Genomic DNA, 72,089 nt, shown 5'->3' with positions numbered 1-72,089 from the left:
ACTTGAAAATTGCATTGCGCCAATATCTCCATAATTTTGATTTATAGAATTTATTTGCTGTTTTATAGTTTTTAAAGTCTTTTGTTTATTAAATAGTGTGTTAAAACATTTTTAAATAATACGTGGCCAAAGTTGTTAGCTTGCAGCGTTTTTGAAATGCATTGCTGTGGTTCAAATCTATACGCTTGCACATTTAATTTTTTAATCTTTTAAGATTTTTTAAAATACAAGATAAAACTTATTTAAAGTTCAATAGATACTATATGAAGACCTCAGTGGAAAAACCGGCGTTGTCACATTTAAAAAGTATTGAGAAAGTATTTATTGATCATTAATAAAAGTCTTTATTTAAAGCAAATGAAACTAAGCAATTTAAAAAAATTTATATTATAATTATTTTATTTAAAATTTATTCAAAAACAAAACATTTTGTAATTTTTTATACAAAAATTTTTTTCTTCTTTGCTTTAAATAAAGACATTTATTAATGATCAACAAATACTTTCTCAATACTTTTTAAATGTGACAACGATGGTTTTTTCACTGAGGTCTTCATATACATAACATATATATATATATATATATATATATATATATATATATATATATATATATATATATATATATATATATATATATATATATATATATATAGATAATTTTATACTATAACAAACGGGAGAGAATTTTTAAAAAGCCTAAAATTTCTAAAAACATCAAAACAAAAACATCAAAAGTTTTTGCGCATATGTCATGATAGAGATATGTTATTAATGTTCTCAGGTACTTAGTGTAAACTGTACTTTTAATACACATTAAAGAGAAAATTTTCTTTTTTATAGAAAAAAGGATTTTGTGTTTAAACTTTTATTTTCCTTAAAATTAATTAAAGGAGCAAGAATCTTTATAAAGTGTGGATAGTCTGAAACTTAGAATAGAAGTAAAGTATAGAAACAGTTGGTATGAAATAGACTTATCATAATCTGTACTTTATAGGTCATGGTAAGTCCATTATTACACATTTTATAAGTCTATTTCAACATGTTTTTTAAACTTTTTATACTGATTGTAATTAACACATTTCAATCTGGTATTCTAAATATTATTTAGGTGACTAATATAGGAAATGTTGATTAATAACTTAATAGTTGATTATTATTATATAATAGTTAATTAACTTATAACTTAATAGTTAATTGTATTATATTAGTTTTAATAATTTAATAATAAGTTTAATAAGCCACTTTTAGCAAAATAATTTTTTCATTTTTAGCAAAATAATTTTTTCATTTTGTTTGGCGACAGGTTTATTGATAGCATATATATATATATATATATATATATATAAATATATATATATATATATATATATATATATATATATATATATATATATATATATATATATATATATACATATATATATATATATATATGTATATATATATATATGTATATATCTGTGTGTATATACGTATGTGTATATATAAATGTATATAACTTCACAGCTCGTTACCGAAATGACCTTCAACATGCAAATGCTTTTTATGAATTGGCTGCAAAGATTCTTCCAGGAAACGGTAAATAATTTTATTTAACTAGTAAATTAATAATGTAAGTTCTTTTTGAAAAAAAATGTAAAAAGGGGGAAAATAAACCTTCAAATCTTTTGAAAAATCAGGTTCTCCTGAGTTATTGCATTTTGATTCTCATATTGATAATTTCATTTGACTCTTATGGATTATTGTTTTTGATTCTCGTTGGGGGTAGATTTAGCATTTGGCAAGAGTGACACAAGATTTTTTAAAGCACATTTCTCCATCTAGTCATTGGGGCATTAAGTATCTATGTTCCAGAGAATAAGGATGGTAATCTAGGATTATTTTGTAAGATTGTTGTCTTAAAAGAGGTGTCACTTATGGTTTTGAGTTGTTATTTTCAAACCCGTTGGGGTTTACAAAGTATGTTAAGTTAAAATATTAAGTACTTATTTAAGTTTTGCTAGAACAATTTGTCCTTGCTGCTTATAGTTTGTCTAGCATGTTTGTCTAGCATGTTTGTCTAGCATCTTCTAATTTTTTTTGTTTTTGTTTTTGCTGTAACCTGTTTTATTATTTTGTATTTTATGAGCTTTTGATTTCTTTAAGTAATTGATTATTATTGTTAGGTAAAGTGAAATATATTGAACCTTAGGTGGTGTACAAATATTATACAAAAAAAAAAAAAAAAATTTTTTAATAGGTCAGCCGTATAACCAGTTAGCAATTTTGGCCAGTGCAAGAAACAATTCACTTCTTGTGGTTTTTTACTATTTAAAAAGGTTTGTTAGTTTATTTTTTTTTAAATACACAACAACAACAAAAAAACACTGAAGCAAAGTCTTCAATATGATAATTAAATTGAATTAGCCAATGTTTAGCTTTTATAGTTACAGGTATTGAGATACAACTAACAAAGATTAGGTATGACAAATGTAGCACAATGGCTGCTTCATTTTTTCATTCTGACAGTACAGATGAAGCACAATAACTGCTTCATTTTTTTCATTTTGGCAGTACAAATGTAGCACAATGGCTGCTTATTTTTTTTATTATGACAGTACAGACTATTAGACATAATTTAAAAAATTAAAGTTCTTTCTTATCTTTAATTTTTCAGCATTTCAGTTGCAAATCCTTTTCCAGCTGCATCTTCAAATTTATTGAAGACATTAAGTCAAATTTGCAGCAAGCCTAACTATAGGTAAAAAATTCATTTATTTTAACAGTTATTGTGAATTACTGAATTTTTCTCTATATTTTATTATTTATTAATTTTATGATTTTTATTTAAGTATTTTAGGTAAATCAATGGGGTTGACTGTTGGAGAGTTTTCTGATTTATTTCTACAACTTATTGGTTGTATTCATTTGCAACAAGGTTTTTTTTATAATTGTTGCAGAAATATTTTCCTAAATTTTGTAAATCAATAATAATCTTCTTTTTTTTTTCATTTTTATTCTCCTTTAAAACTCATTCTATTCTCTTATCTAATTATTATTATTATTATTATTATTATTATTATTATTATTATTATTATTATTATTATTATTATTATTATTGTTATTATTATTATATTTATTATTATTATTATTATTATTATTATTATTATTATTATTATTATTATTATTATTATTATTATAGTTATTTCTATTGTTGTTGTAAATATTGTTGTTGTAAAATATTTATTGCTACTAATATTATTATTTATTAAAAAATTTATTTTCGACAATACTTATCCTTTTTTGTTTAAAGTTTGTTGACATGTCTAATTTTAGATGCTGGAAAGTTATCAGTCTTAAGAGAGAAAGTTTTGCAAGACTTTAAGGTATTTTGAGTTCATATATTTTCCATGTTTTCATGTATTTTTGCAGTCAAAGTAAAAATAAGTTAATTGATTAAACTTAATAATATTTATCTTTAACTTAAGTTTAATTGTTTGGCTAAATTAATTGATTGTAATGAAAACTCTAACTGAAAACTAAAATATTCTTTGTCTCTAGTAACTTGGGTACTGCAAGCTTCTATCCTTGGTTCTGTTTTGTTTCTTTTTTTTTTATGTTATTCGCTTCCCCAAGGTCGAGAGGGCTACTACAGTTGAGGAGGTTACTTTATAAGAACCCTCTCTCAACTCTTTTATTCTGAAACATCAACCTTAGCAAACAAGGTTTGCTAAGGTTGTTGTTTCAGAATAAAAGAAACAAGTTGAGCGCAGTACTACCAGATACATGGTAGGGATTGCATTCAGAACTTCTTGCTTACTAGCCAGTGCTCTACCACTACACTACTACCGCATTCTTATCTACATTAATGATTTTCCTGACAATCTCTCATCTAAAGTGGCTTTATTTGCTGACAATTTAACTTTATACTCTCGCCTTGACAAAAAGTCCTCTTTTTGATCGCTAAAATCTAGAGATCGCTAGAAAAGATCTCCCTTCTGTAACAGCTTGGGGCTTGCAGTGGCTTGTTAGTTTTAACTCACACATGAATAGCAATTGATAAATAGCAACCCACTAACTGAGTCTTCTACTTGAGATCTTCTTGGATTAACATTCGCTACTTTCCTCTCATAGAAACCATATATAAAATTTATTGCAAAATTAGCATCTGCTAAGGTTGCTTTTCTTTGTTGCACTCTAACCTATTTATTAATAATCTCCATGTTGATACAAAGTGGATATATTTTCATATATCTCCTATTAATAATGTTGTCAAATTTAACTTAAAGACTAATTATTCTTCAGTCATGATTTATAGTGCTGACAACATAGAGAATGTGTTGTCTGAATACATTTTGTATTCGCCACTAGCTCTTGTAAATCATTAATGAAGATTGTAAATAGTGTTGGACCAATCATTAATGAAGGTTGTAAATAGTGTTGGACCAATCACTGTAATCAATCATTGTAAGTAGTGTTGGACCAATCATTAGTAAATCATTTTAAATAGTTCTAAATCTGTGCTGATGTTTAATATAGTTATAATATAAGTTTTTTGGATAATAAATGTGCCATTGCCTTATATTTAATTAATTTTTTTATTTACTTTGCACTGAAATATTTGTTTGCAATACAAGTTGCCAATACATGGCAAGATTTCAAATTGTCCTTTTTTTTCCACTAACTGTTAAGACTGAAAAAAACAGAGCTCATCTTTGCACTTCATGTTTAACTAAAGATCGTAAAATGATGTTTATGTTTTCTTCAGTCTGGTAATCACTTTCATTTTCTCTTGAATATTTATATATTTTTAATATTTACAAAATAAAAAGTTTGTCAAGCATGGAATATTTTTTTGATTTGTCAAAGTTTTTGGCAAATCTAACTTATTGTTATTTTATTTGAGAAATTGAAAATATAAATATAAAAAATGACTACATATAAAAACTTTTATAAGATAGCATATTTAATCAAGTGTTAGTGAGTAGTACAAAATATTACTTTATCAATTTGAAAATTTACTTTATAAAATTTTTGTATAATCAAGTGTATAATGATATTTTTGAATAATCAAGTTTTAAATTAAGTATTTAATGAAATATCAAAAAGTTTTTTGTTGTTCTCCATTATTGTTCGAATAAATTTGCAATACAAGTTGCCCACATGACAAGATTTCATATCGTCTTTTTTTTTCCATTAACTGTTTAGAGTTAGAAAACAGAGCTCTTCCTTGCATTTCAGATTTGATTAGAGATTGCAAAATGATGTATTTTTTTTCTCTAGTCTCATGATCACTTTCACTTTCATTCTCTTTTGATTATTTATATTTACAAAAAGAAGTTTGTCAAACATGGTATATTTTTTTGTCATGTCAAAATGTTTGACAAATCTAGGTTACTGTCAACTTTTTATTTTAAGCACTGAAGTTAAAAATATAAATATAAAAAATGACTATGTATAAAAACTATTGTAAGATATTTAATCAAATGTTAGTATGTAGTAAAAAGTATTACTTTATCAATTGGAAATTTCCTTTATAAAATCTTTGTATAATCAAAATTAAGTATTTAATGAAATATCAAAAGTTTAATGATTAATAAAATATTAAAAAGGTGTTACTTTCCATCATTGTTCCAATAATGTTTGTTTCATTTATAGGATGTAGTTCTAGAAATGTCTGAAGTACAGGTTGTACTTGTTGCTGGTATCTGCATTTTTATTCTTTCAAAAAATAAACTTTACAATGATCGTACCATCGAGAGCATGTCAGATGATGAATCAGACACATGGCATCTTATTCTTTCATTAAGCGTTGGAATTTTGCAAACACTAGTTGTGTTATCTGTTGAAGTGGTTGGTACAAATGATTTATCTTGTGAGAAAATGAAATTTTTACCTGGAGTAAAAGTGTTTTGCGATTGGATAATTTGTAATAATGTGAATTTGTTTGAAGAAAAGCAGCTACGAGATAATCTTGAGTCAGATTTTTTTAATTTTTCTTTGTTTATGTTTATATTACTTCAACTTTTTTTATTACTTCAACTTTTTATTACATCCATTCTTTACTAATAAGTTTGAAAAATCTGATTATTTAATTTGTTGAATTTGTTGAAAACTTAGTCGAAAGCAAGTAAGTTTACAAGACAAAACTGTTTTACTTTTATTAAACAATTTAACTAAGTATTTACAGTTTATTGCACTCTTAAAATAACTGGAAACTAAAAATTTGTTGTAATTCAAGAGTTGGCGCATATAACTTTTTTCAAGATAATCTTGTAAGGATGCTTAACCCCACACCACTATCTTTGTTATTGAATATAATTAAACCTGAATTCTAATAGTTTTTTTAAAAAGTTTAAATAACACAAACTATCATTTTACTGCACATAGTTCTTAAAATGATAACTTAAGTTGACCTAAAGTAAAATTATTTACTTATTGTTTTTTTTTTCGCTTGACACAAATACATCTGAATCTAGGTTGACATTAACATCTGAACCTTGGTTAACATCTGAACCTAGGTTAACATTAACATCTGAACCTAAGTTAATGCATTTGTAATTAGTACATCTGGTGTAACACAATCTATCACATTAAAAAAAAATTATCTGAGGGTTAGGGTCAAGTTATCTTAACTTCAAGACCCTCATGACCTTAAACCTAGCTTTTAATTGAATTGTTTTTATTTTCGAAAGAGTTACTTTAGACATATTTGAAACATGAACAAAAAGAAAAAAATATTTTTATTTTACATTTCTTTAAGGATTGAACTAAAGGATTAAAAAACTACACAAGTCTCTGCATTTGACTTTTACATCTTTTAAATCTTTTTAAATAAAGTTTTCATTTTGATACTATAATTTTTTTATGATTTTAAAATTTATAGTTATTTTTTAACTATAAAATAACTATATTAATTATAATTGATATAATTAGCAATAGTAATATTATTAATTAGTAATTTAACTTTAGTTTCAATAGCTTGGTATTATAATAAGTTAAAAAGGCCTAATAAACTAAGCATGATAATTTGTACTTTTTTAACATTTAATATTTTTAAATACAATATGAATTTAGCCTAACCAATTGTTAAAAGAAAAGAAAAAGAAAAAAAAAAGTTTTATTCCTCTTAAATTTCGATTTGAAATTAAACTTAACTTACTTTGATTGTGTATGTCTCTCTTGTTATCCTTAGTTTCCTGTTGGTTATTGATTAAAAAAGTAAACTTTGTTAATGAAAATTTATCAAATTAAAACCACTTATCATCTATTCTGTTCTTAGTCCTCTGTTTTATTTCTATGATAATAATTTTCCCAACAATCTTATCTCTCTAGTGACAATACTTTTCTTAGGTGACTCTATTTGCTGATGAGACAATTATATATTATGTTATATAATATGTTATCGCTTTTTTTTTATTATTGAACAAGCAATCAATCTTAAATGTGATCTGTTGGACTTGCAGTGGCTGGTGAATTTTAACTTAGACAAAACTAAGTTGTTTTGCATCATTGTTATGGAATCTTTATGCCTTTGTGGATTATTTTTTGCTACTTAAGAAAACTATATAAACAATCCATTGCAGAATCCACTGCTAAAGTCTCTTTATGGTGCTTGACATTTTCTTACTCCTAATTTCATTCTCTACAAATCTCATAACTTTCCTTGTATATAATACTGTTTTCATATTTGGGCTGGAAAAAGAAGACAACAGAAAAATACAAGCAGCTAAAAATACCTATTGACAATTTTGAAAACATAATGTTCTTTCTACTGTCTTGATAAATAAATATATAAAGTCAAAAAAAGTTCAAATAAACAATAGAAAAAACAATATACTAGAGACATAAGAAAAAACAATTGATAAACATAAACTAGAGACAGCAAAAAACAAATAAAAAAGAACAAGTAAAAAACAATATACTAAAAACAGCAAATAGAACAAATAAACAACATAAAAAACAATATAAAGGCAAAAAACAATTAACATAAAAAATAATATGCTAAAAAAAAGAAAATAACAAAAGTAAAAAATAATATAATAAAAATAATAAGCAAAAAGAACAAATCAACTACATAAAAAACAATATACAGGAGACAGCAGTAAGAACAAATAAATAACATAAAAAACAATATACTATAGACAAAAAGAACAAATCAACAACATAAAAATATTAGAGACAGAAGAATATTGTATATTACTATCATTTTCACTTATTTTAACTTAATAAAAAAATATATATTATTAATAATTAGTTTAGTTAATAGCCTTTTTCAAACTTTTTAATCAAAAGTTTAATTCTTTAATCTGTTTTAAGACATACTGAGTTTTGTTTTAACTATTCAATATTTCTCTTGATCTGTCAAATTTTCAAGTTTAGTGAAGACCATCCACATGTTGTTTTTTTTATTCAAAAAATGTTGATTGAACTTAATATGATAAATATTGCATCTATAATACGTACATTACTTTATACAAATCATTCATATAATATCACTGTTACCTTGTACAAACCATTCACATAATACCCTTGTTACCTAACGCAGTTTTACTCATTAAATTTAGTTAATTTAAAAAAAAGTTGTAGTTAATAAAAATAAAAAAACAAAATAATTTATATCTTATTTTAAACTTGTTTAAGGTTTTAATTTTTAGTTTTATAAGTTATTTTATTATTTCTGAGTTAAGTTATTATTACTTTAAATAATTTTATTATGAAGATTATTCCATGGCTTGGCAAGACTTGGTAATCTACTCCAAGAAATGTATCCTGAAAAAGAAAAATCATGTAAGATTTATATATATATATATATATATATATATATATATATATATATATATATATATATATATATATATATATATATATATATATATATATATATATATATATAGAGAGAGAGAGAGAGAGAGAGAGAGAGAGATAAATATATATATAGATATAAATATATATATATATATAGATATATATATATAGATATATATATATATATAGATATATATATATATATATATATATATATATACATACATACATACATACATACATACATACATACATACATACATACATACATACATACATACATACATATTTTTATATACATAATTTTTTTTTTTTTTTTTTGTAGAAATACTTTTTATTAAATATTTAGGTATGCCTTTATTGGAAGATTGGCAAATTTTTGGAATTCTAAGTCTTAGAAAAGTGCACAAGTAAGAAACATTTATGGTTAGCTGATGAAAAGCAAAAATATATTTAATATTTTAATCAATTTTTTTTTTTTTTAATTTATATGCTAGTTTATTTAAAAAGGTTCTATCATAATTTAGGCGTTTTGATTTTAAAGTGCAACTAAATAAAGTGAGTAATGAAGAACAATATTCGATTCGTGCTACCAGAATCATACAATTTTTAGAATGGTTGACACAGCAGCATATTCCTTCTAAGTAATGCTTTATTCATTTTTTAATCTATATGTATGTGTGTGTGTGTGTATATATATATATATATATATATATATATATATATATATATATATATATATATATATATAATGTGTGTATATATACATGTATATGCCTTAATATATATATTATATATATAATGTATGTGTATATACATGTATATGCCTTACCAGGAAGCGCTTGGGGTTGCACGCTTTGCTTGTCCATGCTTAAAGAAATTTTTTTAGAAACACTGACCACGGCAGTTCGCATCACTTAACTTATAAAGTGTTTCAATAATTTGCAGCAAAAAACTTATATACTGAGAAAAAAAAAACAATCCTAATAAAAGGAAACAAAATTGTAACGAAATATCAAATTTTAAACTAGGAAATTTAATAATTAAAACAAGCAAATTTAAAGAAATTTTTGTATTTTTTATTTTTGTACAACTTTTGTATTTTATTTTTTTTAGTGTGGTTGTTGTTTTTAGCTACCAAATTTAATACAAGTTGATGAAAAAAGTTATATTCTCTTTTATAAAAATTTGCTATTTACGCTAGAACTATGAAAAATGGTGTTAATTTTTTTTATTAAGTTTATTCATTTTTATGTCTTTTTGCTTTTAAAAAAGTTTTTGCTATGTTTAACATTTTTTCTCAATACTTATATAATAAGAAAATAAGAAAATAAATTGTTATTTATTTGTATAATATATTATTTGATTAATAAATTTTGTAATGACGGAATAAATTAAATGAAAGAGTAACATGGCTTCTTTTATAAATGTATTTACCGAATTTGATGCATGTCTGAAATTGTTTCTTTTATACTGCCATATTTACAACGTTAATATTATTTTTTTGACAACATTTTTTTTAAATATTCAATTTTTGTTTTTTTTTATATTCATTTTATTTTAGCTTATTTTATTTTCTATTTCATTTAGTCTTCTTTGAGTATTTCTGTTTTATTCTCTCTAATTTCTATTTTGCCTATTTTTTAAATTATTTCTATAATTAATTTCTATTATAATTTCTTAAAATGCTTATTATATAAAAATGTGGTCAAGTTATCTAAAAAAATTACTTTAGGCGTGGATGAACAAGGTTTGTAACTGCACGCGCTTCCCAGGAAGACTTGTAGCTTATATATATGTATACATACATTTATATAAAATGTATGTATATACATATACATACATTTTATATAAATGAAAGTATATATATTTAATAAAAATAAAAAATGAACTCGTTAATAATTTTTCTTTACCTTTATATATTTATTATACATTGTGCATTTCTTTTAATATATTAGTATTGTATTTTATATAAAAATTACTATTCAACTTCTCTAAAATAATATTGTTTAACTCAGGTTCATCTCCAAAGACGAAAATACTGGTGATTTTATCTGTTTAGCACAGGTAAATATTGTTTTGATTCTGTAAAATCCTTGAAAAAAGCATAATAAATATTTTAGTCATTTTGTGTCAAAACATTATGTTTATATACAGGATTCATTTGTGGTCATCATTTGTCCAAAAACTACTTTAAATGAGGGCAGGGGGGGATGATTTAGTGATTTTGGGATGATTTGTTACAAAATAGATGGGTATCCAATTTATTGTGCAACACGTTTTTTTAATTTTTTTTTAGTTTAATATCTAGAAAAATTATTTTCATTAAAATAGTGCCAAACATAAAGTTGATGTATGTATATCCCACTGCAGCTGTTTTAATTTACTTCATTTAATAAATTTAGACCCTGCTGCATGACTATATCAGTCAATTATTTAGTTGTTGCTGCAGTTTGCAGCTAAATTATCGATTAAAAAATAAATAATAATAGTATAATTGTTAAATAAAAACTGATAATAGTATAATTATTATTAAAAAACAATAGTTAATACACATAAAATATATACTTTGAGATAAAACAGTAAGAACATTCTACTGCGATTTGAACCCACATCTCTGCTTTTGCATGTTTAGTGACATTTGCAACACTACAATAACTTATTATTTTATCTTGTTTATATTATTTATTTATAAAAACACTATATATCCATAATAAACTAAAGATATCCTCAATATTTTATAATAAATCAAATGATATCCTCAAAGGTTATTTGTGTCACTGTTTAAACAATTTTATATGGAGTTATTAAAATGTAAAAAATAATATTTAATTATAAAGATTAAAATGCAATTTATTTTAAATGTAATTGATAAGAAGCCAACACTCTCTGATTGCTTGGAGGGGGCATTTGAGCTTGAAAAGGATCTCACTTCTACTACAGCATGGCGCTCACAGTTGGCTGGCGAACTTTAATTCAGATAAAACCCAATTTTTTTCAGCCAATTGTTACTGCAATAATTTAGATCTTCCTATATTTATGAACCGTGATGTTCTCGACGAGTCATCTACCCGTCATCTTCTGGAATTAACTCTTATTTGGAATCTTTCTTGAAAACCATATATCAATTCCATTGCAAAATTAGCATCTACTAAGGTTGCATCTCTTTATCGTGCTTGACACTTTCTTACTCCGGATTCTATTCTCTATCTCTATAAATCTTAAATCCGTCCTTGTATAAAATACTGTTGCCATATCTAGAATGGATCTTCCAATGATGTCCTTTTTTTTTTAGACAAGGTGCAAAAGCGCATTGTAAGCATAGTTGGACCTGCTCTTGCAGCCAACCTCCAACCATTATCACTTCGTCATAATGTTGCTTCTCTTTCTCTTTTTTACAAATACTATAATGGGGACTGCTCTAAAGAGCTAGCGTCTCTTGTGCCATCTACTAAAATTCATTGTCGTGTTACTCATCATTCAATTAAGTCTCATCCTTTTTCTGTGACTATTCCTAAGTCCTCCTAAAACTTTTATTTGTCTAGTTTTTTTCCTCAAACATCAGTTTTTTGGAATTCACTTCCTTCATCTTGCTTTCCTGATACATATAGTTTGCAATCTTTTAAGTGATCTGTCAATTGTTATCTTGCTCAATAAACTTCATCTTTTCTCTTCTAGTAGCTTCCAACACTCATAGTGGTTGCTTGCAGCCTTGTTGGAAGCGAAGATGTTGAAAAAAAATTTATTAAAATGTATCAAGTTGTATTTATACATATATAAATACAACTTGATACATTTTAATAAATTTATATATATATATATATATATATATATATATATATATATATATATATATATATATATATATATATATATATATATATATATATATATATATATATATATATATATTTATAAGAATAATAACAATAAAAAAACTACAATTAAATTTGAAACATAGCTCAGAGTTTCATGCGATTATCAGACATTACAAACAGCCATAGCAACAGAAAAAGTTATATACAAAAATACAATTCAGTGTTAGCTTAGATGACGTTAAATTTGCAGATAACAAGTTTGTTTTTGTGGCGGCATTTTGATACTAGTTTGTTTTGTTTATTCAATAGTTTTAAAGATGAAACTAAATTTCAATGATATGATATTTTTTAGTCAAACAAAGATTACACAACTTTCCTCCAGGTTTAAATGGTTCCACCTTCAATCATCTTCCATGTAAGAATAGGATTTGAAAATCCTTATTTTGAATTTTCCAGATATATTTAGAAAGTTCTTTGGAATTAACTTTACTTTCATATTGAAAGGAGTTTTTATGTTAGTACCAGTGATCTTTAAAGGTGTGCTCTGTAAAACCAATATAATTAAAACCATTATCCTGCAGTAATGCTTTTATGTTGCATATGTAAATTATATTTTTACTAAGACACATATCTTGCAAAGGACATTGAAGGTTGCCAGCAGTTACACATTGAAACATTTATGTTGGAAACAGATAATATTTCTTTATTGTGTGAATTAATGATATTGCTAATGTTGGGAAGGCAGCTATGACTGACTTTTGAGTTATTCCTATTAAAGATTTAGCGTGTTTTTAGAAAATGCTTTTCGATTAGATTTAGAATTTTTTTTGCGATGTTGGTTCTTACATTTTGTGAAAATGGAGAATTAAATCAAATGTTTCGTGATCTTGATTTTGGTTTTGTTGAGACAAGAGTTTTTTAGAAACTAATTTTTTCATTATACCCACTAGCTGCTAATGCATTGTTATAAAATGGTGTTGCTCTATCAAAACTTTCTTGATAGATGAAATATTGCTAATAAAATGCTGCCACGAAAACTAACTTGTTATCTGCAGCTTTAACGTTATCTAAGCTAACACTGTATTGTATTTTTATATATAATTTTGTTGTCGTTACAGTTGATTCTAACGTCTGTTGATGGCATAAATTGTGAAACTCCGAGTTATATTACAAATTTAATTCTAGTTTATTTATTATTATTATTATTCTAATATATATATATATATATATATATATATATATATATATATATATATATATATATATATATATATATATATATATATATATATATATATATATATATATATATATATATATATACACATATATATATATATATATATATGTGTATATATATATATATATATATATGTATCTATGTGTGTATATATATTTATTTATTAGCATATCTTATGTTTTGTATAGACTAGTATTGAAAACAATGTTACTGTAAACCCAGATGCTTTTGGTATGGCCGTCAAAGGACTTTTTGATGTTCTTCCAAATATTCACCAGGTTTTAAATAAATACTTCTTTATAAAAATGTGTTCATTTATATATATATATATATATATATATATATATATATATATATATATATATATATATATATATATATATATATATATATATATATATATATATATATATATATATATATATATATATATGTATATATATATATGTATATATATATATATATATATATATATGTATATATATATATATATATATATATATATATATATATATATATATATATATATATATATATATATATATATATATATATATATATATATGTATACTTTTATTATGTATAAATTAATAAAAAAAACACTTATCTACTTTTTTCTTCTACTGCCAGTTTCCCCTTTAACAGGATCGGTTTGTATAGTCTCCTTCATTAGTGTTTTTTTACTAGTTTATTACAATAAATTCCTTCATTTGTGTTTTTTACAAAGTTCTTTAAGAACATTGAACTTTTTCTAGAATGCTCCGATATATTTGGTATATCTGAATAATATATTTAAACTTTTTGAATTAAATAATTTAGAAAAAGAATGATTCACGAAGCAAATCGCCATTTTCTGAAAATAGGTGCTTTCCGTTTTTCTTGATTTTTTTCTTTTTAGTTTTTACTATAAGTTATTAAATGATTATTAGTTGTTCAATAAACCTGTTTTTTTTTAGATCTTTATTTCGAACTGATTCTGAAGAATGTGGCATTCAGGATTTATCTTCTGTGAGGGGTCCTATTAACTCATATTCACTTTTTGATACTATGTGGAATGCTAATTTGCAGAATGTATCCCCAGGAGATCGTAAATATTTACTTTACGAATTTTTATTGCGTTGTTAAATATGTTTAAAATTACAAATTTTCAAAAAAAAAATTCTGTTTTCTAGATTCTAAAGAAACATCTCCGATGATGCCTTTAAGTAGTTTGTTTCCTGTTTCTGGTCAAACCTTTATGGGTTCAGCACAGCTACCTGTTGGTTCAGCTCCTATTAATCGATCTACTGATTATCAATATCAACCTTCATCTTCACCACAACAGCTTTTTACCCAATCTCAGCCGCTTGCAAGACACACTTTATACACTCAAGATCGTTCTGATCAATTACCTACTCAATTGAAATCCCTCCATTTAAGTTCATCTGTGCCTAACTCAATGGTTCAATCACCTATGAGTCCTATCAATCAGCATTCTCTTTCATTTGTTGAGCAACAACAACAAAGCGCGTCTCCTATGAAGTCTGTTGTAAACTCTCAATACTCCTATAATCATCAAGTGCAGCCTGGCTTTATAAACAATCATCTAGTGCATCCAAACTCTTTTGTAAATCAATTCCCAAGCTCATCAAGTCCAAATTTTGGTGTAATTGGGCAGACTGCTGTAAGAGCACCGCCTGGTATTACTGGTAATTCTATGCCTTCCCCTGTAAAAAATAATCATCAAGGTGTCTCAGGTTTATCTGCGGTATCTGAAGACAACTGGGTTTCCTCCAACGGCCTTCCTATTGCTTCAAGCAGTCGAGTAAGCTTTGACTGTTTGTTTACATTTTATAACAATTATTAGATATTTATATAAAAATAATATAGTTTTAAATAAATATAAATACAAAAACCATTTAAAATAAATAAATTGATAAATAACGTGATTGTGAAAGCATATATAAAATATAAGTATGTTAAACTTATCCACCAATATATATATATATATATATATATATATATATATATATATATATATATATATATATATATATATCAATAATGTTTTTATTGTTATTTAGAGTATCTGGAGTTCCAACTTTGCGATGGGTCAAGGTGCGCTCTCCCCACTGGAGCAGCTTCTTCAGGAACAAAAGCGTCATCAGCGCCCAAAATAGTTTATTGGCGAAGAATAGGTTTTTTGGCTTCAGTAAGGCCTAGTATGGTGGATTTTCCTGCTATTTGCTGTATGCGTTGTTTCAGTATATCGCTTAATGTATTAATGCAAAGGTTTCACCTGTTTAAAGCATGAGTGATGTTCAATATGTTTGCTCTTATGCACATGGTTATCATCGAGTGCATTCTTGTTAGTGCTCATTCTTAGCCAAATCTGTTTCGCTCCACCGCGTTATTGTTAAACGAGCTTTGATCTGAGTACGAAGTCGCACGTCCAGTGGAAATTATCTTGATCTGTAAATCTAATTTTTAGTTATCCATCTTTCCAATGGATAATAAATATAAATTTGGAATTTATTTTGCAGTATTAGTTCTATTTTATATATTTTTATGCTTAAATAGCTTTATGTTCTAAATAATTTAGAATAAAAAATAGCTATTTAATATAATAACATAATAAGCAGTCATTAATGGTTTATTACTCCCTTTGCTCCGAATTACTGATCCGATTTTAATGTGTTTTACAATTGAACGCTTGATTTTATCCGATTTAAATCTCTACAATTAAAAAAGCCATTTGTTAAGTATAAAGTATTTAATACTGGCTGTTAAGAATTTTCAAAATTATGTAGCTATTTCTTATGTTCCTATTTCTTCACTAAAAAAGAAATTATTTTAATTTTTCGAGTAATTTATTTTTAACAACACGAAGCAGTATTTTTAAACAAGTTTTTTCGTTAAGAAAACAAATTAACTTAAAAACTCTAGATGATGTAGTAAACCATATTATTGACATAAAATATTCGTTGCATTACAGGAAAATGTATGGAAAAATCTGTAATTTGTTTTCAATAATTCGAATGCAAATTGGAACGTAAAGAGAATTTATTATACCTCCTAAAAATTCAATTTAATGTTGAATTTCTTGATTCATCGGAATATTCACAATTAAGTATGTTTTTAGCCTATATTGTTTTTGTTTTGTTTTTTTGTTCACAAAATTTATAATTCTTAATATAAAATTAAAGTCTGTAAATAAAGTCAGTAAAATTTATATAGCCATTAGGTATGCATCAATGTTATCGTTTATTTCGTCAGAAAATTTAAGATCGATTTAAAAATTAACTTTGCGTGAACTAGCAGGTGTATGGCGGCCCATCGTTGCCATAAGACAAAAAATATTTTGAGAAAATTCTACGTGACCCATCATTGTTATACGGTTTTACTTGTTAATAAATTCCGTGTGAAAAAAAAACAAAATGTAACGGTAAGTTTATCGCGCGTGGGTTTGTTTATCTCAAAAAATAAAATACCGTCTCAAAAAGCAAATTTTAAAAGGCTTTTAACTAAAGTAAGCGGGAAAAAAAAGTGAATTTTAAAGAAAATAATAAAATATTATACTTATAATTATAAAATTATAGTAGGGGAGACCGGGGCTAGTTGGCTCGGTTTTTATTCTATGAACTCTGTAGCCCTAACAGTACATTTTTTTTCAAAATATTAAAGTGTAGTTCAAAATATTAAAGAGTATGGGTTAGGGTATCTTATAAAATTTGCATTCATTTACAAAAAAAAATTCTTGGGGCCTTTCCGGACTCTCAAAAAAAAAAGAATTTGCGCCAACTTACCCCACCACGGGGTAAGTTGGCGCAAACTATAAAAATGATTATTAATGCACGATTAAGTACAAAATTAATAGAAATTTGTTTAAAATTAATTTTTGCAACAATTTTATCCTAAAATTTAATTTTACTTTTAGCTGGTACCAAATATTAGTCCGTATAAAAGCCAAACAGTAGCCCACCTTTTATCTGTGGAAAAAAAAACTAAAAAATTTTTTTTTTTAATTTTTTTGTAAGAATAAATATTTTCAATATTGTTAAAAATTAAAAAAAAATAATAATAATAATTTTATAAAAATAAATATTTTTTTCTATAGTAAATGCTATGAGCCAACTTACCCCGTGAAAAATTTGTCAAATCACCCCGAAAGCTTTTTTTTTAATATACGATCTATAGATCCTGAAAACGACAGCCTTCTTTTGTCTGCTAGAATATCGCAACTCATGCCATATGTATTAAAGTGTAAAATACACGCTTGCTTTATTATGGCTAACATCAATTCTTTATTTTGGTTATCAAGTTTACGTGGTAAAGGCTTCCGTTCTACTGTGCTTCTGAGCCTTACCTTCAACATTTGCTTATGAATGCTGCACGGTAAGGTACTCAATTTTTTTAAATTTTTTGTTTCTTCTTAAGAATTCACTTTTTTTTTTTTTCCAGCTGAAGGTCTTTTAACATTTGCTTTTTTGTTTTTTTCGCACGGAATTTATAATCAAGTCAAGTCAAGTCGTATGGTAATGGCATCAATGATTTAAAAAGGACTCAAGTCTTTTATTGTTGAAATACCTAAAACACTGTTTGAGTATTTCAACAATAAAAGACTTGAGTCCTTTTTAAACTTTTATCTTCTTTATATTTTTTCATCTAGTATTCCAAATGCATAATATACTCAAAAGATTTAAGCCATCAATTCAGGAGAATAGAGTTTTAGTGAGTGCATTCATCACATTACCATCAAACATGGTTAAACGTAGTTTGAACTAGAAAGTAATTTTTTTAGGTTTAATTATCTGCTACTACTATCATTACCTCAAACTTGATCAGACTATTTATTTTAGTTTTAAAATGTTTATCTTCATTTCTCATCAAATCTTTTGGTTCCTTTTGCTATTTGAGATAGGATACAGTAAAGTGTACTAAAAGGCTTCTTATTCAACTTTTTTTTTTCTGAACTGAAAAAAAAGTTTTTTCAACTGAAAAAAAAAGTTATTAAAACAACAAAAGTTATAAAAAAAAACATATATACAACCAACAAAAATAAAACATATATACAACCAACAAAAATAAAACATATATACAACCAACAAAAATAAAACATATATACAACCAACAAAAATAAAACATATATACAACCAACAAAAATAAAACATATATACAACCAACAAAAATAAAACATATATACAACAAACAAAAATAAAACATATATACAACCAACAAAAATAAAACATATATACAACCAACAAAAATAAAACATATATACAACCAAAAAAATAAAACATATATACAACCAACAAAAATAAAACATATATACAACCAACAAAAATAAAACATATATACAACCAACAAAAATAAAACGTATATACAACCAACAAAAATAAAACATATATACAACCAACAAATATAAAACGTATACACAACCAACAAAAATAAAACATATGTACAACCAACAAAAATAAAACATATGTACAACCAACAAAAATAAAACATATTTACAACCAACAAATATAAAACGTATATACAACTAACAAATATAAAACATATGTACAACCAACAAAAATAAAACATATATACAAACATTAAATATAAAACGTATATACAACCAATAAAAATAAAACGTATATACAACCAACAAATATAAAACATATGTACAACCAACAAAAATAAAACGTATATACAACCAACAAATATAAAACGTATATACAACCAACAAAAATAAAACATATATACAAACAACAAATATAAAACGTATATACAACCAACAAAAATAAAACGTATATACAACCAACAAATATAAAACATATGTACAACCAACAAATATAAAACGTATATACAACCAACAAAAATAAAACATATATACAAACAACAAATATAAAACGTATATACAACCAACAAAAATAAAACATATATACAACCAACAAAAATAAAACATATATACAACAAACAAAAATAAAACATATATACAACCAACTAAAATAAAACATATATACAACCAACAAAAATAAAACATATATACAACCAACAAAAATAAAACATATATACAACCAACAAAAATAAAACATATATACAACCAACAAAAATAAAACATATATACAACCAAAAAAAGTAAAACATATATACAACCAACAAAAATAAAACATATATACAACCAACAAAAATAAAACATATATACAACCAACAAAAATAAAACATATATACACCCAACAAAAATAAAACATATATACAACCAACAAAAATAAAACATATATACAACCAACAAATATAAAACGTATATACAACCAACAAAAATAAAACATATGTACAACCAACAAAAATAAAACATATTTACAACCAACAAATATAAAACGTATATACAACTAACAAATATAAAACATATGTACAACCAACAAATATAAAACGTATATACAACCAACAAAAATAAAACATATGTACAACCAACAAAAATAAAACATATGTACAACCAACAAAAATAAAACATATTTACAACCAACAAATATAAAACGTATATACAACTAACAAATATAAAACATATGTACAACCAACAAATATAAAACGTATGTACAACCAACAAAAATAAAACGTATATACAACCAACAAATATAAAACATATGTACAACCAACAAATATAAAACGTATATACAACCAACAAAAATAAAACATATATACACCCAACAAAAATAAAACATATATACAACCAACAAAAATAAAACATATATACAATCAACAAAAATAAAACATATATACAACCAACAAAAATAAAACATATATACAACCAACAAAAATAAAACATATATACAATCAACAAAAATAAAACGTATATACAACCAACAAAAATAAAACATATATACAACCAACAAATATAAAACGTATATACAACCAACAAAAATAAAACATATGTACAACCAACAAAAATAAAACATATGTACAACCAACAAAAATAAAACATATATACAAACATTAAATATAAAACGTATATACAACCAATAAAAATAAAACGTATATACAACCAACAAATATAAAACATATGTACAACCAACAAAAATAAAACGTATATACAACCAACAAATATAAAACGTATATACAACCAACAAAAATACAACATATATACAAACAACAAATATAAAACGTATATACAACCAACAAAAATAAAACGTATATACAACCAACAAATATAAAACATATGTACAACCAACAAATATAAAACGTATATACAACCAACAAAAATAAAACATATACACAAACAACAAATATAAAACGTATATACAACCAACAAAAATAAAACCTATATACAACCAACAAAAATAAAACGTATATACAACCAACAAATATAAAACGTATATACAACCAACAAAAATAAAACGTATATACAACCAACAAATATAAAACATATGTACAACCAACAAATATAAAACGTATATACAACCAACAAAAATAAAACATATATACAAACATTAAATATAAAACGTATATACAACCAATAAAAATAAAACGTATATACAACCAACAAATATAAAACATATGTACAACCAACAAAAATAAAACGTATATACAACCAACAAATATAAAACGTATATACAACCAACAAAAATAAAACATATACACAAACAACAAATATAAAACGTATATACAACCAACAAAAATAAAACCTATATACAACCAACAAAAATAAAACGTATATACAACCAACAAATATAAAACGTATATACAACCAACAAAAATAAAACGTATATACAACCAACAAATATAAAACATATGTACAACCAACAAATATAAAACGTATATACAACCAACAAAAATAAAACATATATACAAACATTAAATATAAAACGTATATACAACCAATAAAAATAAAACGTATATACAACCAACAAATATAAAACATATGTACAACCAACAAAAATAAAACGTATATACAACCAACAAATATAAAACGTATATACAACCAACAAAAATACAACATATATACAAACAACAAATATAAAACGTATATACAACCAACAAAAATAAAACATATATACAAACAACAAATATAAAACGTATATACAACCAATTACTTCAATTTCTGTTAGATATATGTGTGTATATATATATTTATATATATATATATATATATATATATATATATATATATATATATATATATATATATATATATATACACACACATACATATATCTAACAGAAAACTTCAAGAATTAAAAGTTTAAAAGGATACAGTTATAAAGTTATTAAACTTAAAAATTTGGGTTTATTTTCGCTGAACAACAGAAGAAGAAGAGTTGACCTTATACAAATTTTAGAAATTAGAAAAGATATTATATCAAAAATTTTCCCACAAAACCCGAAATGCTAGATAACGACTACACAACTAGAGGCCACAATAGTAAAGTAAAAAGGCATTTTAAAGAAAATATAAAACGTTTTGTAAATATAAAAATTTTCACCCAATGGTTAACGGCTTGAACTATCTTAAACAAGTCGCAGTCAAGACGCAGTCAGAATAAATTATTTCAAAAATAAATTAGATGGATTTTTAAATACAAACTTTTATTATGTTTGCATGTTGTGTGTTACAGCTGTTATAGTTACAAACTCTGTGTAGTTTGGACTCATCACTTTTGGAGTCTACAGCGCTATCATTATCTTATATAGTTTTTTCAGAAAAACTTTTTATTATTACACCCTGAATAAAATTTCTATCGAAATATATTGTTTTGTCATCAGTAGGTGCAACACAACTTAACACAACAAATATTGAGTAAAAATCAAATCAATTCAATTGAAAATTATTTAATTTTATCAAAGAGTCTGAGCACCACTTATATAATATTTAAATAAAAACTTAATTTAAATTTGTAATCTAAATTAAAAAAGTATAAAAACATAAGTTTAGTAAATTTTATTAATAGATCTACTCAATTTATTTATAGTATATTATATACCTTATTAAATTTTGTTCCACACACTAGATATTGGAAAGAAAAGTATTTAAAAATGAAAATTAAAATCCGGTCTGTAAGTTAAGTTCTGTAAATTTAATTCGGTTAGTAAATTTGAATTTACGACTTTAAATTGTGTCATTTATTTTATTCAAATATAATATTCATCTTATCATGTAAACTTCGCACTAAATATTTTACCAATAGTTTTAGTATTAAGTTATTCTAACCCATTGTTCTTACTGTAATATTGTATTGAGAAGTAACAATCACGAAAGAAAAAAAAAGTTATTCTAACCAATAACAAGCTTGAAGGATGGGCTTATGCTAAGCTCCGTTCACTAAATCTCGTATCTTATCTCAGAAATTAAGCTCTAGAGACTTTTGAAAAATCTTCAACAGCGTCGTTAACTAAGGTAGGTCTAAAATTCCATTTCTCATTCATGGGACTGATCTTATTACCTCTCTCAACAAGGCAGAACTATTTGCAAAGAAATTTTCTTTTAATTCAACTCTCGAATCTTATGGCCATTCTCTTCCTTCTATTAATTAAACAGGTTAACCCATTTTTAAAAATGCAAATCACTCCAGCTTTCGTGGTTACAGTCATATCTCGATTAAATTCTTCTACAGCTTGTGGTCCAGACAACATTTCTGTAATAGTCTTACAAAGTTGTTCAGCAGCCGATCAGAATCTGATCTCACTTCTGTTATTAATCGGGGCTTACAGTGGTTTGTAAATTTTAACTCCAACAAAACTTAGTTATTTACAGCAAACAGCTATTGCAGTACTGTAAACATTCTTATATTAATGAATGACACCCTCTCACTGAATCCACTTTTTTACGAATTCTTGGATTATCGTTTATTACTGACCTTTCATGAATGCCATATATGCAATTGATTGCTAAATTAGCATCTTCAATGGTTGCTTCTCTTATCGTGCTCGTCATTTGCTCTCTCCTGATTCCATTCTCTACCTCTACAAACCCCTTATTCTCTCCTGTATAGAATACTGTTATCATATTTGAGCTGGTTTTTCTAATGATGCTCTTTCTCTTCTAGACAAGGTCCAAAAATGCATAGTAAACGTAGTTGCACCAGGTCTATCTACTAAGCTTGAGCCTCTTTCCCATCGTTGTAAAGTTGCATCTCTTTCTTTTTTCTACAAATATCATGGTCGCTGCTCAAAGGAGCTATCATCTCTAGTTTCATCTACTAAAACTAAATCTCGCTTGACTCATCATTTAGCAAAGTCTCATTCTTTTACTGTATCTGTCCCTGCATGCTCTAAAAAATTTTATTAATCTAATTTTTTTACCAGCACCTCAACCCTTTGGAACTCTCTCCCAACTTCATGTTTTCCTGACTCATACAACCTTCAACTTTTTTTAATTTTCTTTCAACCGTTTCCTTGCTCTATACTTTTTAATCTATTCTTTTTTTACTCTACACTCTAAAAAAAAACCGTTAAAAATAACGGAGTATGTTACGGACTACTCAATATAGCACCAACGGAGTTTTCCGTTAATTTAACGGAGTAATAATTTAACGGAGTAATAATTTAAAGGATTCAATCCGTTACTCAAAAGTAACAAATGAATCCGTAAATTTAACGGATAGTTTGTTGAAGTAACAAAATAATCCGTAATGTATGAAAAACTATTTTGTTTATCTCGAGAAATAGCTGAAATAAAACAGTTCTACATATTTTATACGGTGTTTAGACGGTTAATTAATTGCTAGGGTTTTAGACGGCGTCAACAGCAATAAAACCTTTTGTAGAAATAAATAAAAAATAACACAAAATTGTAAACCTTCATGTATATTATGATAAGTAAAAGACATTTAAGTAAAAATTAAACATATTTAGCGAGTGTTGATCGCAGCTCAGCCACTCCATTAGACAACGAACCGTACTGCAGCCCATAAATATTTCGCAGAAACTGCCAAAACATGATAGTTGATGGCTGGTATTCGATGTTAAAGCACCAAAAAAGCTTGAATAAACGGTCGATGCCTTCTACGATAGATGTGCCGGCTTCAAGCAAAATTTTTTCAGTTGCAATCTTTATAGAGAGAATTTTTTCTCCCTCGACCCCCTGTTTTAATATCACCGGATAAGGGGACTCCAACCTTTCTGCAACATCTTGCAATCCATGCTCAGCCTAAATTTGCAATGAAACTAATTGTTATATCCGTTACAATATTATTATAAATTTTATTTATATATTTATAAATTGTAATTTTTGCTACCTGATTAAAGGTTTTGAGGATATCAACCATGCAGTCTGAATATTTTAAATGAAATTCCAGATCAATCAACAAATAAATATGCTACTATTAAATACAATGCCTAAAACTGTATTAATCTTATCAATATAATTGCTATAATAAATCATTTTTTACCAAACTCTGTACAATTATTTTGTAATCACTTATACAAAAGTATGAACATTATACACTAAAGATTGATATCTGATAATAAGAGTCACATAATAGATAATATTGACAACAAAATACCAGCTCGGAATAATCCGGAATTTCGGAAATTTAAGCATTAGTCGGGATAATGAAGGTTGATCTGATGAATGAACCCAATTTTGTCGAAAACAAAACGTTAACTTTGTAGAAGCTTTAATTTCTTTTACACATGCAGAAGATAATGAATCAAGCTTTTAAATTTCATCGAGGTTGCTCATTCTTAAAATTAAATTAAATATAAAAAACACAGAGCAACAACGTAGATATTAAAATTATAAACAAGTTTATAAAAAATTCTTTATGAATAATTTTGAAAGACCTATATTAGTAAAATATAGATCTTTATAACTTATATGTTTTTTATAACAAAATATAGGTTTTTACAACAACTTTACAAAAATGATAAATTAAATAACCTAAACATAATATGCAAGACATGAATCCACAGGGCACCCTTCAGGATTTTGAAGCTCTACTGAATGACCTGCTGGTTGAGACAGTTCTGCCAGTTCAGGATCTGCCAGTTGAGTTGCATCACAATGAGTTGAGTTTTGTCCCCTTTTACAAGACCAAACAAACTTTTTTTGTGATCCTAGTATACAAAAGAAAATAAAGTTAGTAAATGTAGCCGCTTGTATGACACAAAATAAGACGATGATTCAAATAAACTTTTAGTTACTAAAATAAATTATTTGCAATGGAGATATACAATGGAGAAATTACAACCCAATGACACACAACAAGGGAAATACAATGCAAGTTGGTAATATAAAAAAAAGTTGGTAGGCATCTACAGTAAAATTTATATTCAATTAATTTAAACAATTTTAATAAACACCAGGTAACTTTCTTCTAGCATTTTCCAATCCTCTCTCCAGGAAGCCATGATGATTAGTAAAACCATAAAAAATGCATGCTAGAAGTACAAGTACCTCACTTAGCACTGCTGCCACCAAAATCTTTTGCTGTCAAGTAGAGATAGAAACTTTACAAGAATCAACCTCTTCAGTATATTGGCAAGTACTCTATAAAGTAATATATGATATTGCTGTTCATTAAAAAATTACTGTTCACAAAACCTTGAAAACTTTTATTGCTAAAAAAGCAAGTAAAGTAAAGTTATTACTTCAAAAATTATTACTTAAAAATCAAGTCAATTGCAATTATATAAAAGCAAGTAAAAATTACAACTAAAAACAGCTACTGAATAGCCGTCTTTAGTTGTAATTTAAATTAATTTACCAAACTAGCATTAGTTCACTGCTGACCATCTATAAAGAGAATGAGAATTGTGTTTGATTCTGCTAAATGCTTTATTATTTCAAAATCAACTTCATCAACCTCTGTGCCATCATTTTCATAGACAAAGCCAACAACTTTATCTGATGTCAAACCAAACTTGCAACGCTCTGGAAAAACAATACAGAGTCATTTAGCTTTTTATATACACAACAAAAATGCAGACTAGTTAAAGTGAATATATATGAATACACAGTACCAACTTCATATACAATTAAACAATTATACATATTTAATAATTATTAAGATTTGTATATTTTTCAGTTTTTAACGCATAAATGAAAAAAAAATCAATATTTCTAATTTAAATTTTTCTTCTCCGGCAATACATATGACATTGTATGGATGATAGTTCTTAAGATTGTATGTTATTTTAATCCTTGAGCTGATTTGTATGTAAAACAAGCAGTGTATTTGGATTTTTTAACTTCAAAAGAATGAAAATGTTCATGAAAATGCAATGTTTCAAATAGATAGCATACAAAATATATTTGTTTTGCTAGAGAAACAATGCACTTTAGCTCTCCAAACTGAGGATGACTTTCCACAATGTCATGACACAAAATACAACCCGGTTTGATTTCATAACAGCCAAATCTAACTGAATGAGCAACATATATTTCATCACAATTGCCCACATATAAAACTGTGCGCAAACTATTCGATACTGCTGATTGTAAATTGCCTACAATTACTGTATCACATATGCCAATTTGTACATATTCTGTATACAAAGACAACCCAGCAAACCCCGGGAAGTTAATTTTTTAAATTGACTTCCCACAGTTTGCTGTTTTTGTCACCCAATGAATAGTTATAATTATTGATTGCATTGCTGATATTTGCAAGTAGAAAATATTTTTTGTCTATCAGTGATTGCAAAACAAGCCATATTTTTAAAGGTACATCAACTTCTAATATATCATGCATGCAGTCAACTGCACTCTGGTCTATGCAGTGAAACTGTGACAAACAATTGAAAGGACAATCATGCTTAATCCCAGATTCTGAAGCATTGTAGTTATTACATTTGTAGAATACATTTTGTATTCTGCTTGAGTCCTCCTTTCAAAGGTTTCTGCCTTGAATGAAGTTTGAATTTCACAATGTGCAAACTTGCAAAATTGGCAAAAGTATTTTGCATTAAAGCTTTCCATGAAGCCAAACAAAGTGTGTGCTCCTAAATTATCAGCAGGAAATCAAACAAAAATGGCATGAATAGTTTCTTCCACTCCATTAACTTTGACAACAATACCCTGTTCACTTTCCAACTGTTGCAATAAAGATACAACACTATGAAGGATTGGAAGTATGAGTATTTATCTGTGTGTGCATCTAGTACATACCATAAACCAACTAAAAAATGATCAGTCAGACTGATACTCAGGAGCAATATTGCGTATCATCACGTATAAAGCTTCAAGTTTATGTACACATGTATGGCTCCCAAGCCTATTTGTTACTTCAAGCGCATCAATAAAAAAGTGTAACAAAAATGTTTTTTGGTGTTGTTGAAGGAATGAATTATGATGAAAAGTATGTGTATCAATTAAATCTTGTACTTTATTTGGGAGTGAGCTTGGTGTGCACTCTGGGAAAGTAATCCTTGATGAAGCTTGTTCCAATATCTTGGCAAGTAGGATATCAATAGGCACAACATAGCACTTGCCCTTTACTAAAACAGAATGCATTGATTGCAATGCCATTGAGTATTGTTGCTATACCTATCACGTATACCTAGTGATATTTCTGTTGCCTCAATATAGTACCCATATTCTTTTAGCCATTTGTTTCTTTTATATATAGTGTCATTTTTATTGAAAATACTAAACATACTATTGACATCATTTATCGCATCATAAACAAATTCATTAGTTGGAGCTACTTTTAACTTAATTACTTAAGTTTCTATCTTTGAAGCATAAACAGCAACGTCATTTAGTAGGCCAGACATAATTTCCATAATAAGCTGCGAATTAGCTAAAGTGATGTTTGGTTTTGAAGTTATTTCTGATACAAACTTTATAACAGATACTTTAATACCGTCTCTTGTTATAGAACTAGAGTTAACAATTATGGCATTATTACAATCTTCGTGTGGGTCACTTGGAAAATTTGTGTCAAATGCATCTCCTGTGACTCACTTCGTAAGTTGTTACTACAATTTCCATTACTATTGAAGCCTAAAGTTTGATCTGGCACAAAAAAATGATGGTGCTCAAAATGCTTTTTTAATTTACTAAAGCTAAGGAATACTCTTGAACAGTTATTAAATATAAAGTGTAATTCAGATCCTCTCGTGACTAAGCTATGAAAATTTCGAAAATGGTAAAAAAGATCTAATAAATCTGCAAAACAATTTGAGCATTTAAAACATTGCATATTTGTTATAAAATGCTTTTATAGTATTGTCACCTTTAGCTGCAAAATCATCACTACTGTTGATGGCAACTAACTTCTTAATAATTCGATCAGAAGACCATACATTAGCACAGACATTCTGTAAATGTATAAAACGTTAAATTATACAATTAATTAATTAATGTAACTTAAATTTTAACTTAATGAAGAGATGACATTAATAATGAAAATAACTAACCTCAAATACACATGATAATATTCAATAATTAAAATTCAATACACTTATTAAATAAGTTTTAAGCTTCAAATAAATATTAAGTGTTCAAAGAAATTGATATTGTAAACTCTTTTACACGCCTGAACTCCGTTAACTTAACAAAGTTATTCAGTTATATAATAGCTAACGGTGTAATCCGTTGTTTTATTCCCTTATTTTGTAACAATTTAATCAGTAAACTTTACGGTGTTTAAGGGATTTACTGTCAACGGAGTTACTCCGTTGATATATTTTAACGGATTTTTTTAGAGTGTATTCTCTATTCTTTATACTCTATTCTTTTTTTCAAGTAACTCCCACCTTTATAGTGGTTGCTTGCAGTCTTGTTGGGAGTGAATCAGAATGAAAATAATAATAATAAAAAAGAAATAAAAAAAATAAAACTTTGATAAAATCAATTTTTATAATTTTTTAAAGTAATGATTAATAAAATTTTCCTTATGCTTTTGTTTTGATTACTTTTTTTATTACTTCATATATTATATGTTTATACTTTTTTCTGATAAAAGTTTTTGAAAATTATTGAAAAATTTGTATTTATTTACTTTCTATTTCATTTTTTTAAGTTTTGTTTCTTTAAAAAATACGGTTTCATGAGGTGAACACGCTAGTTTGACCGAACTTTCAATACCATCTCATAAGTTGGTCACTATATATATTCCAAACTCTGAAGAGTAACTAGAAGCTCCGAATAAGGAAATTTGCAAAGCTAGATTGAACCATACAGCCAAGATATTTAGAAAGAATGTTATGGAAAACCAGTACCGATACTTCTTGATTAGAAATGATCCTGTAATATCAAACATTTGTTTCAAAAAATACAAGTTTGAAAATGGAAAAACACTTATCCATGAAGCTTTATCTCCTTTAATGCCGTAATAATGAAAAAAAGCCTTTTTATTAATATTAGGATTTCTTTTCTTGTTTTCAAAAAAAAAATACAAAGAAAAATAAGAAAAGATAAGTATTTATTTTGTATTTAATATCTTTTAATATTAATATAGTATTTAATTGTATTTGATTTTTTGAATCTAACTTTTCTTTTTAATTAGTAAGTGTCTTGGTTTGAAGAATCTAATTTTTTTTAAAAGTCTAAAAAATTTTTAAAGTCAGTCTTTGTGCGCCTAAAAGGCTCTAACAAGTATTCGCGTGTGTAGTACGCGCCTTAGGCACAGATAAAATTTATATAAAAAATATGTGGTAATTTATTTTACGGTACTTTGGATCAAGGAATCCAATTTTTTTATTCAAATCATAATTTGCGCGCGTGAATCAGACATACGTAAGCGCGCGTTGTACGCGTAGGAATGCGTAATAATTATTTTTAATAGCAAATGTAAATTTTTTGACCCAAAATATAATAGTATTGATGTATCACATGTTTATATATAATAGTTGTATAATTTTTGCAGTTTTACATCTTTCTGACTCACTGTTTGGCGTTTCGTTTGTTAGCGCGCTATGATTGACCATGAGTGACCAAAGTTACAAGATTTTGAAATTTTACTGGTTTTGAATAATTTTGAAGAAAAGAAATTTTTGTATTTAAAGTTTGAAAACCATAGAAATATTATATAAAAAAGAAGACCAATGAAATATTATATATAAAAAGAAGTATTAAATTATTATGTACTGCTGCTTGAAGACAACACGGGAAAAGGGTGAGATGGGACATTGGGCAAAAATAGACGTCTCTATATTTTAGCAAAAACAGGGTTACCATTTGGATGTCAATTTTTAATTCTTTTTTTTTTTTGCATTAACATTGAAGAACAAATTAAAATTGTTTAGTTGTTAAATATTCGAATCGGTCAATTAAATTAAAAACTAAAAGTGTTAAACAACTCGTTTATTTGTTCAAGGAAAGTGTTTTTACATTTTTTATTCTTTTTTTTTCAATACTTCAAAATTTGTTTTATATTTTAATTATTTCTTATTGTAAAACAATTTTTTTAATTTAACTATTTTATTGTAAAATGGTTTACGAAAATGTGTAAAAGAAAGAATTAAAAATTTTTTTTTTGTTTATAATTGGTCTTTACGTGTGCAATGCATTCTAATAAACAGTTTTAATATGTCATTTATCAATAAACAAGATTTTATTTATAGTGCAGGTGTGGCGTAGTGGTTTGAGTTGTGGCCAAGAACCAAGAAGTCCTAGGTTCGGCGCCGGCTATCGTCCAATAAGCGACATTGGTAAGAAAGGAGGCTAGTTAAATGCTCTTTCGCGGTGCTCTGTGGTAAGACCGTAAGGACCTCTGGGAGCACCTTAATAACCACAAAAAAAATAAAATAATAAATAAACAAAATGTTTAAAGACAAAATCCTATCCTGACGTATTTTTCTTATTCAGGTATTCGAAAGTTTTAGTGCATGAAAGCTCTCTTTCAATGATCCAGAATTTTCTTTCAATGGTCAAACTTTCAATGGTCAAACTTTTAATGGTCAAACTTTGATCAAGAAAAAACTTATTGCTAAGCTAAACATTTATCGAAAAAGATTGAAACAGTTTGTGATACCAAAGGCGTCTTACTCCCTTTTAGGAGTTAATTATGATGCCAAATTTTCATTAAAGTTTAAAATTTTTGTTTAATGGTAACCTTATTTCAAAAATTAATTTTTAAATTTTATGCAACTTTTTTTTGCATCTTTACATTTGAAGTATTTTTTTAATTACTAGACGATATCACTGGTTGTTTAAAATAATTCATTATTTGTATTAGTAACATTAGTATATACTTATATTATATACAGTATTATAAACATAGCACATACTAATAGTTGCCAGTTGTTTGCTCCCAGTAATTTTTTAATTAATAATATAAATGTAAATAGAAAAAAACACAAATTAGTTTTGTTAGGCCAGTCCCCTTTAGCGAATGGGTAGATTTATAATTAGAAACCCTATAAATTAGTATATATACATATTTATGTTTACATGTACATTATACTTTGCGGACCTTTCTTAAAATATGTTTGCCTCCCTACAGAGAGTTACAACCCTTTTTATAATTCATTGAAAACAATGATTAACTATTAATACCAGGCATAAAAAATCTCCTTAACGACAGGTGAAAATTTTCTTTCCCGTTGATTTTTATTGTTTTTCTAATATTTTATTTCTAAATTGGTTTTGTTTTTAAATGATATATATTCAAAAAATATGAACTGAAATTAGAATTTATACATTCATCACGCTTGTGCTCGAAGTAAAAATATGAATATCAAGATACTTGTTTCCGTTATTTTTTTGGTACAATCTGTCAATAATTTTGGTTTAGGACGACGTTTCAAAAGCAACCTTGGTAAAAAAGAGGTACGTAAAACACTATAAAAAAATTTTAAGTTATTTCAATCATTTAATCAAATAAAAATAATAATTTAATCAAATAAAAATAAATTATTATAAAAAATTAATGTAAGAATTTTTTTCTGATTATCAAATTTTACTACATTACTGTTTAATTTTAAGAGCGACAAAATACTTAGTCCAACAATGTCACTCGTAATTTTGCACAAAAATAAAATCTTAGAAAGCAAGACACACAGAGCTGTAAATGATGATATTGATAAGACGTATCGGGATGATATCAATAACTGTTTCGTGGATTGTGAAAGCAAAAATTGTATGAGGAACTGTTTGAGACTCGCTAAATAAAGTTATTAATAATTATTGAACTTTGAATGTATTTTTTTTTATTTAAGTTTTTGTGTGTGTTTTATTCAACAATCCCCCCCCCCTTCTTCCCTCCCTTCCCATTCTGAAAATAGAAATTTAAAAGTCTTTTTCTCCTCCCACGGCGCGCCAAGTTAATTCTTGATTTAACGCTTTTTACACTTTAAAAAATTCCCCCCCCCTTCTTCCCTCCCTTCCCATTCTGAAAATAGAAATTTAAAAGTCTTTTTCTCCTCCCACGGCGCGCCAAGTTAATTCTTGATTTAGTTTAGCTATTTCAAATTAATAAATAATATCTTAGTTATTAAAATTAATAATATAATTTCATTTTTGTTTTTATAAAAAAGAAAAAAAAAGAGTGTTTTAATACAATATCAAGTTGCTTTGAAAATACTAGAGTTTTTATAAGTTTTTATAAAATACACAGTACAATATTTTTCAGCACATTTGATTTTACAGTTTTTTTTAAGAGAAATTTATTTTCAAGCATTCTTATTTAACCATGAGCGAGATCTCGTCTCGTTATCGTTTCTCGTGAGAAACGGGACTTCTCGTGAGAAACGAGAAATAGAAAATTCTCGCGAGAAGTAGAACAAAACTTAAATATTATATTATTTTTCAAATTAAAAATTATTATAATTTACAAAATGCTTAATAAATTGTTTCTTTAATTAATTAATATTTTGACTCCGTGATTTTAATTAGATTTTTTAATTAGATTTTTTTTTTTAATCTAATTAAAAAATTTTAATTAGATTTTAAAAATTTTTAATTAGATTTTAAATACAAAAACTTTTTGTATAAAATGGTGCACTTTCGACTTAATTTCATTAGTTTACCAGTGGAATTCAACTTGACACATATTGTTTATATTGAAAAGAAATATTCTTGCCCCATTTCAACTATCAAAAATGTCACCAAGAAAAAACAAAATCTGGAGATATTTTCAAAAAACAAGTGACGGTGCTGAATGCAAGGCGTGCAAAAAGTCTTTAAAAACAAAAGATGGAAACACAAGCGGACTTCATCGTCACCTCGAAAAAAAACACAGCCAAGATTACGTTGAGTATTCTGAAAAAACTTACGACTCTCTTCTTCCTCCTCCTAAGAAGAAACAATGAACCATGGTCGAAATGCTTGAAACAAAGTCCAAATATGACAAAGACAATTCTATTCAAAAACAGTTTGACTCTGCAATGCTGGATTACTTTTGCACTGATCTGGCATCCTTTTCAGCAGTCGAAGGAAGAGGTTTCAAGAAATTGTTTGACATTGCAAACCCTAAACTGAGCCTTCATCACAGAACAACATATTCAAGAAAGCTTTCAATTCGGTCAAGAGAAGTTCAAGCTGGAATGAAGAGCATAATAACGGAGATTACGCCAAAATTAAAAAGTGTTGCATTTACTTCTGACCTTTGGACTTCTAGAGCTCAGGACAGCTACATCTTTTGGACTTTTCATGCTATTGACGAAAATTGGAGACTACATCACTGGACACCCCATGTCCAACAGTTCCCAGGCAGACGCACAGGTATCTTAATTGAAGGAAAGCTGGATTCTTTCTTAGAAGAACTAAATTTGCCTGCTGATTTGCCAATGTACTGCGTGAACGACCAGGCAAGAAACATGAAACTTGCAGTCAAATTGTCAAAACGCCTTGACCAATACTTTGACCAATCATATTTTGCAATGTGCAGTTCGAGACTCATTTGGAATGACCGCTGGAATGGATGGTGCGTTGCAAACATGCAAAGATTTGGTTTCTTTAACTCACCAGTCAACAGTTGCAGCTGAGTTGCTTGAATCAGAATCAGACGCTCAAGGAATCAATTTGACAGTTACGCCAATCTGTTGACACAAGATGGAATAGTGAACTGGATTGCATGGCTTCTGTCCTACATCTAAAGAGTGCAATTATCAGCTTATGTGCAAATAAAGATATTTTTTCTTCAAGACCATCAGTGCATCACAGTGGAAATTAATCGAGGGAGCAGTAGAAATTTTGGCACCACTTAAAGAAGCTACAGAAACGTGGTCGGCTGAGTCTATTCCAACAATTAGCACTGTCGCCGATTCTCTTTATTTAATCCATGACAAAATTGATCAATTTATTGAGACGGATAGAAAAGATGGCTACGGTAACTTGTATGCAAAAAACTTGAAAAGCTGCATTGAGAAAAGATTTCCTCTTTAAATCCTGCTTTAAAGGGACTTCACTTGAAGCTCTTTAAAAAATTTCAAACAACAAAAAGAATGGTTAGCCTCACAGGTTAAGGATAATGTTGAGTGCTATATATATATATATATATATATATATATATATATATATATATATATATATATATATATATATATATATATATATATATATATATATATAGTATATATATATATATATATATATATATATATATATATATATATATATATATAGTGCTATATATATATATATATATATATATATATATATATATATATATATATATATATATATATATATATATAGCACTATATATATATATATATATATATATATATATATATATATATATATATATATATATATATATATATATATATATATATATATATATATATATATATATATATATATATATATATATATATATATATATGCATATGTATTATGGGGGTGGGAGGTGTTAGAAATGGTTTAAAAAAGTCAGATGTACCCAAATGATTTTCCGGATCCGCCCCTGAATTGTGTATAAAAGACTGAAGGGCTTAGAAGCTCTTACATTCCTATAAAAATATAGTTTACAAATTTCCCAATACTGACTTTTGCTCACTGATTCTTACCAAGATACACATTAAATAGTATACCTTAATTAGTACTTTTCAAGTTATACTATTAGAATAGTATAACTTGAAAAAAATAATACATTATTTTTTTAAAGTTAATAAGTTAAGGTATATCTTATAAGTGAAGGTATATAAGGTATATCATATCATTTATTTAAAAATATTTATACCAACATTTTTCTCAAAAAAGTTTTGAAAAATAATTTAGCAAGTATCTTAAGTCACTTTATAACTTTCGAAAATCGTTAAAATGAATAAATTTAAAACAAAATTATTTAAAAAATGCTTCCCTTTTTTTAGTGACTATTCAAATTTTACCTGAGTTAATTGCTCAGTACCTGACCGGTAAGAAAAAACTATTTTCTCAATTTTTCGGTCACAGTTGAGAGTCATGAACTTTATAGTCAGTATTGATACTAGATAGTATGGTTTCAAAAAAGGTAGGTTTATCCTCATAAATACATTTTGCGAAGAATTTAGGTTGAAGTTAGAATTTAGGTTGGGAATAATACTAATTGGCATGTATTTGCTTCTTCCAATTTCGTGCTTTTCTTATGGAGGGAATAATACCTGCATTTTTTAATTGGTTTGAGAAAATGTTGTTGGAGATATATTCACAAAAAATACAGAAAAAAAATTTTTTTTTTTATTAACTTTATTATTTGGAATAATATTTGGAAACATTTTGTATTAAGATTTTGTTTCTCCGCGCTGCTGCCTTTTTGTCAAGGTTCGTGTTCCGGAGTTATAGAGTTGAGTGAGGGTTATAACCACTATTTAACTAAGTAAGCCTCCTAATCTGTAGTGGCATTCTCGGCCTTGAGGAGGTGAATAACAACAACAAAAAAAAACAACAAAAGATATTGAGCTTTCTATAGGATCGAGGATGAATTTTTTGATAACTTAAGGATAGGTTTAGTACGCAACTGCATATCAGTTTATTTATATTCACTTAAATCATACAAGAATACGATTTTTGTTCATTAACAATGAACTTCACTTCCGAGAGTAAGCTCTTTTTTCAAATTAATGTAATGCGACCAAAAAGTTAACAATTTATCAAAGAAAATTATTTTTATCAGTTTTTTATTCAAAAAATGATTTTTCCAAAAAAATCTGAAAAAATTTGCGAAAAGTTTATTTAATAATTAATTAAGAACAAAAAAATAAATTATTATTATCATAACTATTTTATTATATCAACTACTTCATTCCATTGTTTTTATTTTATTATAAATATTTTAATATATATATAAATAATAATGTTTTTGCAAATATAATCAAGGGGGTGTAGCTCAGGGGTAGAGCGCTCGCTTCGCATGCGAGATGCCCGGGGTTCAAATCCCCGCTCCTCCATATAAGATAAACTTTTGTTTTTATTAAGTTTAAAAAAAAACTCATAGATTTTTTTATAAAAAGTTATGTTTATGGTATAGACAGTTAAGATATATAACTTTTGAATTTTATTTTTTTTGTTGCCTTTGTCAAAAAAAAAAATTTAGCGGATGCAAATCACCCACTGTACCCGTTTTCCAGGCTTTATTGATAAACTTTTAAACGGCGTAGGAAGGGAATATCGCCCCCGTAGATAAAATCCTCCATTTTAAAAGTATCAAATTTTGACACTTTTCAGCGGGTGAATTTTAGTTTTGAGGACCTATTTTTTTTTTTAGGAACCAGTCGGTACCTTTTCAGATTTAACCCATTCCCCCTCCACCCCCTTATTTTTTTCGTAGAATCACCTCTGTGTGGAATGGAGGATTTAGTATATTGCGAAGAAGGGCGATATTCCCCCTCCAACGCCAATTACAACAGTCAAATGGAGTCCCTCCTCTAACTTAATTTCCCTCTTTATATAAAAATATATCTAATTAAAAAATCTTAAGTTTATTATAATATTGTTATAATAAACGTAAGATTTATTAATTAGATACATTTTAGTTGGTGTTGTTTTCAATTTCTTGTTATTAACAAGAAATAGAAAACATCACCGTTTACACACTTGTTTACGAATATGCCCGGGCATATTCGTATATGCAGGCGGCCGCATATGTCAGAAAACAAAATGTCACGGTTTGTTTTAAGAAAAAAATCTCATATAATCACAATGCACACAGCCAATCAATATTTAACATAGTTCAATGTATCAAAACTGGGGTGAATGAACTGTGGCAGATGAGTTTAGTTGTTTTGTAGTATTTCTCTTAACAGGAGTGAAAAAATTGAAAAAATTGGATTCACTAAAGCTTATTGCTGAAATTCCAAAATGCAAAAGTACATTTTAGGATCCTTAAGGAAATAAGTCAGGCATTAGGTTGAATAAAATTCCTAAGTGGTTTAAAATTAAATTTCAGTTTAGAGGAAAAAGTGATAATGACAATTTTGTTATAAAGGTTTAGTATGCGAGCTTCATTTTAAAGTTGTAGATATTTAATGATAAACTAATCTTGGAAAAAGACTCTAAAAAAAAGGAGGCATTCCCATCAATTTTTCAATTTAAAAAACCAATTTATGTATAAAAAAGATATCCTAGAAAAAAAAAAACTTTTTGAAAAATTTGAAAATGTTTATAAAAATGTTTATAAAACTATTAACCAATTAAATAATAAACTAATAAAGAAAAAAAGAAAAAATAAGTAAATAAATAAATAAAAATATTAAAAAATAAATAAAAACTAATAAAGAAATAAAACTAATAACCAATTAAATAAACTTATGTTTTTAATTAATAACGAGTTAAAATTAACAAAGAATTAAAAACGGAGACAGTAAAACTTAAAACAAAGTACAATTAATTGATTTTGAGGTTGACTGCAGTAACAATAGTGGCTGTTGGTGTGTTGACCTCCGACATAAATTTGACTTATTGGAAAAAGACAAAAAAGATTTGATATTTAAAATGCGCGTATTACAATATCAAAACAACATAATTTTTTTATCCATTTATTTAACCATAAAAATTGAAAAAAATTACAGATTTATTTATAATTTTACTAAATTAAGTTCGGTGTCACTAGGGTGGCCTATGACTGGACCTTATCTTGAAATTTCTAAAATCATCGAATATGACAATTTTGGTTTTCAACCTAAAACTTTTTATTTTTTATTTTTACTACTAATTAAAACATGAACTACTTATTTTTAAGCCTACTACATTTTCAACCTACTGAAATTTCAACCTACTGAAATTTCAACCTACTGAAATTTCAACCTACTGGGTTTTCAACCTACTGAAATTTCAACCTACTGGGTTTTCAACCTACTGAAATTTCAACCTACTGAAATTTCAACCTACTGGGTTTTCAACCTACTGAAATTTTAACCTACTGGGTTTTCAACCTACTGAATTTTCAACCTACTGTATTTTTGACCTACTTTTTTTTCGATCGACTTTATAACTACGTCTTTTCCGGTATGTATTTTATTTTAATTAGAACTCAATCTAATCAGCCGTTGAACGCTGGCTTATAATTGAGAGGTCTAAGTTCGACGCCTTGTTTAGGTATATAACAAAACTGTTAGGTTTTGTTGGAACACCGTTATACCAGAAGAAAAGAAAATAAATCATTGTCTAACCATTGATGTAAATGGCGGTACTTTATTTTATCCATTGTGACTTAACGGTCTTATTATAGAGTATAACGAAGGTGCATTTAACAAGGATTTTATTACTCCTCCCGTACTAATGTTGCTTATCTGACTTTTTTTAATATATAACTTTCGAGTCCTTAATACAAGGTGGGGGGTGGGAATTTGAATTTTATGAAGGAGGGATTTAAATTTTAGTTCAGATCTAATAAACGGGGGTGGGGTGGTGGGTGGTGGGAGGTTTAATAAAAAGCTGGGGGGAATTCTTTTCTTCTAAACTATATTTGTCTCGGTCAGATCGTGAAAACTTTTAATCGGACGCCATGTTATAAATCTTTAGTTAGATTTTTTACAAAACACGCATTAAACCATTTAGTTCTTGCGTGGCTTAAGGTCAAATACATATTTTCTAGCAGCTGTTTTATCAAAATTTCAATAGGATTTAATATGGTGATGTAAGTTTTAAACTAAGGTGAGTAAATTAAGAACTCCAGAGTACCTTTACATATCACAAATTAAAACATTTAGTTAATAAAAATAATTTCAATCACCTGTTTCTTCTATCAATTGATTTCTAAATAACAACAAAAAAATAAACAAGAGAAAGTAACGTAACAAACAAAAGTAACAAACAAAAGAAAAAGCTTGCGGTTTATTTGTTCTCGTATAAACTTGCTTGCAAGTCATTTTTTTGTTTTTTGCTAAAAAAATGGAATATCAAAAAGTTGAAGGCCATCGTAGAAGTTTTTATATATATCTGGGGAATTCGCCTACATAAAAAATAGAGCAAGTTCAACGGGTGTTGTTTATTTTAAGTGCAAGCGCTATAGAGACTGCAATGGGACAGCCAAAATTGATCCATCAAATGAACTTATGGAACCAATTGCTTCTCACACTTGTGGATCATCTGTTATGTTCTATGACTATCTTGGTTGTCTGCAAAACATGCGCGAGCAAGCCGCTAGTTCCCAAAAGCCTTTAAAAACCATCTACAATGAAGTTCTTGAAAATCCGTGTCATGTCAAAATGTCCTTCACTTATCCAAAGGTTGTCCAGGTAAATGAATCTTATAAGAACAGATAAAATGTTCATTAAATGTTTAATGAAAACATTTAACAACACAAATATTTGTTGTTGTGATAAATAAAAATGCGTGTCGGCTAATATTGCCTTATTTTTTTCCAGTGACAAAGAATGTTTAGTTGGTTTATACTATTTTTTAGAATCTACGAAATGCTCGTCACAATCAGTTTGAACGTAACCCATTGACTCCTAATGAAGCTATAGTGATGCTATTAGAACCAAACCCATTTCAAGATTTTTACAGAAGGGAAATTCGTTTTGAAGACCAGATTGGCATTGTTTTTGCTTCGCCTATTTTACTCAATCTTTTTGAAGGTAAATATGTTAAAAAGTAAATAAATTTATATTTATTTTAAATTTTAAATAAAAAGAGCTTTTCCCATGGAAAGTATCAATCTAAGAACTATTCAATGAATATTCATGGAAAGTATCAATCTTAGAACTATCCAATGAATATTCATGGAAAGTATCAATCTAAGAACTATCCAATGAATATTCATGGAAAGTATCAATCTAAGAACTATCCAATGAATATTCATGGAAAGTATCAATCTTAGAACTATCCAATGAATATTCATGGAAAGTATCAATCTAAGAACTATCCAATGAATATTCATGGAAAGTATTAATATTATTATAACTATTTAAATAAAATATCAATTAAATATTCAAAAGTTATTTGAACTTTTTATTTTTAACTTAAGTTAATTTTGCCGTTTAATTGCGTCTACAACGTACTCATAATAAAAATCCTAATGCCTGGAGCGACATCATTTTGTCCTATTATCAAGCCTTTATTATATTATTTTTTATATAATATAACAATGTTTTATTATATATAAAAATGCCATATTTTCTAAAATTCTAAAATTTTAAAAAATCATAGAAATTGTAAATTGGTATAGAGTAGATTGCTAAACTTGTAAAGAAAAAAATTATTAGTTATTATTCGTTAAATGCTTATAAATCTACTAAAAATAAAATTGATAAAGATATATTTTTAAATAAATAAAAATGTACTTAGAATTTATGTGAAATTTGTTGAGTGGTTTTCTGTGGAAAACTTCTAAATATCTCCCTCTTCTGCGCGCTCCTTGCTACGTGTAAATTAAAATAATAAACTGTTATCTACCAAACGGTATATGTTTTAAAGTATCATGTGTATTGCTATCATCTTGTTTTATCGGTTTATTTTTCAATTTAAATAATTTTTGTTAAATTTTTTTTATCTTGAAGCTACCATTATGTTTGCAGATGCTACTTTAAAAGTTGTTCCAACAAACTTTTCTGGTGGTCAACTTTTTTCATATTTTAACTGAAGTTCGAGGAATTATTTTGCCTATCGTCCATATTTTGATGTCCGGAAAGAAACAAGGGCTGTACAAAGCAGCATTTGTACAGCCCTTGTTTTCTGTTTAAAGCACAGGTCAAAGAACTGGAAAATGATTTTTTACCAAATGTTTCTATGGCGGACTATGAAGCAGCTATATTATGTGCTTTAAAATTTAGTTTTCCAAACATTAGAATTACAGGATGCCGTTTTCATTTTGGTCAATCATTCTTAAAAAAATAAAAGCCGTAGGGTTACAAACAGAGTATGTTCATGACAATGTTATATGAAAATGGGGAAAAAATTATATAGCTTTGTGTATGCTTCCTTGCTACTTAGTTCTAGTTGAGTTGACAAAACTGAAACTTATAACCGCTCAATTTTCCCGTGCAGATGTTAAAGAAAAAATGAAAAGGTTCGAATTATACTTTGATCAATTTTGGATGGCTTCTAAAACTCCTAACTATTTTTCAGTTTTTGGACTAAAACATCGTACCAATAATGTTTCTGAGTCACTTCATTCAAAAATGCGTCTAAACATGACTTCACATACTGGTTTTGGAGATTTCTTGATGAATTAATTCATCAGATTATTTTGCCTACTGAGGTTGACGTCAGACAAATTGAAAATGGAGAAAACCCAAGACCAGCACCAAGAAGAGATAGACAAAAAACTGCTGAAAAACTGAATCTTTATGAATATCGTCAGGGTTCAGGCAAATGGACCCCTACCAAATTTTTAGATTCTTGTGCACATCTTTTTTCAGACTTAAAAATGCCGTTAGATGAAGAAGTTCAAGAACAGGTTGGAACAGAACTTATTGGCCTCAACACTTTACAGACAATTTCCAATATTGATCCTATAGATCCTATAGATTCCTCAAATAATGGTTCACTATTGCTAAAGCAATTTAAAAAATGTTTAATTGGTCTAAAAAAAGACTAGTTAAGTATCATAAAATGTTTGTAATGCATTACGGTTCAAACACCGTAAGCAATTATTTTATTAAGAATATTCAATTAAATTCAAAAGTGAGCGAACGAGATTAAGATGTGGTTTTTACAAATGACTTAAAATGGAAATAACAACTGATTGCACGCGTCTTTAAAGAGAACTCTATGCTTGGTATGATTAAACACATGTTTTTAGTTTTTGACCCGAAGTATTTGGAAACTCTGTACTGTATGCATTAAAACTCTAATCAAGTTCTCTGTTTTAGTTTGGTATTTATTTAGAAAAGCTGACATAAAAGTATTAAAAAGTGTTCAGCATAGGGTAACAGGCATGATTTCCATTATCATAACAACATTAGAATAAAGATTAAAAAAAAGGATTTTATTCAGATGTTCAAAGTTTTTAAAGATATTACTGTGTTAAACTGTAAAATCGACTAGTTTTTAAATCTAATGTCACAACAAGTGGTCACAGCATAAATTACTCAAGAGAAATATATAAATATAAACCCATAAATAAATTTATTACGAATAGAGCAGCGAACGGTTGGAATAATTTACCTAGAAAATTAGTAAAATAGACTTCAACAATTGAATTTAAAAATAAATTGGACAATTTTTTATTAAATTGTGGCCCGTAGTTGTTACGAAATGAGTGTCATAGTATTAATGAAAACACACCAATATTATACTGATATTTTCAAAGTTTTTGTTTTGCACAAAACTGAATTTAAACTCAAGTTATATACTATTCCTTGTTTGCATTTAGCAATTTTCACAGAAGGACATATTAAATTCAATGTCAAGTTCACACTATAAGTCAGAACGTGAATATTGAATTGAAAATCACCACAAAATAATTTGTAAGAAGATATATTATGAGATTTTCTTATCCAATAACTTTCTAGTTTTATCAATTTTAAATTTTTGATCTTTTTTTTAACAGTTATATAAAAATAGTTTAGAAAATACCGACAATGGTAATCTTACGATTTTCGGTATTTTCTAAACTATTTTTTTCATGTCCTAACAATAAGATCTCTAAACCGATTCTTAAAGAAAAGAGTGTTTATCTCGTTATTAAAATTAGATGATTTCAAATTAGCCATAAACAGCTGATTAGAAATGGGCTGGCATGACCCGTTGTTTTAAAAAAGATGTTCGAGTTTTACTGTGCATTTTTTGCACAATTTTTTGGAAAAATATTTCAATAGAAAATTTTTGTATTTCTTTCTAAATAATAACAATACTTTTGTAACTGGTAATTTTGCAAAAATATAAATATTTTTACTGTTACATTTCAAGTTTACGTTTCTGTTACATCTCAAGGTTGCTTTCAAATAGTCCAATTAATAATTTTAAGTAAGCACCTACATAACTTTAGTAACTATGATATAAAACATCTTAATTGATTTAAAAAGTGAGATAAAAACACAAATAATATCAATAATATTAACAACAACGATTAAAACGATAATATAAAACAATTTTTTGATAATTAAAAAAAATCAACAATAAAAATAATAACAATGATAATTATAATAATATACAATGGTAAATAATTACCAATTATAATAGTTATATTATAAAAATAAAGATATAAGTAAATAAAAAAAAAAATACAAGAAAATCTTAAAAAATTGTAGCATAAAAAATAATATTATAAAAAATATTAAAAAAAACAACAATACAATAAAAAAAAAATTAAAAATAAGGACAAAATTTATTATATATTAATATATATATATATATATATATATATATATATATATATATATATATATATATATATATATATACGAAACACCCACAAATATATACACGTATGCACATATACATGTATGCACATACACACTTACATACACATAAATATATATATTTTTAAAAAAATTTAACACCCCACATACAGCAACAACAAAAAAAATAACAACACTTTTATTAAATAAACTTATAAATAAAATTAAAAATAAGTGATAAACCAGATGGTATACAAAAATACTACAATAACATAAAGAAATAGTTTTGTCTTTAAATACGTTCATTTTCTTTTTAAATTATTTATAACATTGTTCCTTACTTTTCTTCTTGTGATGATTTTGTTGTTTTTTATTTTGGTTTTCTAATGTTTTAATATTTTTGCTTGTTTAAAAATTTTCTTATTATTCATTTTTCTTTACTTTACTTTCTATACTTCTTTTTTTTATCTATTAATTTTTCCATCTTATTTTTCCTTTTCCAAAAGTTCCTTCTAAGTAGTAGTGAATTACAGCAAATAGTTTATCGACAAGATATTTCTTTGTACCTAAATAAAACACCATCACTTGTGTTTATTTAATTAAACAAATTATCAATTTATAAAATACATTGCATTAGTTCAAGTTATTATAAAATATTTTAAATTAAAAATTCTATTTTTCAAAGCAAACATTATAAAAAAGTTTTGGACATGAAAAAGTAAAATAAACCTTAATTATAAAAATCAGTAAAAAACTATGCATGTAAAATGGCAAAATAAAGCAATGTGTTTTTACATTCTGTGGCCAATTGTTTCTAACTAATAGTTTATTATGAATGGTATTTCAAAAAGGTATTGTAAGTAGATAAGTAGACCACCTGTCAAGCGCATGTGTTTAACACACGTGCGCTTGACAGGTGGATCTAGCTTCTTGGTTTCACATTTTGTACAATCAATCTTTATAATTAAATTCATAAACAATGTAAGGAAACAGTTCTTCATATCATTGGTATTGACACAAAGAAGTAAAAACAGCATTATATATTTTGATTAATGGCACACATACAAAATGACACACATACAAAATGTGTTTGAAAAACACAAGTTAAAACGTTGAAACACAAATAGACTGTGTCAGTTAGTTAGACCTACAAAAATCTCAACCTAAAAGTTGTTCGACAAAAAGAACATCTAATAAAAAGTGGAGTTAATTTTTAGATAATATACTGAAGCATAAATTGTTTTCAACTAATTATAGTATTTTTTATTTTCAACCAATTTATGATGTTTTTTCTTTGGACCAATTTGTTTTTCGACCTATTTTATAGGTTTTTGTTTTTATTCGATTTGAGATAATTTAATTTTCAACCGATAATCTAATCTTTGTTTTTAACGTTGTTTTTTTTTATACTACGAATTATTTTCAACTAATGCTAGTTGTAGAATATTGTTAGAAGAGAATCAGATATATGATTAAACCTTAAAAGCAATATCAGAAAATAACTTATGGTAGAGATGCTGATATATTAACAGTAACTCAAGAAATAAGAAAAACAGCTGAACCATCTACAGTACTTCATAAAGTTTTAGGTACATCTAATTCTGATGAAGAACTAGACAAAATTTGAAAATGAGCTTTATAAAAAAGTAAAATTGAGAAGTGTGACAAATGAACTTTTTAAATAAAAATACTTTATATACAAATTTTATGGATAATACTATAATACAAATTTTATGGGCAATTGTCACAACCAGAAGAAAAAGAACGTTTAAAAGTGAAATCAGCTTTTTTAATTAAGAGAATTAAGAAATACCCAAAAAGGATACAGAGGTGAGCAGAGTAATTACTTCTGTGACTTTCTTACTAGAAGTAGAGAGGCTATTTTCTGCATTTGATTTAATATCAAGCAATTTTGATACAACTACCAAAACTTATTATTTTATGAAATATTTTATTATTTTAATTTGTTTCCTAATTTATATATATATATATATATATATATATATATATATATATATATATATATATATATATATATATATATATATATATATATATATATATATATATATATATATATATATATATATATATATATATATATATATATATATATATATATATATATATATATATATATATATATATATATATATATATATATATATATATATATATATATATATATATATGCATGTATGGTGAGTGATATATATTGCCAATATATGCATGCAAAAACAAAAAAACACAAGTTTGTTTTTGTATGCATTTAGGTTAAATAAAAATGGCAGTTAATAGTAGAAATAATACAAAGAGGTCAGTAACTTCCATAGGCTGATATGACATAGGCTTCTTGTTGATGGAATTCTTAAAACAAAAACTTGTGTACTCTTGATTTCTTGTTAATGGTTTTTGAAAAAAAAAACTTAAAAACGCAAGGAAAAGACGGTAAAAATATTAACTAGTTGGTTGAAATGAAAATCTCTGAAAATCGGTTGAAAATCAAACAATCGCAAATCGGTTGAAAATAAAAGTCTCTAAAATAGGTTGAGAAAAAAATCGGTCGAAATTGAAAATGTCATAAATCGGTCGAATTTAAAAAAGCCAAAAACATAGGCCAACAAAAAAAAAATTTTTTTCTGGTGCCGAGCAAACAATTTGTTTTTGTATAGCATTTCTCATTTTGATTTCAAATATGCAACTCTTTTTTTACCATCACGTCAAGTTGTAAAGATATTTAGGTTCAAATCTTAAGTATTTAGGGTAAAGTCCCGAATATTGTCGAAAAAAAAGTTATTCAAAAGTATGTCAACCTGGGTCTCAAAAGAAGCGTATTTTTATAGAGATTTTTGAAAACATAAATATTTTCCTTCAAATTTATTGACAAAAAAATTATGTGAAAAAATGCTAAAGACTCTTAAAAAAAGTTCAACCGAATGTTATTCAGCAATAATACAAAAAATACTTATTTTTATTACAAATGAACAACATTTTTAAAATCTGTATGAAAACATGCTTCTTTTGAGACCCAGGTTGACATACTTTTGAATAATTAGACAATATTAGGGACTTTACCCTAAATACTTAAGATTTGAACCTAAATATCTTTACAACTTGACCTGATGGTAAAAAAAGAGTTGCATATTTGAAATCAAAGTGAGAAATGCTATACAAAAAACAAATTGTTTGCTCGGCACCAGAAAAATTTTTTTTTTTTGTTGACCTGTGTAATCGGTTGAAATCAATTTTTGCCTCAGTAGGACATCTAAAAATTATTTCCACTTTTTAGTAGATGTTTTATTTTGTAGATCAAGTTTGTAGGTGCAGGTTTTTGTAGGTTGAGCTATGCGACATGGTCACTAGTATAGTTAAAAACTAGTGATTGGAGTGACTTAATAAAATAAACAAATAAAGCAAAAAACAAACAAACAACAAAAAGTAATAATATAGATAGTGACCAAAAAATAGTTATAATAAAGAGAAGAACAATAATTATTAAAAAAAGTCAGACTAATAACAAAAAAGTGAAAGAGAATTAATGAACTAGATAACACAACGTTTAACGATCAGTTTCTGACCGTTAAACGTTGTGTTCTCTCATTCATTTAATCTGAGAAGAGTGATAGAAAATAAAATGAAAACAAAAAGATATAATTAAATATTATGATGAGACAAAAAAATACGAAATCACTTGAATAATAGCAACAAATGTAAAACGCAACAATAATAAAATAATTAGCAGCAACACCGAAAAAAAAAAAAAAAAGCGCAAAAATATAAACAATACACATAAGGAAGAACACTTCAATATAAACAATGCACAAAATTACACGACAGTATTAACTAAAATATAGAAATTCATGACAATATAAAAAATACACGACATTATAAACATTATACAAAAATACACGACATTATAAACATTATACAAAAATACACAATATAAACAATACACAAAAATACGCGACAGTATAATCAATACACAAAAATACACGCCAATATAAACAATGCACACGACGTAAATTAATAAAACTGAAAAATTGTTTTTTTTTGTTTTGTTTTCTTTTGATAACTGATTAAAGTTTTTTTCGAATATCTTAAGAACATTTTTTCTTTTAACTTTGCTATTAGTTGTTCTTTTTGTTTAATATTTTTCTTCAATTTATATACTTTAATATTTTCATTGTTTTCACTTCATTAGTTTTTTGTAAAACTATCCTTAACAACTTTTATTTGGTTTTTCTTTTTTCTATTTTTCTGCCTTTCGCCGTTAAAAAAATACTTCATCCATGAAAAACACTTCATCCACGTGATAATAAAACACCTCATCCACGTGATAATAAAAAACCAATTAAATAAGTATAAAAGTAAATATATTCATATTAAAATAACATGTCATAAATAAAATTTTGTACAAAATTTAAAAATTAATATTTTAAGAACTAATAAGTTTTATTATTTAATATTTCAACTGTTAATATGTTAGTATACGAAGTTTATAAATATATTGAAATAATTATTTCAAATACCATATTTAGCAATATTATAAAGTTTTTTTAAAAGATGTTTTATTTGAGTTAGGAAAACTTCTTTATTCATCTTTAAATAACAATATCTAATTCTTGCTTCAAGCTCTTCCAAATACTCAGCTCCCTTATTATTCTCGTACACTAGCCGTTTTAAATCACTCCAAAAGTTTTCGATTGGTCTTGGTTCTGGAACGTTAGCTGGGTTTATATCTTGGGGTACAACTTTGATTTTTTTCAATTTTAAAAAGTCGATGACCGATTTATCGTAATGTGATCGAGCTAGATTAGGCCAGAAGTTAAACTCATTGTCTTTTTTATAATATTCTGATACTAGAGAAAGTAAAGTTTTTTCTAGTATCTCTTTATAAGTGTACTGGTTGATTGCCTGCTTACTGTGATGAATATAAAGAGGGCTTATTCCACGGGGGCTGATGCAACAAGAAACTAAGAGCTTGTCCTCGTACTTTTTACGCAAATTGTATCTTACTTGGTCAGAACATTGAAAAGGATCAGCGGCATAAAACCTATCATTACCAGCTAATGTGCTATTGTTTAAGGTAAAATAGCTTTCATCATCCATAACAAAATCCAAGTTTTTATATTTTCGTGCAATTTACGACATTTAGGACGCATAGCTTTCTTCTGCTGATGGCTACGATCTGGACGATTTGTTTTTTTGAAAGTTCGAATGTTAGTCATTGTTTTTAATACTTGGGAAAATCGAGTTTGACTACAGTTAAAAACTTGAGCTACTTTCTTTTGGGAGCACCCTGACTTATTTTCAAAAAAAGCAGCAATCTTCAGAATAAGTTCTTTAGTAGCTATCTTAGCGATTCGACCACTTCCAACTTTTCTTTTTAGAGATCCATTCTCCAATTTTACGATTTTATCGTAAGCAGTTGATCTGGGTAAACCCCATTCCATAAACTGCTTAGCAACAAACGCTTTACCTTTTTCTCGATTTTTTTGGAAAAAAATTTCCATAATTTTTTTGAGGTCATTTACTTTGACCATTTTATTTTCAATATTTAAATAATATTTTTAACTTAATTAAATTAAATTTAAATAGATTAAAAAATACTCTTTCAAATAAGTATAAAGGTTTTTTGCGTGCATGAAATAAATTACATAATAAATGCAATTAAAATTTGTCCGAAATTTTATTTATAGGGTGTTATATGTCATCAGACAAAAAATTGTTGCATAAATATTAAATAAAAAAAATTAAATACAACAACACAGATCCAAAAACATACATATTTTAGTTAATGAGAAAAAATCTCATCCAAAACTAAAACACAAAAGATTATCTATGTATATCTGTTGGCTAAAAAATATATGATATATATTCTTCCAACCACTTATCAAACAACAAAATAAAAACATTTATTTAAATGGGTAATACTTTTCTTGACAATTAACGTTGTTATCCAATATATGTGGTAGACACCGTTATCCAATATATGTGGTAACTTTAATCAATCATAATAATATACAGCTTCTTCATAAAATACAAACCGTCAGGACTTGCAGATATCCGTCAGGACTTACAGATAACCGTAAGGACTCGCAGATAACCGTCAGGACTTGCAGATAACCAAAAAAAATTAAGTTGTATAACAATTCCAGTTTTCCAAACAAAAATATTGTGATTTAATCTATTTTTTAAAACTTCATTATATTTCTCTCGTGCATGTGACTCGTTAACTATGACTTTACTGAAATTATGTAATTCATATAAGTATTTCATATGAGTATTTATATGTTAAGTATTTCATATGAGCAAAGTATGTATTTTATATGAGTATTTCACATGTATTGCATATGAGCATATTGTTTTTTTTATCTAAAAAAAACATTTGATTTAAAATCTTCATCTTTATATTTTTTTCACCTTGGATCATATGAGGTATTCTTAATGCCATGCTTGAATTTATATTTCTGAACATTTGTAAACATTATATGACCTTTAATGTTTTAATTTTATGACTTGAAATGCTCCATTGTCTTGATCTACTTGCGCATGAAATTTCTTCAGGTATGTACTCAAGTAAATTTAAAGAATAATCTGCAAATTCAAATGATACGTGATTACAATACATACTATTTCAAGTAGGGCATTTTAACTAGAGCTAGACTTTTAATATAAATCTTTAAATCACAAGCTTCATTTTTTATATTTGCTTTGCATTTCACTTTTACAATTATATAAGTAAGGGTAAACAAAGTATAAATAGTATCAGTTGTCTTAAATCGATCAGATTTAAATCATTTGCCTCATTCAAAAGATTTTTTTTTTTATTTTTAACATGTTTATTATCTTTAATAGCAAACTGTGATTAATATTTTCAACTTTTACTTCATATTGAAGTTTTATCTGCAAATATCAAAGCTGCTGGACCGATTTGTATTTCTTTTAGTTTCTAAAGAAAATGGTATTTTGACAAAATAATTATGTAAATCTCCTATAGCCTCAAATTTATATTTTAATAAATTATTTGATTTTATCATCAGTATAGTCATTCTGACTTTCTTTCCATGCTACTAATATATAACGTCTCCTTCTGGCTGATTCTCTGCTTAACTTTAGCTGTCTAACATCTCCTCCTAGATAATTCACAACAATAGCAAAAAAAAGTGTTTTATATCAAAAACTGAGATCGGTCTTTAAACTGCTTGAAGTTGTTGCTACAATAAGACTCTCCTGTTCATCTTTTTTTCTACTATGAAGCATGCTGATTCAACTGATAGCATGAAGCATGCTGGTATAAGTAATGCCTACATTTTGAGCTTGATTCATGAAAATTACAATTTCTAATTGGGACAAAAACTTCTGGTTTGAAGGTGTGTTAAACAATTTTGAATCAAACATGCAGCACCTAATTTTTTTTTCTTTTTCTTTTTTTCTCTTTATCTAAACTATATATAAATAAATTTTTATTGTGAAATATATAATAACAATATTAGTTATATAATCAAATTACAACTTTGTATAAATATGTAGTCAAAATACTTTTTTAATAAGAAATTTATAATACAATATTAAATTTATATATGTTTTTTGAAAATAACCAGAGTTGTGATAATACCTGTTATAATACCTGTGATAATACAGTGTTACAAAATGCAAATTAATTTGAACTTTACGTGCTGAAAAAAACCTCAGAAAAAAACAGACTATTACGTCCGTGAGAGAAAAATTGATTTTTTGACTCCAAATTAAAAAAAAATTAAATCAAGTTTAATCTTTTTTTAATTTGTTAAAAAGTTAAAACTTTGTTTATAAAGACAGATTGTGATTTTGTATTTGTTTTCAGTAGTTTTGTTTTGAATTTGGTTTTTATTAAAATAAATCACAGTAAAACAGAAAATAGTAACAGTTTATGTTTAAACTTTAAAAGTTAACTTGGCTTACTTTAATCTCTCAAAATGCCCAACAAAGCAAAGAAAATCTGTATGTTTTTTGTGCTTACGAAAAGCCGACAGATTTTTTGCTAATTAAATTAATTTCAATGACCCTTGATTGGCAACTGGTATATGTAAAAAGTGCCGCGTAGCTCTTAGAAGAAGAAACCTTCCGAACGTAGATAATTATTTCCTATAGCGTGTACTAAAGCCAGAGTTGTTAGTCCTTGGCCTTGGTTTTGGCCTTGGCCAAGACCAAGGCAAAGGACTAAAAATCGAGACCTTGGTCTTGGCCTTGAAAATTAACTTATTTGTTTTGGCCTTGGCATTAAAAAAAAACATGTTTTCTTATCGATCTCGTTGAATTCTGCGCATAACCTTGGACTATTTTACAAAATGTGGTTTTGTTGTCACAGCACTTGCTACTTACAGTTTTGGTAATAATTGGTCTTAAAGTAAGGCAAAAATTGAAGTCTTTGGTCTCGAAAATGTTTGCGTAAGCCTTGGCCTTGAAATTTTAATCTCGGCCTTGTCCTTAAAACTCTTGGGCTTGTTCTTGGCCTTGTAACTTTTGACCTTGAGCTTGGTCTTGGCTTTGGTACTTTTGACCTAGTTAACAACTCTGGGTAAAGTAAATGCAGCAGGAAAAAGTTCTATACGTTTGGAAGCCAATACCGTAAGAGCAACAAAAAAAAGCAAGAAAAAAAGTCATAACCCTCTTATATATATATATATATATATATATATATATATATATATATATATATATATATATATATATATATATATATATATATATATATCAGAGTTAATTTTTTTTCTTAAAAGTTAGAGTAAACTGGGTGTAAGAGTAAACGGTTTAGCTTTAAATTCAATGATTTAAAGAATATATATATTTTATGGTTATTTTTTTGTTTTATAGAGAGTTTTTTACATAATATAAATATATAAATGTTGAGAAAAAATATCAAATAATTAAAAAATATTAACTTTTTAAAAAAGAATAAATTTTTTAAAAAAAGTTGGTTTTTACGAAGAAAAAAAACGTTTACTTTTCCCCTTATCATTTTTTTTTTAAATTTTTTTTTAATTTATTTATTTCGCCGTTTAATAATTTTTACAATTTACAAGGTTTATAAATAAAAAAAAACTGGCGGGGCAAGTAGAAGACATTATTTTGTCTTATCACCGAGCCCCAATCGTACGTATTTACAATAGCCGGATAAAATATTTATACTTTACAAACTATTTATTAAAAATTATAAATGTAAAAATAAATAACAATTAGTTTAAGAAATACTTCAAGAACAATATTCATGTTAAGAGTAATAATCAAGTAAACAAGAAAAAATGAAAGTAAAGTAAAAAAGAAAAACAAAAAGTAAATTAATTAATTAAAGAGCACGTATTTTCAAGAGCCACACTATATACGTATATATTGGGGAATACGTATACATTGGGGAAAAACAAAATTTATCAACAATTGTTAAAATTTTACTTTTTCAATAACGAGAAAAAACCCCCAAGACAAGTCAAATTTTAATAACAATTGATTAAGATATTAAGAATTGCAAAATTAATTAAAAATAAAATGAAAACTAATCATGTTAAAAGTTAAGTTTACAAAAAACTATTTTAATCAAATATACGAAAAAAACTATTTATTAAATAAATTAATTTGAGTTGTTATATGGTCCGTGGCATTTTTTTAAGCAAGAAAACTCTTCATCAATTTTGTATTTTTTTGGTGAACACAATCGACCTGAGAGTTGCAACTAAGAATTTCACATTAGTACTACATGTTGTTTTGAGTTGGCAACAACACTACATGTTGTTTTGAGTTGGCAACAACACTACATGTTGTTTTGAGTTGGCAATGCTTCTTTTCAAACTCAGCAACCCTTTTACACCTGTTAATGTTTTTGTCTTTTCTCGGTTTTTTTGAAGTTTGTAATTGCTAATTTTCATCTGAAGCTTCACTGAAGTCAATCTTGCGTTTCTTTAATTGCTTTGATTTTTCGGCCTCATTGTCTTGCTTTATTTTCTCAAGCATCTCAGATGTACTTAGACTCTCGGAATGTTGACACTATTGGTTTTTTTTTTGTGCGTCAAAATGATGGCGCTGTAAAAAAAGTTTCAAATTGCCTTCGAGTCTTTCTCTAAAGTGTTGCAATACTTGATACGTTTGACCTGGAGTCACTAGTGTTATTGTTAAATTTTTAAGTTGGCAAATTATTAAAGTTTGATACTGACTGATGTTAGATGATTATATAGGCTGGGATAAGCATAAGCTATATCTGATGACTCCATCCTTTCGTGAAACTTTAATACCATTCTAGTCCTGGTAGATCCAAGTAACCCCCAACTATTGTGATAACATCTGCGAACGTTCTACCGAATCCCCAATCGGTTAAGCTGATAAGTAATGAAACGCGAACAAACTCAAACGTCATTATTAGCACGGTAGCTGTACCTCTATAATGTGACTGGACTTTGTTTTGCACACTCTTGTGAATAGTTGCCTTTTATATTTTGTATACCTCTGAAGCTTTAAGAGGGATATTTTGCCTTTTTTGATTTCTTCTACTGCAAGTTGTAATTGCTCTTCGATGTAAGTTGTTTGCGTTTTACAAATGCAAGAAGGAATCATTTTTGTTTTACAATTGTAAGTAGGAGTCATTTTTGTTTTACAAATGCAAGTACGAGTCACTTTTGTTTTACAAATGTAAGTACGAGTCATTTTTGCTTTACAAATTTTCAGGTAGGTAGTAAAGGCTGTCATATTAACGTTTTAATTAATAATTATTAATCTTTTTTTTTTTTTACTAGTTTATTTTAGTCTGATTTTGAAATTAATACCAATGTGATCACCTATTTGTGTACTACTATACCCCAAAAGATGTTTCTCGGGACGTTAAGTTAAAATTAATTCGCATTTTGTGAAATTTTCGTAGATTCCATAAATAGCGCAATATAAGCTTACATTTAATTTAAGTGTTGTATATGTTTTGTATGTGTGTGTTTTTATTTATGATTAATATTTTTTTTATTTACTGTTTTTTTTTAATTTGAAATTTTGTTCGCTTTTTAAACGATGGTAGCCCGTTTAATTCTTTTAAAGTTTGATTTTAAGCTTTTACATGGTGGCGATTCAACACAGAATACGTTTTAAAAACGGGTAAAATAAGTAATAATTAAAAAGTTTTCTTTAAATTTAGTTAAAAGTTAGTAGATGAAAGAATCAAAAACCTATTCCGACGTTTCAAGTTTTGTGTTTAAATTGATGACCGGAATATAACAAAATAAGTGTTGGCATTGATTTTTAAACACTTTTTAACAAAAACTATTTTTTAACTTATTGCCAAACCGAAACCCATAGTCGATGTATGTACACACCCTGCATGTTCTAACTATTTAGTCGGTCGATATATGTACACTCCCTGTATGTTTTATCTATTTAAGTCAGTCGATATATGTACACTCCCTGCATGTTTTATCTATTTAAGTCGGTCGATGTTTCATTTCCCGCATGTTCTACCTGTTCAGTCGGTTGGTGTATGTTGATGATGTATGTTGATGATTTATGTTGATGATGTATGTTGATGATGTATGTTGATGATGTATGTTGATGATGTATGTTCACTCCCTGCCTGTTCTACATGTTTAATTCAGTCTATGTGTGCACACATCCTAATTTTTATAATAAATAAAATTTTGTAAACAATATAACTTTTTATTAACAACAATCATAGACATTACGCAAAAAACTAGAACTAATACCTTAAAATTTTACATAAAAGTACACACAAAAGCATAAGCGCTCAAGAGGAACCGATCCCGCGTTGCTGGGCGCAAGGTAAAATTATAGGTCACAAAACTGCTCTACTCATTTCTAATACGGAGTAAATTATAAATATATACTTTGTTTTTTAGTAAGTATTAAAAACTAGGGTTGTTCACTTTTGCAAAAGTCGAGTTTTCGATTAAAAAAAAACTTTTCGAAACTCTATTTTTGTTTCGGTAAGTTTGAAACGGTTTTTGGTTACCTAATTTTTAACCGAAAAGAATTTCGCTTTACGAAATTCACTATATTCTATCGATGCATTTTTTAATTTTTGAAATCCTAAAAATAGCTCCAAAACAATTTTTAACTTTCGAAACTCAATAATTTGTATCGAAATATTTTTATATTATCAAAATTCTAAAGACGGTACCGAAACATTTTATCACCTATAATTTGTAACGAAATATTTTTATGTGATCGAAATTTTAAAAATGGCACCGAAGCAATATTTCACTTGTAATTTCTCTATAATTTGCACCGAAATATTTTGATATTCTCGAAATCATAAAAACGGTATCGAAATCATTTTTTACTTTCGAAATTCTTAAAATCATTTTAAAATATTTATTTTATTACATTAATTCTAAAAAATTCTAAATGAACATTTAGAATAACAAAAATTAAAACTCGGACAAATTTGCAAAACGAATATCTAACGTTGTTCTAAGGGCCTGTTCATTTGTATGAAAAACATTCTGCTTGGGAGAGAAAAACAACAATAATTTAGTGTAATGTTGTTTGCTTCCCAGATGTATTCGACTTAGATACGATAAACTTGGGAGCGATTTTTATATCTAGAAAAGTTGATAGAACTCAAACGAGGTTAAAAGATTTTTTACCATGCATGTGCTGGATGCATGTTAATAGTGAAACTATATAATAAATATGTATTTATTGTGTTAACTGTGAAATTGTATAATAAATTTGTAATTTTTATCTTATTGTTGTGCTAAGAGTAGACGATTTTGTCTTTTTTCTGTAACGTGATTTTTCATTTTTCTATCTACCGGAACAAATATGTTGCTGTGGCCTTTCTTTGATCTTAGACACAGACACATTGAAATATTGCATAGTTTTTGCTATCTACCGGAACAAATATGTTGCTGTGGCCTTTCTTTGATCTTAGACACAGACACATTGAAATATTGCATAGTTTTTGCTATCTACCGGAACAAATATGTTGCTGTGGCCTTTCTTTGATCTTAGACACAGACACATTGAAATATTGCATAGTTTTTGCTATCTACCGGAACAAATATGTTGCTGTGGCCTTTCTTTGATCTTAGACACAGACACATTGAAATATTGCATAGTTTTTGCTATCTACCGGAACAAATATGTTGCTGTGGCCTTTCTTTGATCTTAGACACAGACACATTAAAATATTGCATAATATTTTATTGTTATTGCATAGTTTTTGCTAGTTTTATTTAAAGTTTAGTTGTTGTTAAAAATTTTAGTTTAAAATTAATTCAAATTTTTACAATTGCAATATGATAAAAATATGACAAAAAGTATGAAATTATTTAAACATATTTTATTTCCAAATATAAAAATGGTTTTTTTTTAAACAAAAAACTGTACGGAGAAGAAAAACAGATGAAACGAGCAAAACTTAACGCAGCTTTTTTTTTTACCTAAAATCGCTGTGTGCCAGATTTCTATTTAATAAAAATTTGTTGATAAAAAATTGAGTTTTAATACTTAAAAGAAAATGGAGAAATTAAAATGAACTAACAAGTTTTCAACAAAACCGCTAATGTAAATGTACGGCGTATTTTGCGCAAAACAAGAAAACTGGAAACAAGTTAAGTATATATGGAAAGTTTATTAAAAATAATGTAGGGAGTTTTTGGCAATAAAAAACTTATTTTTACTGCGGGGTCAGTAAAAACGAACTTTTGCAAAATAAATTTTGTGCAGAAATGAAATGTAGAAACTTACCATCAATATTGCAAATGAAATTGAGAAGTTTTCTTACTATTTATTATGTAAAACAACGCTCAAATAGACAATTATCGTAATAACAATATAAGATGTATAAAGCGGAGTTAAAACACTTATAGCATTTTGCGATATAGATGAGGATGATACTAAAAACTCTACAAAATAAAACTGAAACCCATATGAAACTTTTATGAAACCCACAAAAAAAAAATGTATCTAATTTTCCAATTCGCTGACGTCTGATAAATATCCAAGTCCTATTTTGACAAATAAACATATTTTTTTATTCTTTTTTTTTTTTTTTATTCAAATTTTTTTTGTTCTTTAATCCTTACAAATTCGTAAAATATAATAGAATCTTTACAGAGTAAATAAAATTAAAAAAAAAAAATTACAAAGTTACGTTATACAAAAAAATATATAAAGTAAAACTGTAAAGTATTAGAAATTACTTCAAAGAACGCGGAAAACTTGCAGATGACCGACGGTCTTGTCATCAAGAAACCGCTATGCGGTTTCTTGATGACAAGACTTTTTTTTAAAATAAGTTTATTTTTTATTTTATTTTTTTTAATTAAAAAAAAAAAAAAATGTTATCGTTTTTCGGCAGAATGAGAATAAAAATCAAAAATGCAAAAAAACAAAGAATGCAGACAAAAAGAAGTTTTTAATTTTTTAATTTTATTTCAATACACATTAATATAAGTAGGTACACGATTTGCTAAATAGGTAAATTGCTAAATAGGTAATATATAGTCGTTCGAGTGTTGATAAATAAGTCTATTAGGGTGAAAGGCATGGTGCACGTTTTTCCGAACAAAAATATAAGTTTTTTCAATAACAATATATGTAAGTTTTTTCATCAAAAACTATGACATATTTGATATGTATGGAAAGATTATTTTAACCGCTATTATAATCTGGTAAAAGTAATGCGACTATTACAAATCGTCAAGCGTAGTTTTATTTAGAAAAGATGTAATTTTCAACATAAAGTATCTTGGGGCTTGGCTATAGATAAGTCTATGGAGTCGTTTTTTTCACAAAAGCACGTATCGGTGCTTGTTTTCAATGAATGTAACTTGACATTTATAATCAGACATTATTTGGGAAAATTATCCATGAAAAACTATATTTTTATGAAAATTGAAATTATTATTTTCAATACCTCACCTAAATAAGTATGTTCAACAATAATGTCACGTTAGGTTCAGATAAACTATGGTAGTGTTAACTTGTCTTCAAAAGTCGTTTTTGCATAAATAATCATTACTTTTAGCCTTATTCAAAAAACTGTTTTCGGTATTTAGTATCATTTTTAGAAATACTCAGGACTTATTCCGCCATCTTGAAAAATAATTTATTCCATTCAGAATGCGTAAACAATTAAAAAACAGAGGCGGTAAACTTTATAAACAAATTACTTTCAGTTTTCAAACTCGTTTCGTTTTTATATCGGTAAACTTTAATTGACATTTGATTTCTTTTGTTTTTATAAAAATTATTTAAAAGTAACATAAGTTATTTTTAACTTAATGTTATAAAAAATATATCTTTGAACACTAAGTCGATATACAAATAGCTATTATGGCTTCAATAATGTATTAAGATAAATACTTTTTGTTGTTAGCACAGCGCAAAATGAATGATATATTACATAATTCATTCCAACTGCTTTTAAAAGTAGCATATTTTTTTAAAATATACCAACACAAATGTATTAAATTAGGTTTATAAACTGTGTCAAACAAACACTTTAAGATATCTTTTTCTCTAATTATATTGATATATCTTTTCGCTATTTATATTGATATATACTAATAATTGATCTTTTCTAAAATTCTTTTCTACTACTTTCTTCATTTCAATGCTGATTTATTACTAATAATACTTGCTCTTTCTTAACTTTTTCTCAAATTAATATCACTATTCTATTTCCAACTCTCACTATTATCAATATTGCTATTTTTAATATTGTTATTATTATTATTATTGTTGCTATTGTTGTTATTATTACTATTAATATTATTGTTATCTTTACTATTATTGTTATTATTAATAGAGCTGTTATCTTTATCATTTGTATTATTATTATTTTGATTATTATTACCAATAACTGGAGTTTTTATTGTTATTGCCTATTATTATTACCGATACTTATATTACTACATTATTTACAATGTTGTTACTGTATATTATTATAATCTACTTCTCTTTTTTTGCTATATTTTAATTAGGTATATAAAAGTCTTTTATTCTAGATAGATGTATAAAAGAAATTTGAATTATGTCCTGAATTATAAAACTTCTTACTTAATTATTACTCCAAAAGTTTTTCGTTTAAGTATTGTACTGTTTTACTTTTTTTTGTGTGTGTTTTGTGTGTTTTTTGTGTGTTTTTTTGTGTTTTTTGTTTTTTGTTTGTTTGGTGTTTTAGTTTCTTATTATGGTGTTTACTTAAAATTAGTACTTGTACTAATGTAAATATTCCATGAAATGTAAAATCTATTTCAGAATACATTTAATTTGAATATCTACAGCAAAATTGTCACAACAGACGCTTTGGTTGTTTATAATATATTGCTATTATTTACGAATTCTTTGTTTATAAAAATTAAACACCAATAAATAAAGTTGTTCGGTTGCCACTAACAACCAATTGGATTTTTTTTAAATTATCGAGTTTTTTTTTTTTACGAGTTTGTTTTTGAAACTCGTTTTTTTTTTTTTTATCGAAAATATTCATTTCATCGAAAACCTTTTTTTTTTTCGAAATTTATTTAAAATTTAGAAATTTAACTTAAATTTCGAAATTAATTTAGTATATTTATTGTTTTCGAAACTAAAATGAGTTTTCAAAATTAAATTTAAGTTTCTGAAATCATTTTAGCAATTCGATAGTTTTCGAAAGTTTTTACAAAATCCGAAAAAAAGTTTTTTATTGATAATGTTTTTCAAAATTTGTGTTTTCAAAAATGAACCCTATTAAAAACAATGATTTATTATCGGATCATTAAGTTACAAAAAACTTATAACGTCGGAATAGATTTTCGATTCTATCATCTACCTTGCTGTTGCAAAATGTTTTACAATAACCCAGACTACAGAATGCTGATCAAACTAAGCACAAAGATCAGTTACCTTTCAGTTTAGCGCATATGATCATTAACACGATAAAGACTGGTTTTTATTAGACAGTCTAATCACTGTTTCTATATTTGGCTCCTACTTTGTTATATTTTCCAGATAAATCATAATAGAATCAAAGTCACATTTGCTCATGTTTGAAAACGAAGGTATTAGTAATTGTTCAGAAGCTCCGTCTAATTGTTCAGAAGCTCCGTCTCCGTCTAAAAGATATCTATTTGTGATTCTTGGGCACACTTTGAAGCCACCATATTCTGTTGTGTAGCTAGAATAGTTTTAAAAAGTTTTATTTTCGATATTTGTTTTAAAAAGTTGCTAGTGATGATTCTACCGAATGGCCACAAACGTCCGTAAATTGCCTATACAACAACTTTATATCCGTAGCCATTTTACCCATCCGTAGAACATTCTTAAGACATTAAACAAGTGTTCTATGCCCACTGGGTAGTTGTATTAAGCGTCACAGCTCTTAGTATCAAAACCGATAGTGGCTGAACATACTTTATAGATGGACCGTTGAGCGAGGATGGATTATTAGGACCATAGTAATACTGGATTTTTTAAACCGTTTCTTAATGATCTGAGAATCACAATTGCATTAGCAAAATAGAATAAAAGATCAAAAACTAAAATTCTACGGCCTTTTAAACCACTATGGCTCATGCATGTAGCGAACAATTCTACAGAATTCCACATATAACTTCAATTACTGTTTATAAATAAGATAATGACAGTAAAATCTCTCTTTAATAGAAACACTTACAACCTTTTTGTTCTGTGTTTTTAACATTTCAAGTGGTCATAAAATTTGTGTGTGAAAGATGGTACCGTTTATTTGCAGCATGTAGAGCAGGGTTTGCTTTCTTTCGACATATTTTATTTTTTCATTTGTTATGAGTTAAATAGTATTATTTCATTTATTTCCATTTTTTAAGAACCTTTCCGAAGTTTTTTTTTTTTAATATTTGTTTTTTGAGAGTTTAAGAGTTAAAAAAGAATTTATACACCAATAAATCACCAATAATAATATTACACATATTACCAATAATAATACACCAATAAATATTAGAATAACTTATTTTAAAAAAGTTAATAAACTCTACAACAAAATAGTCTGACAGAGGCGAGATTCGAACTCGCGCCACCGAAGTGACTGGTGCCTTAAACCAGCGCCTTAGACCGCTCGGCCACTCTGCCGTACGAGCAAGGGGAAAATATTAATTTATAAACTTAAATTCAAGTCCATTTTATTTCTATCAAACATTTGAGGAGCCCATCTGCAAAACGCGCCAAGTCACAAATATAAAAAATATGATTTAACTTCATTTCCACATTCTATATACTGAAATCTATCATCTATTTAAATATTTAAGCAATTGAAAATTATTAACTTATCTGTTATCCCAGTGCCGTGGCGTGGTACATTTGGGCCCCCCCCAAATCATTTTTTTGGGCCCTATTTTTGTGGCATCACATTACAGGATATATATGCGTCACATTTTTTCTAAAGGCTAAAAACATCAAAAATAAGACATATAAGTATAGACAAACGTATATGTACGGATAATTATCAGAATAATGTTTGTTATATTATATTGGTAATACTTCAAAACCTGTAATAAATCACATATTCACAATTGTCACAGAAATGACTTGTGGCGAACTTTCATACTTGCAAATTTGTTGATTATCTCCTCATAATTTAATTTTCTTGCCACATCGTTCTCAATTGACAGCATCGCCAGAGAAGACAAGCGGTCATCAACCATTGTTGACCTATAAAAAGTGAAAAGAAATGCATAGAGCTACATCTATTATGTATAAAGTAGCAAGATTAAATATACTGACCTATGAAAAGTCTTAATCAATTTTAGCTTGCTGAAGCTACGTTCAGCACTTGCGACAGTTACTGGTGAGGTAAGGATTATGCGTAACACAATGGCAAGATTTGGATAAGTTTCTTGCAGCTCTTCTTTATAAATGTAATTAAGAAAATCATGTGCAGATTTCATGTGAGTACTTTCTTTCTCCTGTACCACTATGACAAATCGTTTTAATTCCATTTCCAGATCATCCGAATCTATATCGCCAAGCTTTGCTTGCAAATTTTTGCAATATAAAGACAAAGAATTTTCTTTACAGATTTGAATAAGATTCTCAGAACGGTATAGGAAGTCATAGAGCTCTGTGATACTACTGACTTGTTCAAAACGCTCCTTTACTGATCCCATTAACATATCAAGGAGTGGTAAAAAGAAATCAACTTTAAACTTCTGTTCTAATTGGATGGTGTGAGCTTCATCGGCACACTCGTATGAATGAATCATCTTTTTTTGTCGGGAACGCACTTCTGGAAAAATTTTTGCAATGTCCAACACTTCTGCGATTTCTGATGCTTTCATGTGTGCGTCTGAAAATCCAGTTTCACGATATTGCTGAAGAAATGTATATGTGGCCTTTATTTCACTATCCAAGACATCAAGGGAAGTTGTAGAGGACTGCAGAAGCTTACTTGATTTGTTAATTTGGTATAAAACGTCATACCAAATAACGATTGACAATATGAATGGCCATGTCATCATATATTCCATCAGCGAACATACTTCTGTAGCTGTTGCGCCATCTCTCTTCTCTAGAGCATACACTTCCAATTTTTCTAATGCCTCTAATATCTCTTTCAGGTGATAGCGAAGAGGTTTCACACAGTTTATTCTACTTTCCCATCTGGTATCGGATTGAGGCTTGACAGAAATGGGTATACATGACTTTAAAATATGCCATCGAGCAGGAGATGATGAAAAGAGTGTATACAATCTTGAAAGAACTCCGAAAAAAGTAATTGCACTGTTGGATGACTTTGCACCGTCAACAATGACTAGATTAAGTGAATGGTTTGCACACGGAACATATAGAGCTTTGGGATTCATTTGAAGAAGCCTAGCTTGAACACCCTTTGCCTTTCCTTTCATGTTAGCACCGTTATCATAGGATTGGCCTCGACAGTCAAGAATATTTAATTCCCACTTTTTTGTCTGATCTAGAAAGGCATCCAAAAGCCCTTTTCCAGTGGTATCATCTACCTTGAGATATCCAAAGAAATTTTCAGAAATGTTGATACCTGTCCCAGAAATGCAAACTACTGATCGTAGGATTATGCTCATTTGTTCTTTATGTGAAACGTCTGGCGTACAATCCAAAATAATGGAAAAATATTTCGCTTTCTTTACTTTGGAAAGGTTTTCGGCTTCAATCTCCTTGGCTAACAATTCAATCAACTCATTCTGGGTATCATTGCTCAAATAATGTTCATTAGTTTCTTTCTTCTGAATCCGACGTAAAAGTTCATCGAGCACACTATCATACTTCGCCATCAATTCAAACAACCCAAGAAAGTTTCCATTGTTCTTGGAACCAATGACCTCTTGTGAACCACGGAATCCAAGATTCCTCGCAGAAAGAAATAGAGTGATGTCTAGTAATCGTTCCAATACTGCTCTCCAAAATTTTCGCTCTTTTTGAAGCAACTTGTATTGATGCTCATCAATGGTTGTTTGATTCATTATGCCTGCAATGTTGAATTTGGTAAAATATATAAATATTTATTATATTTAATGACAAAATTTTTTTTAAAACAGTTTACCTTTTCGTAATGTCATCCACTGTTCAAAGCACCTGAGATGTGTACTTCCTGTTTCATGATCATTCAGTTTTTTGGATAAACCTTCCCATGTGTTCATCCCTTGTCGGAATGGTGAATCTGATATACCAAAAAGTTTGCAACAGAAGCAAAAAACTTTATTACTTTTCATAGAATACACAAGCCATGACCGTACAATAGTTTCTCCATTCTTCATCTGTCGTTTATAATAAGTCACTGAAAATCGTCGTCTTTCTTGATTGTGTGGAAAATCTATCTCAATTTGCTTTACACCACGTTCAACAATGTCACACCTCTGTGCATCAGAAACATTTTCTGGCCAATCAGAAGGATCATCACTGAGAAAAAGAAGTGGCAGTGTTGTGGCAGTTGGTATACACTCACAGATTGCCATATTAGAGTCTCCTTCAGCAGACAAACCAAAACAAGAAACAGAATCATTTTCTGCATTGGCTGTAACATCATTATTGGTTTCTGTTATTGCTACTGATTCACCATCAGCTTGAACTGCTGGTTTCAAAAATTGTGTAAGTTTGGGGTACTTAGTTATTACTTCCCTGGCTGCAGCTGCTTCTCTTCTCTTAGCTGCACCACTTTTCACTTTCTTCATTCCAATAATTAATACCTAAAAATAGAACAGATAGTTTATAAAATTTACTTTTAGGTCCTACTATAGTACTATACCTATTTAATTTATACAAATAAATTAAATGAAAAATAATAATGTCTCCTAAAAATAATAAACTTACCGGCTCAGCTGATTCAGCCACGCTCACTACGAATTTTGAATAATGACGATTGCGTTTCGGTTTAACCAACTACACACACATCATACAGTCAAATGAAGCAACTGACACGCAGAAATCAATATTTCAAATCGTATTTCAACTCACAATTTTTTATTACTATTCTAGAAAGTTATTAAAAAAATTAAAGAAAATACTTTTTAAAATATTATAAAATTTTAAAATGTTGTATTGCTGACGGCCCACCGGGAAATATCCCGGTGTGAAAACTCCATGTGAAATAGGAAAACTCATCTTTAAATAAACTGTTCATTATAATATAAATTTGTCAATCTAGTTTGTTTTATTTACATAATTTTTTGCATGCTATTTATGATATCATAATTTGTATTATAATTTTTATTGGTTTGTAACAATTCTATTTGTCGGTTAATATTTCTCTGTAATGTCTTCAAATTTTGATTTTATATTTATATCCAGAGTTTTAAATTGTTATTTAATCTTTTGAAAATGTAGTATGTTAACTACGAAACATGTCAAGATTAAAAAATTCCGTGTTTTTCATAAAAGTATGAGTAAAAATTTTAGAGTTAAGCTACTATATAGATACAGAAACTAAACAAGGATGTCCATTCTCATCAGTTGTTTTTTTTCACATTAAAATTGTCTTAGTAGCATTTATTTTATTTTATAGTTTGAATATAATTGATAATTATCTGTTAAAATAATAAAATGCCATAAAAAATTTTATCATTTTTTAAAAAACGGGCCCCTTATATCTCGTGGGCCCCCCCCAAATGGGGGGTTTGGGGGGCCTTTGCCACGGCACTGTGTTATCCCTCTCTTCTCCCTCACCAGTTTTAAAATTTTTTTTGTTTCAATTTTTAATTCCTTTTTTATATTTAGGCTTTTTTTTTTCACTTTGATTCCAAACCCTTCCCTCACCTGCTAATTAGTCGACCTGCTAATAACTGGTAGCTTTGGTTTTACCATATGAAAATGCTCAGACAAATTTAAATGTGCCATTTTTATCATTATTAACTATTAATGGAAGGTTCCAGATTGGTAAAAATGAAATAGTGGTACATCTTCTAATAATTAAAAGACAACTAGTTCACATAGCTTTTTGTATTCCCCGTGTTAGAAATCTCTGTTGTCAATGGCCTCTTGAGGAACTTCAGACCCTCCCTTAAAAGGTTGTTTAAAAACAACCCATCCTGTAACTCTTTCTAATCAAACCTGATGTTCTCCGTCTTATCCACCTAATTCTGAGTGACCAGCCTTTATATAATCTTACATAAAGTTCTTTCCTGTGCCATTTTATTTTCTCATTAGAAAAATCCTCCACATGTATACCTCCAACATGTGTTGCCTGCGGATAAATCAGAACAGGGAAGGTTGTGAAGATGGTAAAAACTCCAAAAATGTACTTCAGTGTTGGAGTGTTGAAAGCAGTGATGTCATAGCATATAGAAAAAATATGATCAACAATGTTGTAATACTCTCGTTTATTTAAAACCACATCTGCCTAGACAACTCTCTTGGATAGGGATGACTCTTTTACTTTTTTTTTTTTTACTTACACGAGTAAGTTAATTTTTTATCAAAAAGTGAATCGCATAAAACGTTTAAGTAATTTTAAACGTTTTATGTAAATTTACATTTTCGTATAAGTAATTAATTTTTTTGAAACATATTTTACTTTATAATGTAAGTTTTTTTACTTTCAAAAATAAGTTATGTAAAAGAAGATTACATCAAAAAGTAATTTACTTTTACATGTAAAAGTAAATCTCATGAAAAATCTTTTCTTTTTTTTTTTTGTTCTTTATTACAATATTTATTACAATTTAAATAAACAAAACTTTATTACAATAATAAAAGTTAACAAGTCAAGATATCGTTAAGAAATAAATAATAAAAATAAATATAAAGAACGTAGATACTCAAAGAAGACCATCAGGTCTTGTCACAGAGAAACCGCTAATTTCTTGCGGATAAAAATAAATAAATAAATAAAAAAGAATAGACATTAAATATAAACATTTACTAATAAAGATAAGGGATTTTCAAAAAATTTTAAAATTTAAAAGTAGACTAGTATATTTTCAGTTGAAAAATGAGTTTTTTAAGATTTTGTTTAAAAGAATCAAAATTACACTCTTGAGAAAAATCTTTAGAAGTATTTAGAATTATACTATTCCATAAAAATGGTCCGCGAAATGAAATAAAAAATTTTCCAAAATTTGTTTGAGAAAATGGTTGTCGAATTAAATTATCGTTCCTTAAAATATACTTATTTCTATCTCTTTGTAAATACAAGTTACGAAAAGAAACGGGTGATAGGTGGGTCTTGCATTTATAAATATAGCAAAGAATATTAAAAACATTTAACTCATATATATTGAGTGCTTTCATATCATATAAAAGAGGTTTGGCGTGAGCAAAATGGTCCTTGAAATTTATAAGGCGATCTACATGTTTCTGTTGCCGATAAAGAGGTTTAAAAAGCTGTTTACTTTTGAGGCTTAAAAAGCTGTTTACTTTTATATTTAAAATTTAGTTACTTTTAAAAATTATATTACATAATATAAAAGTTCCTCAAACTGTAATTTACATTTATCTATACAAGTAACTAATTTCAAAAAATTATATTAAAAAATAACTTGCATATGAAAAAGTAACTTGCATATGAAAGTAAATTACATAAAAGTAATATGCTACCAAATGTAAATTAAATTTACAAATAAAATAATATTTTTTAAGTAGGAACTTTTTATTTTAAAAATAATAACAAATCTTTATTAAAAATATGTTATATAAAATAAAATTTAAATTACATAAGCTTACACTTTATATAATTTGTAAAGTAAATTAAAAGTAATCTATATAAAATAAGTAAGTAAATTTACTTATATTTTACAATAACTTTGACAGGATCTTGTACAAAAGTTATGCAAAAAAGTAAAAATTTAAGTCACTAACATTTAGTTTGCTGCAACATTTGATTTGCGTGGTTTTAGGCATTTCTTCCCTGTAAAGTTTGAGAAAACCCTCTCTAGTTTCGGTCCATGAGTTTTAGCTATAATAACCATTCTCTAAATCCAACCGTCTCATAAATATTCACTCACTGGCCAACCATTCGAACGGTATGGATTCAGACAAAGCTGAAACGTAGCAGTGAGAAGGCGCGTATACCCATGGGAGACTGAGAAAGGGTAGACTATTTGAAAAGCATAATTGGCATAAATGTTAGCTGTTTTTTTTACAGATTTTTTGCGTAAAAGTTTTTATTATTTAAAAACTAAAGAGGGAAAGTTTAAACTAATTCTGGATTATGGGGACTACAACCCTATGTCCCGCAGATTTAGGAGCTCCAAAATTTTTTAAGAGGATGCTAAATTTTTGTAAAGTTTTTTCGCCACTTTAATATGAAAAAAGCCCACCTGCTCAAAAGTATCCCCAGCAAGTCTTAATCCGGCACTGGTTTGAGGAACTACGGTATTTTATGGGCGTGAAAAATTTAGAGCTATTTATGTAAATATCTTTATCTGCGTGTAGTATCAGTGGTCTAACTACAGGCCCAGGGCCGCGAGATTTAAGAGCCTCAAGATGTATTTAAAGAGTTTTTTTTGTTGTTTTTTTAAGTAAAAATTATTGTTCCAGAAAAAGAGAAATTGGGCACCTGGCCCAGTATGTCTACTGCCAAAAAATATTTTTCTACCCCACTGTCTAATACACGTATAATCCAAGCCGTAGCTAAGCAATGATTTATACGTATATTAAGAAATGCTACCCAATGCTATAGTACCGTATTTAGATAACTTTGAAAAAAGTTATGAAAAGTTTGTTCAAGTAAGGTTTTTTTTTAATAAATAACGTGACTGGAATATTATCCCGATACCTTTGGGTATTTTAGTAAATAGGCAATGTGTTTGTTCAAATTTAGATTTTCGTCAAAAATTAACACCCAAAAATTATCCTCTATTTTCAATAAACAATTAAAAAAAAAACGATTGAATTCTTTTTTTTAAAAGAAAGAATGAAATAAGGAAACTTCATTTTACTTGAGTTATTAGAAATTTTGTTTGTCCTAAACCATTCGGAAATATTTCTTAACTTTTAATTTATTTCTACAAACAGTTCGTTTAAAATTTTTTCCGGAGATAAAAATTTTTCTATCGTCATTATAGTTAAAATTCTATATATAAAATTATAGTTAATTTTATATATATTTATATAAAATTATAGTTAAAATTCTATATAAAACCATACCGAGATTGGTTACATATATTAAAAAAAAGCAAAGACTTAAATATTGATCCTTGAAGGACACCATACTTTATTTAAAGACGGATCAGAAACTATTTTGTTTAAAAAATATATAATCTGTTGTGCATAATTCTACTCAAATCTTATGATATAAATTTAGATTTGACTTCTAAAAATACCTTCTTTCAGGGAGTTTTTCAGATTTAAAAATTTTTAATAAAGAAATTCTAAGCTTGCAGTAGCAAGTACTTTGGCACTTTTAAAGTAATTTATTACAATAACTAGCTTTAGCGTTTTTTTTTTAACTTTGCCAAAAAAATGTGCACAATTTTTGTATACTGATTTTGTTTTATCGCATTTTTTTAAAGGTATTTTAATTTATTTTTTGTTTCTGCTTAGTTACCTTTTTCAAAAACTTACTTAAGCAAGGTGAACTAGCTTGGTAAACTTAGAGTGTCACTTGTTGTTGCTTTGATTCTTTTTTTTATAAAAACCTATGGTTTATAAAAATTATACCATTGTATTAGGGAAGATGGGGGCGCATTGATTGTCAGGACAGTTTAATTTTTTAGCTTGTACTTATTTTTGCCTTATTTTGACAGAGATTTAATTAACTATTTTACTACCCTTTATTGTTTAATCGTTTTTAAAACCTTAAAAACCTTTTTTTATTTTATTTAAAAACTTTTTTTTATTTTATTTAAAAGCTTTGGCATATAAAATTCGCTGAATGGTCACACACGAGCTTTGAACGCCTAAGGGAAGAAATGAAGTACATTAGAATAAAGGAGAACTATTTTTCGAGCAAAGCATATTTTGACAGTTGTTAAGACAAAAATAAAGACTAATAGAAGAAAATTTAAAAATAAATAAGACAGACTAGGTGCATTGTAGTAACAGTACTAACAATAATAATAAACAATAAATTGTTTTATAAACACTAATATGAACGAAGATATACGAAAGATATATGAAACAAAGACTAATAAAAAAAAAAATTGGTTACAAAAATAAAAAATATGCATACAACAATGTAAGGCCTCAGAATGGAAAAAAAACATTTATGCTAATGTGTAAACAAAATTTGTGTAGTGATTAAGTAATAAACATCTCCTCAGAGTTGCGTCTATTATTACTGGCGTTTCGATGATGATCAGCACTAATTTACGACTTAAGCCTTACTAAATTACAACTTACGCCTAATCCATACTGCAGTAAAAAAAGACTCACTAAAAATAGCCAAAACCCAACCATACCCAAATTTGTAAAACACTAATATTTTTTGATGATATTATGTAAAGAGTGTAAATCTACTGTACAAATAAATAAAAATAACTAATTAAATCACATACCATACCACCGGTAGAAAACACTAAGCACAATAAATTAAAATTCATAAAGTAAAATTCAAAATAAAAACATTAGAAAAAAACTAAAGCAACTAAAGTATGCAAACAGAAAATACTAATAAATTTCCATCTAAGACTACTTAAGCCAAGTACGTACTTCCAGCATAAATAAACCAAAAACAATCAAATGACAATATACCCTATTAAAAACCTTTTTAAAATTAGTCGCGGGATAAAGCATAAGTGGCGACGACGTTTATCTGACGGGATAAACAAGTTATCAGTGCTGATCCTCATCAAACGCCATTAATAATAGACGCTACTCTGAAGAGATGTTTATTACTTAATCGCTACACAAATTTTGTGCAGTGATTAGACAGCTGTCAAAATATGCTTTGCTCGAAAAATAATTCTCATTAATTTTAATGTACTTCATTTCTTCCCTAAGCCGTTCACTACTTCGCCATTCGGCGAATTTATTATGCCAAAGTTTTTAAATAATATTTTTGATAAGATCGACTTCTGCGTTAAAAAAAAAGAAGAAAATACTGTTTTTTATGACGAAAAGCGATTTTTTAAAAGTAGTAAACGAGTTCAAATAAATTTTTAATCAGATTTCCGTATGACTTTACAACCATTTTGTATAAAGAAATTTTTTTTGAATTGGTTACAATATTTACAGAATTTATTGGCATCAATATGTCAAATGTAACTATTAGGGCACAGTGATCGTTGACTATGCGGGGCTCATTGATCGGACGATCAACGTGCCCCATAATGTTAATATTTTAAGATT

General features: G+C 27.1%; 2 protein-coding genes, 2 long non-coding RNA genes and 2 other non-coding genes across 6 annotated transcripts in view; 3 read left to right on the top strand and 3 right to left on the bottom strand.

Annotated features, from left to right (window-relative positions):
• Window positions 1-16,361, top strand: part of LOC100203085 (nonsense-mediated mRNA decay factor SMG7) — a 48,880-nt gene extending 32,519 nt beyond the window's left edge. The window contains exons 9-23 of the mRNA XM_065791820.1: window positions 1,509-1,580; window positions 2,242-2,320; window positions 2,659-2,742; window positions 2,834-2,919; window positions 3,318-3,367; window positions 5,640-5,959; window positions 8,704-8,771; window positions 9,139-9,199; window positions 9,317-9,433; window positions 10,808-10,856; window positions 14,036-14,125; window positions 14,667-14,710; window positions 14,804-14,934; window positions 15,020-15,651; window positions 15,911-16,361. Of these exons, the coding sequence (XP_065647892.1) occupies window positions 1,509-1,580; window positions 2,242-2,320; window positions 2,659-2,742; window positions 2,834-2,919; window positions 3,318-3,367; window positions 5,640-5,959; window positions 8,704-8,771; window positions 9,139-9,199; window positions 9,317-9,433; window positions 10,808-10,856; window positions 14,036-14,125; window positions 14,667-14,710; window positions 14,804-14,934; window positions 15,020-15,651; window positions 15,911-16,006 (1,979 nt within the window). The 3' untranslated portion in view covers window positions 16,007-16,361. The remainder of the gene's footprint in view (window positions 1-1,508; window positions 1,581-2,241; window positions 2,321-2,658; window positions 2,743-2,833; window positions 2,920-3,317; window positions 3,368-5,639; window positions 5,960-8,703; window positions 8,772-9,138; window positions 9,200-9,316; window positions 9,434-10,807; window positions 10,857-14,035; window positions 14,126-14,666; window positions 14,711-14,803; window positions 14,935-15,019; window positions 15,652-15,910) is intronic.
• An 8,231-nt stretch (window positions 16,362-24,592) lies between these two features.
• Window positions 24,593-29,342, bottom strand: LOC136077139 (uncharacterized). Its single transcript, XR_010636858.1, has 7 exons — window positions 29,166-29,342; window positions 28,982-29,066; window positions 26,510-26,676; window positions 26,106-26,292; window positions 25,684-25,859; window positions 25,040-25,486; window positions 24,593-24,951 (listed from the first exon to the last, which is right to left on the bottom strand). It is a non-coding gene; the product is annotated as an uncharacterized LOC136077139 (long non-coding RNA).
• Window positions 29,343-32,183: 2,841 nt separating this feature from the next.
• Window positions 32,184-32,906, top strand: LOC124812699 (uncharacterized). The gene is made up of 2 exons (XR_010636409.1): window positions 32,184-32,520; window positions 32,677-32,906. It is a non-coding gene; the product is annotated as an uncharacterized LOC124812699 (long non-coding RNA).
• A 4,083-nt stretch (window positions 32,907-36,989) lies between these two features.
• Window positions 36,990-37,061, top strand: trnaa-cgc (transfer RNA alanine (anticodon CGC)). Its single transcript has one exon. It is a non-coding gene; the product is annotated as a tRNA-Ala (tRNA).
• Window positions 37,062-62,383: 25,322 nt separating this feature from the next.
• trnal-aag (transfer RNA leucine (anticodon AAG)) lies at window positions 62,384-62,465 on the bottom strand. Its single transcript has one exon. It is a non-coding gene; the product is annotated as a tRNA-Leu (tRNA).
• A 215-nt stretch (window positions 62,466-62,680) lies between these two features.
• LOC136077138 (zinc finger MYM-type protein 1-like) lies at window positions 62,681-65,877 on the bottom strand. Its single transcript, XM_065791819.1, has 4 exons — window positions 65,676-65,877; window positions 64,909-65,551; window positions 63,117-64,833; window positions 62,681-63,044 (listed from the first exon to the last, which is right to left on the bottom strand). Exons 2-4 carry the CDS (start codon window positions 65,534-65,536, stop codon window positions 62,909-62,911), a joined length of 2,481 nt encoding a protein of 826 aa, XP_065647891.1. The 5' UTR covers window positions 65,537-65,551; window positions 65,676-65,877; the 3' UTR covers window positions 62,681-62,908.
• Between the last annotated feature and the right edge of the window lie 6,212 nt (window positions 65,878-72,089).

This window comes from Hydra vulgaris, chromosome 02, assembly GCF_038396675.1.
Source record: "Hydra vulgaris chromosome 02, alternate assembly HydraT2T_AEP".
NCBI classification, from domain to species: Eukaryota; Metazoa; Cnidaria; class Hydrozoa; order Anthoathecata; family Hydridae; genus Hydra; species Hydra vulgaris.
Note: the sequence above shows the minus strand (reverse complement) of the source record. Positions and strands in the feature narration are given on the sequence as shown.

Excerpts from the sequence above, each read along its gene's own strand:
- LOC136077138 (XM_065791819.1), bottom strand. The coding sequence starts at position 65,536 with ATGAAGAAAGTGAAAAGTGGTGCAGCTAAGAGAAGAGAAGCAGCTGCA. Across the intron at positions 64,834-64,908 it reads GTGGATGACATTACGAAAAG|GCATAATGAATCAAACAACC; the intron begins GTAAACTGTTTT and ends TCAACATTGCAG. Across the intron at positions 63,045-63,116 it reads TTGATTAAGACTTTTCATAG|GTCAACAATGGTTGATGACC; the intron begins GTCAGTATATTT and ends CACTTTTTATAG.